Source organism: Protopterus annectens, chromosome 1.part2 (assembly GCF_019279795.1).
Source record: "Protopterus annectens isolate FY-2018-M chromosome 1.part2, PAN1.0, whole genome shotgun sequence".
Taxonomy (NCBI): Eukaryota; Metazoa; Chordata; order Ceratodontiformes; family Protopteridae; genus Protopterus; species Protopterus annectens.
This window is the reverse complement of record NC_056727.1, coordinates 1,116,896,133-1,116,968,221: the sequence shown is the minus strand read 5'-3', so window position 1 is coordinate 1,116,968,221 and position 72,089 is coordinate 1,116,896,133.

The following is a 72,089-nucleotide window of genomic DNA, read 5'->3' as shown; positions in this document are numbered from 1 at the left end:
CATTAAAGGACAGTTAATAAGTGGAGCCCATGTTATTGACAAGAGAGTATAATAATGTTATGCTGTCTTTATCTCGCCTTCCTTCTTTCTGTTTGGGTTCAGAGTCAAACTTGGCTCCAACTCAACCACATACTATAGCTCGAAAAGTCTTTACTGGCTCGAGGTGAACCCCTATCCCAACATGCCTAGTGGTAGATACCCAGATCTCGTTTGCCACTTGCAGCATTGAGATTGTCTTCTGCTGGCTCAAGCTAAGTAGTTTTTTCCTTGTGCTAAATTTTGAATATTGTGACAGTTTTTTTGATAGTTTTTCATTAGTCTAACCTTTCTTATATTCTACTACCTACGTTCCAACCTTCAGCTGTTTGTTATTACTTGTTTTGTGGCCATCGTTTCCGTGGGCCTACCTTGATTTTGTGATCCCTGTCAGCAGCCCGTTTAAGTTAGAATGCCTTCCCTTTTTTCTGTCCCTCTTTTCTACTTTTAGGAGAAGCAGTTTTTGTTAGAGGCTCTTCTTTCTTTAGGGGAAGTAGCCGTTTAACTTAGAGGCTACCTCCTCTTTCCTTCTCTTGTGTAAAAAAAAAAAAAAAAAAGTTAAGTCTTTTGTCAGTTAGGTGTGTTACTGCAAATTTTTGGCTAACTTGTATGTTAACTTTCTTGCTGTTTCAGGTACTTTACCATGTCCAAGGATCCCAAACCATCAGGGTTTAAAAAATGCGACTCGTGTTGCCAAAAATGTCAGTTACAGATGGGCACATGAGTTTCGTGTACTGTTTAGGGGCTGTTCACCTGCAGTAATCGTGTTCCATTTGTCATAGTTTTAGTGCATGAGTCCTGCAGGAGAGACAAAACAAGCTTATTCTAATGAGGTTTATTAAAAACCCCTTTTGAAGCTGTGTCTGGAGAAACTCAGCCTGCAAAAAAACAAGACGATAAACCTGCATCTTCGTCAGCTCCGACCTCGGTGCCGACCAAATCCAAAGACAAGTCTTCTGAGCCTTCAGAGCGGACAGTTGGCTCCGATAAGACACTCTCTCTGGAAGCTCCATCAGCAGTCTCAGAGCTGTCCTGGACTCATAAAAGATCTAGGTCCCCCTCCTTGGAGCCGGAGAGATCTGTTCCACAGTCTCCCATTTTACACTCAGGTAGTCACCGGTCTTCTGCACACTCCTCTCGGTCATCCAGGAGCCTTTCAGATGATGACGTGGAGAGGGTGGTGAAGAGGCTGCTCAAGATACTGGTATTTGCTAAATTGTTGTCGAGCCCAGCCCAGAAGGAAGTGATGCTGTCTGCCCAACCATTTTTCTCATCGATTCCTCATTTGACTGCATCCAGTTCAGAACCGATCTCCTTGATACCTAGGTCTGTCGAGGGATCTGGGGGCCGATGCTCTCTCATTGGCTCTGAAGGGGGGAGTGGCATCAGATCCTTGTCCGACCCCCCTCTCCCTCTCGGTGCATTAGTGCAGGTGAGCGCGGCTCCTACATCAGCCTCGGAGCCATCACCCTCAGTTCGGAGGAGGTCTTCAGGTTCTTCGGAACTGGAGTCTCTCTCCGTCTGTGACCATGGTGCCTGCGAGTTGATGAGGAGTGTGCTGTCTGCTGAGACTTCTCCAACCTCAGCTCCATTGGCTCCTTCTCCTTCTATACCGGTGTCTGCCTCGGAACCTCCCCTCCACCCCAAGCGTAGGGAACCTATGCCCCAGGGTGCCCCATTGGGTGACCCCACCTCATCGAAACCTCCCCTGAGCATGCCTCAGAGGAGGTTCCTCAGAAGAGAAAATGCAAGAGGAAGCATTTTGACTCCCCTGAGTCCGTCACCTCAGACACAGACTTGGAGGAGTCAGAAGAGTCCCCACAATCCCCCTCTGAGGATGTCTCTTTTTCAGACATCCTGGAAATCCTTAGACAGAGGGGTAACTGGAAATCCCTTGCCCTGTCTGAGGATGAGTCCATGGACCTGGATGCTTTTGGTTCCCGACCCTCCACCTCTTGGGTGTCTCCGCCCTTTCACCCACTTTTAGCTATAGTGAGTCGAAAGGCATGGAGCTCTCCAGAAACCATGGAACCAGTTCCATGGAGGCCCAATAAATTTATAACTGTCCCTGAAGACAAACCATTTCTTTCAAAAGAAGTGCCTGTTGATGCTATGGAGGTGTCAGTAGCCACCAAGAAGGAACTAGCAGAAACTTTCTCTTCTGACCATCCACCTAACAAGGAGTCCCGGACGATGGACAGGTATGGGAAGCGTATGTTTTCATCAGCGGCCTTTACACTCAGGCCGCCGAACTATTTATCACACTTTACAAGACTTCAGGGGGATCTCCTCAAGGAGTTAGGAGATACCCTTCAGGATCCTACGGTTGAAGGAGCAGCAAACAAGATGGCTAACCAGCTTGCGACCTTGACTGCAATCGTTAAATGCACCTGATTTCTTATGCAGCAGAGGAGTTGCTCTGCAGAGACACTCCTGGATGCGCCTATGTCAATTTGTGGAACCCTTCAAGTCCTCCTTTACAAATTCCCCTTTGATGGCTCTTCTTTGTTTGGGCCTCAAGTCAAAGAGACTCTTAAAAGGTGTGAATGAGATGGCAAAACTCTCTCTGCCATGGGAGTACATTTTTCCATTCCCTTGAGATGTTACCCTAAAAGTCAGAAGAGTGGCAAGATGTGGTTCCGGAAATCCCAGGGAGTTTTGCCTGACACACGTGGAGAAAATTCCCCCAAGGGCAGAGGAGGAAATAATAACAGGAGATGCCAGTCTCACGGCAGGGTGGTCCGCAGCAGGGTGACAGGGATACTTTCTCTGCTAGGCCCTTCCAGCACCCCTGATGGGTTGCCCAGCTTTCCACCTCTGGAGGCAGTCAGGGAAAGATTATCACTGTACTCAAAAGCCTGGCAGATGATAACAGAAGATGCATGGGTACAGTCCGTAATATCCAGGAGTTACAAAATTCCCTTCTCCCAAACACCCCGCAAAAGAGCACAACGATCGATCCCAGATGTTACACCTAGTCTTCAGGATAAGGCAAACCTAGAAGTGCAAAGGTTGCTACAAAAAAGAGCCATCCAGGAAGTCCCCACAGACCAAATCGAATCCAGAACTTACTGAAGGTTCTTTTTATTTCCAAAAAAGACAGGGGACTGGAGGCCCATTTTGGATCTCAGCAAACTAAATAAATCGGTCAGGAAAGCGAAGTTCCGGATGGTGACACTGCAGTCCATTCTTCCCTTTTTGAGTAAGGACAATTGGATGTGCTCTGTTGATCTCCAGGATGCATACTACCATGTAAAAATGGACAGGTGATCCAGGAGATATCTATGCTTCCGGCTGGAAGCCAGTCATTATCAGTTCAGAGCTCTGCCCTTTGGACTCACCACAGCCCCCAGGGTGTTCACCAAATGCATGGCAGTAGTTATGGCTCACCTCAGGCATCTAGGATTCCAGGTGTCTCCTTATCTAGATGACTGGCTTCTTACTGCCACCACAGAGCATCACCCGATAAAAGTGTGGTACCACACAAGTCACACTTGTGAACAATAGGCATCACCATAAATTATGAAGAATCTGCCTTGTTGCCTTGTCAGTGTATTTCATTTATAGGGGCAGAATTAAATACAAGAGACATGATATGGGGGCTTCCTCACGAAAGGGTCTCTACCATTCCTCAGCAAGTCTCCATGACAAAGAAGAGAATCCAGACACGGTACGTACTGAAGGTCTTGGGTTCTATTGTGGCAGCAATTACTCTGGTCCCTATTGCATGCATCCTTATGAGAATTCTGCAGTGGCTCCTTTTCACTCAGTGGTCATTCCAGGATCTGCCAGTGTCACACTTCATTTCAATAACAGAGTCCTGCAGGAGGGATCTGCAGTGGTGACTCTACTCTCCTGAAGGTCACCCTAGGCAGACCATTCCTCACCTCCAAGCCGGTAGTCACAGTGACCACGAATGCTTCCTAGATGGGGTGAGGGGTCATTATCTGGGACAGACTGTTCAAGGGGCTTGGCAAACACATGAGTACCATTTACACATCAATGTCCTGGAGATCAGGGCAGTGCTCTTGGCATTGCAAGCACTTCAAGACTGTCTATCTTCAGGGACCATAGCAATACAGACAGACAATATGTCAGTTGTGTGGTATATCAACAAACAGGGTGAAACCAGGTCTTACCCCTTGTGTCAGAAGGCTCTACGAGTATGGCGATGGGCGATGTCTTCCCAACGTTTTCTGATCGCGATGCACATCCTGGAGAAATCTAACGTCATAACAGACAAGCTCAGCAGGGCGATACTTATGCCTCATGAGTGACCCCTGAAACAGGAAATTGCAGATCTGATTTTTTGCAGATGGGGCCAGCCATGCTGCGATCTCTTTGCCACTCTCCTAAACAACAAATGCAGCAGCTACTTTGCTCTAGTCCCACCACTAGGACAGTCACCCAGGTATGCACTTGTTCATGATTGGCCCCCGGAATCTGCTTTATGCCTTCCCCCTTTTCCTCTAATTCCCAAATTTCTTCAGTTAGCAAAATTGTTGGGTTGCAAACTGATCCTTATTGCCCCTTACTGGCCTTATCAGATATGGTTTCCGTTCCTTTGGCATCACGTGCAAGAGGAGCCTTGAGTTCTGGACCAAGTTCCAGACCGCCTGACACATCAGTCAGGTGCTCCCCACACCTCCATGCAAACTCTCAAGCTGACAGCTTGGTTTCTACACTTCCAGTCCTAGCCAGGCTTCCAGAAATCTCCCCTGCAGTTCAACACATTTTGGTTTCTTCTCACAAACCCACTACCAGGAAACTTTATGCTAGTAAATGGAAGAGGTTTTCTTATTAGGCAAAAAATAATGAGACTGATCCCTTTACTGCACCCATTTCAAAGATTCTTGATTTTTTGGCTGAAACCTTTGAACGAGGAGCAGCTACAGGTACAATTCGGGTGCAACTGGCTGCCATTTCCAATTTTCACGTAGGACATTTAGGTTCTAATGTCATGTCACATAAACTTTGCAAGGCCTTCTTACAAGGTACTGCCCTATTAAGACCCCCAATAAGAGAACCTCCCCCTCCGTGGGATTTAAATTTAGTTTTAGCAGCTCTAACTCTCCCCCCTTTTGAGCCAGCTTCTTCTTGTCCTCTAAAGTTTTTGTCGTGGAAGACCCTGTTTTTGATTGCCAATACATCAGCCAGGCGGGTTTCAGAGTTACAGGCACTTTCCATTCGCCCTCCTTATTTAATTTTCCACAAAGAAAGAGTCTCTGTCAGAACTAAGCCTTCCTTTTTGCCAAAAGTTTCTTCAGAGTACAATTTGAATCAGTCCATTGAACTTCCTGTTTTCTTCCCCAGTTATGGCAACAAGGCAGAGTATAAGCTCCATCAATTTGATGTTTATAGGCAACTTTGCTTTTATTTACATAGAACCAAGGACATTAGAAAAATTAGACCAATTATTTATATCCTTTTCAGAGAAGAAGCAAGGTTTTCAGGTTTCAAAAGTAACATTGTCAAAGTGGCTTTCGAACACCATCACATATGTTTATGAGTCACGAAACATGAAAATCCCAGGAAAGATTAGAGGACACTTGACTAGATCTTTGGCTACATCTATCACTTTTCAAGCTAGACTACCTCTAGATTCTGTTTGTGCGGCAGCAACATGGGCTAACCCCCATACTTTCATTAGTCATTAAAAATTGGACGTCGCCTCCCAGAACAGGGCATCTTTTGGTTCCACGATTCTGAAGAGTTTTCCCCAGTGAGCCACACAGGATTTAGGTGTAGGGGATACTGTTGCAAACAGAAAGAAGGAAGGCGAGATAGGGACAACATAACATAAAGATGTTATGTTCTTACCATAACGTTCCCTGTTTGTTGTCCTTCATCTTGCCTTCCTTCTTGCGTCCCTCCCTCCTTCCGCCTTCCTGGATTATCAAGAGGATTTCCTTTTTTGGCTACACTGGCTGAGTATCTGCTGTCCCCTCCCTTGTTATGCCACCTTCCTGTTACAAGGGGATTTTCTACTATGGTAACTTTGATAAATTGATTCTTGTTTTACCTGCTTTGTCTAGTGGTTGGTTATCACAAATGAGATCTGGGTAGCTACCACTAGGCATGTTGGGATAGGGGTTAGTCTTGAGCCAGAAAAGACTTTTCGAGCTATAGTAACCCAAACAGAAAGAAGGAAGGCGAGATGAAGGCGAGATAAAGGACAACAAACATGGAACATTATGGTAAGAACATAATTTCTTTTTTATGCTTGTCTCAAAACAGTATAATATTTATGCTCAGTGGGTAGCTACAGGATGCCAAGCACAGTAGTGAATGGATTTAGTGTTCTTCCTGAAGGTGATGGAAATGCTGTACTATATCTATTATATGTATTAGCTATAAGATAATATGTTATTCTATTATGCATTCGCTACAATATATTTTAATTGTTTCCTAGTCTCCTCAACTTGTCATTTCTCTGTAATTATGTAACTGATGTAATCAACTTTACAGGAATAACTGCCATTGTTCTGACCTAACTTATTCCAGTTACAGCCTGTCTAGCACTGGTATTTAGTTCTTTTGAACTTTCACTATGAAATTTATTTTACAAAGTCACTATTGTTTTACCCTCATACTGTATAATTGGATTATATTTCATACAGGTTTTAAGTAAAGTCTATATCTGTACCCTATGACAGCTCAGTCAATTCAATGTAACCTAGGGCCAGGTCATGCCTGAAGAGGGTGCATTGATCAGTGCTATTACCTAGTTTATAATGAGACAAATCAGTCAGCTAGTGCTAGGTGGGCATCGGACACAGAGATTCCAGTCACCATTCTGCTATGTTGGCTATCAGCAGCTTCTGTAACCCCAGGCTAATGCTGGTATCAGATAGCCAGACAGTGACTCAATACTGTGGCACCTATTGCAAAATATGCACTTTTTTCCAGGTATTTTCAAAACTGTTCACAATACCTGAGATCACTTCAACCTAAGTCCTAGTGGCATAATTTCTACACTCAGCACATTTGAAACAACGTCTACAGTTGAGTAAAGCTTTTTTAAATAACTCTGTATCCACTATTGAGATAACAATCACTGTTAAGTCCCTGGTGCTAGAGAAATGCTTGTGTCCAGATGGCCTTGCAGCATTCTTATACAGGTGAGTGTTAAACCTAGTGCCTCTTTCTCTTGAGACTTCATTTGCAGATTTAAGAGAAGAGCGTGCCCTTCCATCAGTATGGTTTGAAGCTACTGCAACACTTTTTCTTCAAGTTTCTAAAGTCCTTGTACAATATCTCATATAGCTGTATGTCCTTCATAACTATGAATCTAAAATTCTTATGAAACTTTTATCAACAATTTTGGTTAAGGTCTGGTTGCCTCTACTGAGTAAAGACTAATGGGACTTTGTGAGAAGAACTCCTCTGCCTGTGCACATATTGTAACACATGCTTTAGCTGTGACTGATACTGGATATATTATTTGGGGCTTTCCTTAATTGGATGAAGAAAATTATTTCAGCAGAATCAGTCAGTCCTTTTTCATGGTACTGAAGGAAATGACATTCCCTTTCTACTTTATTTCAGAACTGTTGTGCAACAATGTTTTCCCTTCCATCTTGTATCTCAGAAGGCATATATTGAAGTTGTCCATTGCCTTCCTAAACATAGCACTGGATCCTTACTATACTTTACAGAAAAAGCAGACAATGTATTATTATTACTTAAGAACCCAGAACGGGTCCCCTTCAGAAGATTGAAAGTTCAAAAGACTGAAAATCAAAATATCTAAAACTCAAAATACTGAAAATGGAATTTGCCCCTTTTCCACTGTTGTGCAATCTCTGAGTTGGTGTATATAATTAGCAGGGGGCATATGAGGGGTGAAGGGAAGCTTGCCCTACATTAAAAATATTTTCGATATTTTGAGTTTTAAATATTTTGACTTTCAGTCTTTTGAACTTTCAGTCTTCTGACACAGACCCCCCAGAACAGTCAGTGAAGGAAGCATTACAGATTATATAAATATACATTTTTTTGTATTTAAGTCAACATTATTAAATTGTCTTTTATTCACTTTTTTTTAAAAAAAATTAAGTCTTCAGTAAAAAAAAAAGCTGTGGATGGACTGTCCAAATAAGAGGTATGAGTACATGAAACTCATGATATTAACCTATCCTGGCATTCTGGAAGCAGAAAACTGTAACAAACTATGAGATAAGGCAGAGGTGTAGCAAGTTATTTTGGTGCCCACTGCCATCTTCCGATTTGCTCCCCCATAACTATAAATTGAGGAGGACAGCAAAAAAAAAAAATTCTTGCCTTAAAAACTGTAGAAAACTGCTTGTAAAAATAAGCAGCTGCTACGCTTTATTTTGTACATGGAATGTTAAAGCATTTTGGTTTAAAAAATTACTTCTTCACCTTTAAACTGTAGCAAACTGTTTGCTACCATATAGTGTAGCTGCTACAGTTTATGCCACATACAGAGGGCTAAGTACATCAGTTTTACCACACTTACCTCAAATGGTATTTGAATGCCAGTAAGGCACATTACTGAGGAGCGAATGTCGTCTGCCAGTTGTGTCCCCTACCACTTTGCACTCAGGGTGAATTTCCCCTTTGCCCCTCTCTAGCTATACTACAGAGATAAGGTATTTTTGAACCCATTTAGACAGAAGATTCTGGACTTATCATTTTGGGTCCATGACAACATTGTCAAAATCTGTGTTTTAACCCTCACTACTTTATCCCATAACCATGATTCCTGTACGGCTTATCCACTGATTGTTCAAACCTATAAGAGTTGCTTTTACTAATATCCTATGAAATGGTGAACCAAGAAGTGTTTCTTTAAGGTAGTAAAGCTAGTTGTGAAAGACAGTAGGAATCATTTTCTTGATGTAGGATCCCTTGTTTAAAAACCTGACTAGCTCTTTTATTGACTCTAGGGTTATAAAGATAAAGACAGGACAGTAATGGCATTGCATTACACACTAAGGTATATGAAGGCATTTTAGCAGACTGGGTGTCCCTGATAAAGCCTTTCACATTTAAGTTCCAAGCCAAATATTCAAGCATCTAAAGCAAACTTTGCTGAATGTAAGTACTGCTGATCTTCAGAGGCAGAAAACACAATGCAAATTAAAATCACAGCCACATTTTCCCCAATTTTTGACATGAGGCCAGGGAGTTGTGTCAGCATTCACCACCGGTCTTGATTCAGTGCCATTCTCCTATTTTGTTCAACACTCATGCGTTAGTGTTGCAGGCCTTCTGTCATGCAATCTGTTCTGTTCATCCCTTTGCTGGATGTCCTCATTTCCTCTTGCCTTCTTTCTGTCCCTCCAAAATCTTCTTTGCCAAATCATCTTCGGCTTTCCTACACAAGTACGCAAACCATCATAATCTGTTCTCGGTGACATTCTCAGCAGTTGGAGCTGCTTTGGCATCTGTTCTGATGTCATCATTTCTTCACCATTCCTACAGTGTGGATCTTATCACCCATCTCTGGCACTTCATCTCCATCACCACTAGCTTTCACTGCTGCTCTTCCTTCACTGTCCAGGTCCGTGTATCCTGCAGAAGTACTGGAACTGGCAGATGCCATTTACTCATCAGTATTAGACATCTAACTTATCAGCTTCTTTGGCATTCTTCTGTCATCTGGTAGCCCCCAGCCCCACCCTTCCCCATGCCTCTCATTCTCTTGACTGATAAATTCTAGACATAGCCAACATTTATGTGGAACAAAGGCCCAAAATCATGTACATATTTTAAATATTGCTCCTACAAACTTAGAAAGTTGATAGAATAACAAGTTTTGCATTGGCATGCATTTTCTGAAGGATATGAAGTCTGAAACTTAAATATCTGTCATTGAATCTGTCCTGAGGCCCCTACTGTTTGGCATATATTTCTCAGAGATCCAGGCAAAGACAAAGGGCCTGTGGCTGACCAAGCTTGTGGATGACTGTAAGTTGGGTGCTGTTGTTGACTCCCCAATTGATGTTAACATACTGCAGGAGGGTCTCACAGCTACAACTGACTGGTGCCAAAGTCATGGCCTTAAGTTAAATGCAAAAAAAATGTATTATTATACCATTTGGCAAAAGCATGGCCCCTGCTGATTACCACATCAACGGCAACCCCCTAAGCACACAACCTGTGGTGAGAGACCTGGGTACTCAGGTTGACAACAATCTCACATTCGACCATCATGTGGCGGCGGTGGTCAGAAAAGCCTTTTACTTGGTTCATCTCATAAGTAAAGGGATTGCATCCATGTACTCCTCCCTTATTAGACCTATAATTGAGTATAATGCACAGTTTGGTATGTACCTCTGCAAACACCTGCACCAACTGGAAAGGCCACAGAAATACCTCACAAAGAGAATCCATGACCTCCAGCACCTATCCTATGTGGACCGGTTTAAATCACTATCACTTGGTATCATACAGATTCCTCAGACGTGATCTGTGTCTCGCCTACAAGGCAATGTCAGACCCTGCCCTACTGGAGATGCTACATATACGGAAGTCTAACTCCTTGCACATTACCCGCTCGATAGGCCTAAATTTAATATGTGACATCAACAAAACCTGCTGGAGAGAGAGGTTTGTCTCCTAGAGGTTGACCCGTCTCTGGAATAGAGTTCCCATACATGTCAGAGTACCTCACTAACCTTCTTCAAATGTAACCTTCATGAATGGATGGGAAACCATAAATTTGTCTCAGGGGTTCCACCTTTGTCCCTCACTGATAGGGGTGACAGGTGCTGACTGAGGTTTCTCTTTTTTTTTTTTTTTGGGGGGGGGGGGGGGATAAACTCTTGGCTAGGCATGTAAGGGCCCCAGGGCCATTAGCCTAGTAATCTCCTACAGCTGTATTTAGTGACTTCAATCCTCAACCTACAAATTTTATGAGGAAGAGATGAGATATATGAGGCAAGCATCTGGATATTCTGTAAAAATCAGGACAGGTGAGAGGTATGCGGCCCTGACATTCTGCACCAGTTGGCTGCAGCACCACTGATTCTAGCTTTGACCTCCTTATTCAGACTTCATTTCACTTCAGTCACCCATCCCAGATACATAACGTTGTTAACCTGCTCCACTATTTTCTCTTCTCAATCAGTTTTCAACTCCTTCTGTTTTCTACCATTTATTCCTATGGCAAATGTCTTGTTTGCATTCAGTTTCATCTTATGTGCTTCAGTTTTGCATTCCATTCCTCTATCATTTACTGAAGATCCTGTTTAGAGACTGTAATACCACATCATCTGCATACAACAGCTTTGTTGTTTGTTACCTGTTTGACAATGTAGTACATCACCAGTATGAACAACAGTGTACTCAGAACTGAACCCCGGTGCACATTCACTCCCATGGACACCACTCAGTGAGTCTGAACACTGTTTGTACTTTTTGTCATTGCTCCTTGTACAGAGCCTGCACTAAGTCCACCAATGTTTCTGGGACTTCAAACCATTGCAGCACTGGCAAATCAGCTTTTTTGGCACGTTGTCATATGCTTTCTCCAAGCTTAAGAATACTCGGTTGGACTCTTTCCTCATCTCTAGTTTCTACACAACTATGTCTTACTGCAAATACTAGGCCAGTTGCACTGCATCCTGATCTGAATCCAAACTACACATCTCCCATTTTACTTTCTACTACTCTGCATATCCATTTATCAATCACCCTCTCCAGCACTTTCATGCAGTCTGACAGGAGTTTGATACCTCTGTACTGCCCACAGTTGGGAATATCCACATTGTTCTTGTGAAAGTTAAAAGCCAGTGTGAATATTATCCAACTCATTTCATTTAATCCACTGCCCAGTAAATGTTCAGAGTAGTACACTTATATGATCCCAGTGGTCTAGTTTGGTAGGCTTGGCAGTGAGGGATCCCATAATGGATGGCAGAGTGTCTCACTTGACTCGACCACAAGCAAATGATAACATCAAGATTTACTTGGTTTAATTGGGATTTGCTGGTGATGACTATGTGCTCTGCAGTAGCCCCACCCCCAGATGTACGTAGGCAGAACTGCATGCTTGCTTTGACTGAAAGAATCAATCGGTCATGTATCATGTTTTCCTACATGTATATAAGCCAGGCAATAAAACCATCTGTATATTCTGAGACCATTTTGAAATATAGAAAATGAACAAGCATAAGAATCTGTTTAGTTCAAACCTCACCACCATGAAAGTTGAGTAAAAAAACAGAGAAACTACTGGTCTTAAAACTTCATTGAGGAGCTCAGTCACAATAATTCCCAAAAATCATGAAAACCAGGTAGTGTTTCAAAGCAGCAAGCCTTTATTCATCACAGACAAGTGATCCTCAGTAACAAAAATCAGAAATATTTTATAATGTTAAACATATCAGCTTTTATACACTTAGAAGTAGGTGTAGAAAATATACATATTGTTAATTTTAAACCAGCCTATTCAAGGCAAATAAGATAAACAGGGCCATAGAACGTGCATTTTTGAACAGGAAGTACCCACTACCACATGTTACTGATTAGGTCAAACTAAATCATAGTTAAGGACAACAATTACCTATCTATTTGCCCCCCACTTTCCCAAATCAGGTATTAAGAAAAGCATAACATACACACAAAAATACTGACGTTTAACCAAAATTGCTTTTAGCTAACTAATGCAATAAAGCCTTCATCAGGTCTGTGACAAAAACTAAAATCATATATATAATTAGATAAGTAAAAAGAGTTAACTAGATTGATTCAAGAAAAAACACACATACAGTGGATATAAAAAATGTACACACCCCTGTTAAAATGCCAGGTTTTTGGGATATAAAAAATGAGACCACAATAAATAATTTCAAAAATTTTCCCATCTTTAATGTGACCTATAACCTGTATATTTCAATTGAAAATCAAGCAAATCTGTTAGGGGAAAAAATATAAAAAATAAAAAACATACAATAAGCTGGTTGCATAAGTGTGCACACCCATAAACTAATACTTTGTTGAAGCACCTTTTGATTTAATTACAGCATTCAGTCTTCTTGGGTAGGAGTCTATCAGCATGGCACATCTTGACTTGGCAATATTTGCCTACTCTTCCTTGTAAAAGCACTCCAAATCTGTCAGATTGTGAGGGCATCTCTTGTGCACAGCCCTTTTCAGGTCACCCCACAGCTTTTCAATTGGATTTAGGTCTGGGCTCTGGCTGGGCCATTCCCAAACTTAAATTTTCTTCTGGTGAAGCCATTCTTTTGTTGATTTGGATGTATGCTTTGGGTCACTGTCATGTTGAAAGGTGAAATTCTTCTTCACCTTCAGCTTTCTAGCAGATGCCTGAAGGTTTTGGGACAAAAGTGATAAGTATTTGGAACTGTTCATAATTCCCTCCACCTTGACTAAAGCCCCAGTTCCAACTGAAGAAAAACAACCCCAAAGCATGATACCGCCACCACCATGCTTCACCATGGGGATGGTGTTCTTTTGGTGATACGAAGTGTTGTTTGAGCCAAACATACCTTTTGGAATTGTGGACAAAAAGTTTAACCTTGGTCTCATCAGACCATAACACATTTTCCTACATGCTTTTGGGAGTCTTGATGTATTGTTTTTCAAATTTTAGCCAGGCCTGGATGTCCTTCTATGTAAGAAAAGGCTTCCGTCTTGCAACCCTACCCTACAGTCCAGACATATGGAGAATACGGGAGATTGTTGTCACATATAGTACACAGCCAGTACTTGCCAGAAATTCCAGCAGCTCCTTCAGTGTTACTGTAGGTCTCTTGGAAGCCTCCCTGACCAGATTTCATCTTTTCTTTTCATCAGTTTTGGAGGGACGTCTGTTCTTTGCAACGTCACTTTTGTCCCCTATTTTCTCCACTTTTTGATGACTGTCTTCACTGTGTCCCATGGTATATCCAATGCTGTGGAATTTTTTTTGTACCCTTCTCCTGACTGATACCTTTCAACAATGAGATCCCTTTGATGCTTTGTAATCTCTCTGCGAACCATGGCTTTTGCTGTAGCAGGCAACAGAGTAAATGTCAGGAAAATCCTACTAGGACAGCTGAACTTTATTTGGGGTTAATCAGAGTCTCTTTAATTGATGCAGGTGTGTACCCAAGAAGAATGAATGCTGTGATTAAATCAAAAAGTGCTTCAACAAAGTATTATTAAGGGTGTGCACACACAACAAAGTGTTAGTTTAAAGGTGTGCACACTTACGCAATCAGCGTATTGTACATTTTTTTATTTTTTATATTTTTTTCCCTAACAGATTTGTTTGTTTTTCAATTGAATTGTACAGGTTATAGGTCACATTAAAGGTGGAAAAGGTTTTGAAATGATTTATTGTGGTATCTTTTTTTTATATCACAAAAACATGGCATTTTAACAGGGGTGTGTAAACTTTTTATATCCACTGTAGCTATATAACCATAAACATTATCTAACTAGAAACTATAAATCAAAGTATTTATCTGTCTGATCATATCTAATATGTATTAGTGTGCCTAAAAACCTAAGTTATTTATAGCTCAGAAAAATATTATTTAGAAAACATTATATTTACAGATCAGAAAAAAAATGTCAGAAAATATATCAGTGCTTGAAGTTAAAAAGAAGAAAAAACTTTCATGTTTACAGCTCCAAAATCATGTTTCTTCAATGAAAAACCAGTAGAAAAAACACCCAAAAGCAGTCGATGAAGTAAACTAGTAATGTATAAAAGTGTACAAGTGTGTGCATGAATGTGCCTGAGTGTGTACCTGTATGGTAAATGGGGGAATTATACCGATAAATACTTCATGGTAATAGTGGTACGAAAAAATGTGTGCTTTGAATTTACCATTTAAATGTCTGATGTGATGCAAAAGTGTACTAAATTTAACCAAAGCAGAATTGAGGTTAAAGTAACTAAGCATATATACACGTATACACATACTACACATATATATTTTTATTTTTAGTACATAAAAATATTTCCTCAAAAATTCTCTAAAAAGAAAACCTTTACAGATTTTGTGGCAGCTTATGTGAATTTACCACACTCTTAATACAGTAATAGTAGTAAAGTCCTAGTTTTCTGAATGTATTTAATTTCAACTGCCAGCATAATTCTTTTTTCTCCAAAACATCACTGATGTCCCCTTCAAGCTCATCTATCTACACACAGTCCAGAATGATAAATCTAGGACCAGAATGTCTGGGGTGTTCTAAGAAGTGTTTGGATAAGGTGTTCTTCTGGCATTTATGTCTGATGTCAGAAATATGACCTGAAATCATCCTTTTCAGTTTATTCATAGTCTTAACCACATAAAATGCAGGGCAGTCATTCTGCATTGCCCAGTATACAACTTTTCAGTATTAGAGTTACCACCTGCAGAAGTTTTCACCATCTTTTTAAGATAGTGGCACTCAAATGAGTTGCACTTCATCAAGTACTCACAGAAAGTGCAGTAAGGTGGCCCACAGATTTTAGTGCTCATGTCATCCTAGTGTTTCTTATTTACTTTTTCTTTTCCACATAACTACATATGATTCTGTTCTTTTTATATACAAAAGTAGGGTGTTCTCCTAAAGCCCTTACAAGCTCATGATTGTCAGTGAGGATGGCCCAGTTCTCCTTAATAATGGCTTTAATTGTATAGAAATCACAGGTGTAAGTTAGAATGCAACTGTCCTTACTTTTCTGTTCTTTTGGGTTAGGGTGGCCTTGTTGCATAATTCTACCAAAAGGCCTGTTCCATATAGGGCCATTGTTAATTTTAAAATCCAAATGAAGAAAGAATAGATGGCCAGTACACATCAAAGTCCAGTGAAGTTTCTGATGCTTTATTTATTTAGCAATATTATCATATCCCATCCACAATATAGGACAAAAACACAACAGAGCGGTTTCGGCATAACAAGCCTTCCTCAGTATATAACATCATATGACATCATATATAATTTTATACCACTTAAATAGTAAAATTAACATAGTTTAACCTGCTGCTATTGATGCATCAGAATGTTTATTAAAACCAGGCAGAAACGAAGCCCCCAGTTTAACAATCCAAAGTTTTTTCTTCCCCTTCATAACACCATTTCACCCTGCTTTGGTACATTTATGGTCTGAATGTTGTCAATAATAATAAACATATATTGTCCAAGAATGTTTTTTTCAAATGTTTAAGTAATGTATTAAATGCACATGAACATAACTTCATCTACTGCTATTAATACATTATAAATGTTCATTAAAACCAGGTGGGAAAAAAGCCCCCAACTTAATAATCCAAGATTTTTCTTTCTTATTCAAAATATTATGCTAACCCACATTACTACTTTTATTGTTATGAATTTTATCAATAATAGTAAACATATATTGTGCAGTAGGATTTTTTCAAATGTTTAAATAATGCATTTGATGCACACTTATTTTTAATGTCACTCGCATTCAGAAATACATGTCCTGAATGGACATGACGTTTGTCCTATATAAAACACAGAACATATACATGTTGCAAGCTATATAACCCCGTCAGAACTACAGTTACCAAATGTGCAAATATCAAAAACATGAGAAGTGTTGGAACACAAGAAGTGGTAAACTGTTTACTTTTCAACATAAATTTACATAAAGAACAATGACCACAAGGTTGACTTCCAATAAGGGTATCTCCCTCAATTGTCATATGTTGATTAAACCTCTGAATAAACTTTTTTTTATAGTGATTGAATATACCACCCAATATTTTTCCTCTATGACATGAAATCAAACACCTCAACGATATAATTTTACTTAACTTATTGTCTGTCAATAAAATATCTCAATTTTTTTCAATCAAACTAATAAACAATGCCATATTTCACCCAAAACCTGTAGTTAACGTTAAAGCATTTTGAACAGGAACTCTCCCATGTTTTTTTTCTAATAATTGGGACCTATCATATTTCTGTACCTTAGTGCATTTCTGAAGAATTACTTTCTTATTATAACCCCTGTTACAAAATCTATTACCCATATCATATTGCTGTTTAACCTGATCTGCATGGGATGAACAAATTCTTCGAATTTGTAAAAACTGAGATTTAGATATATTTTGTATGATTTGTCTGGGATGACAACTAGTAGCATGTAACAGAGTGTTAAACTGGGGATATTTCCGACAGATATTACTTTCCAAAGTGCCATCATTCTTTTTGGTGACTACCACATTGAATTAAAATATATTAACAAGATCATAATTAATAGTAAATTCAATGCCTCACATATTTTCATTCAAATATTCAACAAACTCAGTTAGATATGTTAAATCCGACTTCCACATTGTCCAGCCAATAGTCCAGGTACCTACACCATATATATTGATTCAAGGAATAAATTGTGATTGGTATCATATAGTGTATATGATGTGCTCCTCCACAAAACCCGTAAAAAGGTCAACATAAATGGGGCAAAAGAAGCCCCTCATTGCTGTACTCTTAAGTTGTAAATAACAATCCCCATTGAAATAAAAAACATTTTTAGTCAACGCATGTTCAGTCTGGCATAATAAAAAGGTATTAAAGCCAGGACTATATAGTGGTATAGAGTTAAGCCAGTAATCCAATGTAATGAGTCCAATCCAGTGTGGTATAAGACAGATGCATCAAGTATGCTTATATACAAACCTGGCTCTAACTGCATGTCTTATATAATATTCAAAAACTGAATTGTATCCTGGATCCTAGACCATACTCCTTCAACAATGGTTTTAAATATCTGACAAGGTATATAAACAATGGTTCCATTAATGAAACATTACCTGATACAATTGGTCTGTCTGGTGGTTTATTAAAATTTTTATGGATCTTAGAAAATAAATACAAATGTTGTTCTAAGGGATCTTGAACAGCTAAATGGAAGGCTACATCCTTACTTATGATACCTTCATCCACAGCTGACTGTAATAATTCATCAGTATCAGCCTTAAATTTGGGGGTAGGGTCCAACATCATTTTTTGATAAAAATAATGATCAGACAATTGTTTTGGGGCCTCTTCAAGGTACATAGACCAATCCCAAAGAACCACTGCACCCCCTTTATCTGCCTTACTTATCGCTACATTTTTATTCCTTTTTAAATTATTTAATGCATCTTCTTCTCCCTTTGATAAATTATTTCTGCTAACATTTCCATAAGATCTAAAATTAAAGTGGAGGTCCTTAAGTATACGCTGATGGAATGTGACAACATATTTGTTGACAGGGGGATGGATTTAGATTCCTGAAATCTAAACTCATTCTGCTCTTCATCAACAGACACCAAATTGTCATGAAAATATAATTTTAAATTTAGTAATCTACAAAAAGAAATAACATCATTAGCCAAAATATCTTCTGACACTAAATAACTTGGCACAAAATTTAATCCTTTGTTAAGCAGGTCAACTTCAGAATTTTTAAGTTGTACAGAAGAAATATTATGCACATTATATAAAGTTTCTATTTGGGAATTAACAGGTGTAGCAATGATTCTGGAGTAGGCATTCTTTTAGGTTTTTGATCAGCCCCTCTTCTGGCCCCAAAGGATTATCCGCATTGCTTTTCTTAGCTGTTGATGAAACATCTGCATTATCAGTATCTGTATCTATTGCTGAAGATGAGTTTTCACCTGATGTTTCTGTTGAATGAACAGATTTCTTTCAAAACAGACTTCTTCCTTTTCCTTGTATTTTGCAAATATGCCTCGTCAGTATTTGAAAATTTGGCCACCTTCTGCAAGTTAAAGAGTTTACCCTGAGCGTAATTCCTTAAATCCCTATTACATTTTTTAATTTTATGTTCCTTAAATTGTTTTTCAATTTCAGCCATCTCCTTAGTCAGTTTAAAAAACAATCACAAAATATACCCTGTTTCTCAAATTGTTTAACCTTATCACACAGTTTAGTAACAACAATGGACTTAGCTACACAATGTTCATAGAAGGCATACAAAACGTTTACAAAATGCATAGATGCTGCTTGTTGGGCTTCAGCCCATTCACTTAATAAAATATCATCAACCTGCCTCACTAAAGGCTGTAAGCGTATACGTAAACCACAAGCTGTAAGGCCTTTCATCTTGTATGCTTTAAATAATTTTAAATACCATACATTTGAACATAGTGTTTTCATAGATTTTATTAGTTTAGTAAATGCACTAATACAAACATAATCAGGATTCCTGGTGTCTTCCCTCATAATGGATTCTAATGGGATCCAGTACCGTATGCAACTTGTTTGATTCATATCCTCTGGTCAAGAAATCATTTTCAAGTTCATTCATATTTTCAGAAAAGGGGCCAAATCTGTGGTAATGCATGCTAATCTGTAGCCTTGTGATTTTATTACATTATACTAATTTTTACGGGATGCGTACTGTCTCTGTGAAGTAACTAGTTCACTCTTGCTGGTTTCCTGTATAAGTTGCTAATTAATTTTCCCCTGCCTTTATCTATACTGGCAGTCATATCAAGGAACTGCACTGACTCCAAGCTGATGGAAGGGGTACATTTCAGGAAGGAGGTGGGAGTTACTGATGTAATTAATAAACTCAGTGAGTTTAGATTTCTCATCTTGCCAGACTATGAATATATTGTCAGTAAAGCAAAGGTAGCTGGTCATAAATATCTGGTATTCACTGTGCAGTACAATTTCCTCCACCCACTTACCTAAGGCTACATTGGTAAGGCTAGTTGCCATAGCTGCACACATGGCTAGCCCCCTTGTCTGTTTATAAGCCTGGCCATTGAAACTGAAAAAAATATAACTCAACACCAAGTTTATTAGCTTCAAAAGCATTCAGTTTGCCCTTGTGTAGTATTATTATATCTGATATAAGCCGCTGTACCTAATTGGGCTTCAATGTCAATAGTTACCAATATGCTTTGTTCAGTCACATACATTTATATTTTTTAATTTTCTTAAAAAAATCAAGTAAACCTAAAATAAAATGTGAGTTCTATTCAGCAAGAGGCTGTTGGATAAAATCAAAGTGTATGGCAGTTGCCTCTGATTAGAACCTCCACTTGCATTAACAGGTCTGTAAGGTGGATCTTCTCTATTTTATAGGGTTTGGGAATCCTGAAAAAACAAGGTAACTTGGGTGAGGAGTGTTCAAATATGCAAAAACATTTCCACTAAGTTCTTCATTAAGCATTGTAGTTAGCTTTTTTTTTTTTCATTCTATCTATGTAGTTTTAACCTCCTGAAAGGAATGCTTAGAATAAAGTTCAGGTGTGTTCAACTTGTTCTCTGTTTTCATTATATAACTGACAGTATCTGTAACCAGTATGCCCCTGCCCTTGCCAGCCTTCACAACACGTCTAGTTCTAGCATTGCTCAAATTCTTAAGTGCTAATATCGTATACTTTGAAATATTATAAAATTTACATTTTGGTGGTCCTTTCTTATGCCAAGCTTGCAATTTGTCTCAAAGACTGCAAGTGGGGGATGCAGTGGGGTACAAAAGCTACTGGATCTTTTAATTTGATTCCCTTTGATGGGTTTATCTTCCTCTATGTATTTTTTCTTGTGAAAGACAAGTTTCAAATTCAACTTCCTCTCATACATTTATAAATCAGTGATGGCTTGTGTCTCATCTCCCCTTCCCTGTGGTATGAATGTAAGGCCTCTGTTAAGCACTTTTTATTCAAGTGCTGTCAGTGTTTTCTTCCAGTGATTCCAGATCCCGGGGCTAATTCCATCTGCAGGCTCATGGCCCTGATGGGTAGAAGTTGTTCCCCTTGAACCTCAACTCTCTCACCCCTGTCAACTGCTTCCTCTTCTAGTTGTTCTGGTCCTCCCTCCATGGGTTCAGATGGTAGTTCACTTCTTTGCTCTGGAAACTCAGTGGAAGTTCAGTGAAGAAGCATAGGAATCTGTCTAGTTCCAATCTAACAGCCATGAGTGTTGAGGAAAAAATTAAAAAAAAAACAGAGAAACTAGTGGTCTTAAGACTTTCTTGATGAGCTCAATCATAATAACTCCCAAAAATCATGAAACCCAGGTAGTGTTCCAAATCAACAAGCATTTATTCTTCACAGACAATCTATCCTCAGTAACAAAAATTAGAAAGAATTTTACAATGTTAAACATATCAGCTTTTATACACTTAGAAGTAGGTGTGGAAAGTGTATGTATTGTTTAATTTTAAACCAGCCTATTCAAGGCAAATAATATAAACAGGGCCATAAAAAGTGCATTTTAGAATAACAAGTACCCACCCCCACACACTACTTTTGATCAGCTCAAACTAAATCCTAGTTAAGGAAAACACTACCTATCTACTTGCAACCCACATTCCCAAATCAGGTATTAAGAAAAGCATAACATACACATAAAAAGGTTGACTTTTAACCAAAATCGCTTTCAGATAACTAATGCAATAAAGCTTTTATCGGGTCTGTGACTAGAACTAAAATCATATACATAAGTAGATAAGTAAAAAGAGTTACTAGATTGATACAAGAAAAAACACACATAGCTATCTAACCATGAACATTATCTAACTAGAACACTATAAATATAAATATATATCTGTCTAATCAAATTTAATATGTTATTTATGGCTCAGAAAAAAAAAATGATTTAGAAAAATTATTTCCGAAAAAAGTATTTTATTTACAGCTCAGAAAAAATGTCATTGCTTTGCAGTTAAAAAACTGTCATGACAGTTTTCATGTTTACAGCCCCAAAACATGTTCATTCAAAGAAAACCAGTAGAAAAAACATACAGTTATAGTGGATGAAGTAAACTAGTAATGTATATGGAAGACATGCCATTGGTGGTGACTTACTTTCAGGCTTAAATGTATCCATTTTAGATGACTTATCACTTTGTACCACGTAAACATTACAAGATAAATTCCTTAACCTTGACTTTGTTATCCTCTAACCATGCTTCCTGCATTTATTACACACATTTGTGGGTAATGAATATCCTAACTTTAACTTAAATACACTCTAACCATATGTCTTGTATTCACACAACTTCGTAGGTCAGTTATTGTCACCAGGCCTTTCCAGTACATGCCCAAGATGCTAAACCCCAAAAAGGATGAAGTATCACACATTTAATACCAGACTGCTTGATACTTCATCCTTTTTGGGGTGCTAATAAGTTAGACATTGAAGTCTGGGCTATTAATAGAATACTGTGAAATGTGAAGCATGCATCATTAACATAATTCACAAAGGGGCATCCCAGATCATAAGAAGAGTGTATGCATAACAGCCATCTCATGATACTTGTCTTTTCCAAGTAAGTGGCATCAGGCATTTTGCCCATTATAGGTAGACTGGTGGACAGGGCTCTTATATAATGTAAAACTATTTGGACTCATTGGTCCTTGACTGCCAGTATGGTAGGCTTCATCTGACAGGAGAGTTGCTAACATTTGTTCAATTTCACAAGGTAGAATTTTGATTAGAATGAGAAGATTTTTCATTTGCCTTTATGATTTCTAATCAGTCTTTTCTGTTTTACATAAACACATTCCAATGTGGGGTTTTTTTTGTTATAATTTTATTCAATACCCATTTGCACTAAACAGACTATGTAGCCGTACACCACTAGCTACAGCCTGGGTGGGGTGGGTGATGATCCCAACACAGAATTTGGGTATGTATTGTTGATTATCTTGCTATTTCTTTTTCAGGTTACCAACCCTTAAGTGTTACCAGATTTGATCCTTCACTTCTTTTAGGGTAGTACATGTTATTTTCCTTTAGATTGGGGGTTCTGAGTTTCCTTGATGTCAGATGGGTTAGGTGTGTAGCACCATGGAACTCTCCATCCTTGTCATCATCCTGCATCAGTGAGTCACTCAATCATATCTTACTGCTTATGGATCACATTTGTATTGCAGTCTAATGCAGTATGTCTGTGTATAAAGAAGCCCCCCACTGTTTGTTCTTCATGTTCTGTGTTATTTATTTTCTTAGTCTGCATTATGCATTATGCTTGCATAAATGCATTTTAAGTTACAAAACATGATAGCATAATGGTCAGCATTTAGTACCGAGGGAGACAAATTAGAAGTAACAGTTGTTATTATGATGTCAAAATGTTGACCCCTGGTTGTACAATGAATGGTTTGTTCTAAGCTATTTAGATGAAAGGACAACAATGGGATTCTGTTATTAAATGCTCAACTTCTGTGTCCTTTTTCTCCCTATTTACTGTCCCTGCTATGAATAAATAATAATACAGCATTTAAAGATTTTAAATCGACTGTTTCTCTCCACTAGAACCGTACCTCACTGTACTGTACTGTACAAACAACAGAAAAACCACAACAGAGAATGGTTGTTAATCCAGCAGCTCAGTCCAAAAGCCAAACTTAAAACAAATAAAACCACTGGAGTCCACAAGAAAACACGTCTCTTTAATGTACAAGTCAAACTTTCACAAAAAGGCTTCTTCAGGCAATTAAATAATCATAAAAATACAAAGGATATTTAAAAACAACTCATAAAACACAGGAAATTAATTAATCAAACAATTATACTTGCTCGTTTAGACATTAATTAATTTCCTGTGTTTTATGAGTTGGTTTTAAATATCTTTTGTATTTTTATGGTTTTCTTCATTGCCTGAAGAAGCTTTTTGGCAAAAGTTTGACTTGTACTTGAAAGTAGTTTTCTGGCCAATTCCCTCCCCCAACTGACATCCCCATGACTGTCCTAAAGCCCCACCCATGCTGTGATGTCACAGCTCCCTGGTCCTTCCCCTACCCATACAGAAAGTAAAGGCTAGAACAAGGAAACAGTACATGAGTGAAGTCTTCTGCTGTGAGCTGTCAATCACAGCAGGTAACAGCTCAAATTACCTTTAGCACTTTCACAGCTACAGTAGGTATGTGTGAAGGGGGGTGGGAGATGAGTCAAACTAGTACAATTCAGGCTTCACAAAAGACTGCAATTTAGCCATTCTAAAAACAAGCAGCAGTAAAAAGCACTTTGAAAGTCTGTTCTGTGGCATTTGCACTGTTTGTGTTTTAAAGGACCACAGTGGGATATTAATTGTAAATGCTCAACATGCCAGCCCTTTTTCTCCCTATTGCATGATCCTGGTGATGAAAATGTGCATTCCATCTACAAAACAAAATGAAATCAACTGTTTTTTCCGAAAGCACAAAGCCTTATCATACTATCTTACTTTCTCTTCGAAAAATTCGCTATCGCACTGGAGAAAAGCCTACTCTAGTCTCCTAAAAAGTGACGTCAGGTCTGCCACAGATCTACAGTCGCATTCTTGAAGTTCCCTCCCTCAAATTGGCATCAGCACTACCACATTAGCATGCAAGTGAAAATTAATAAAAGACCCACCCACGATGTAATGTCAGTGCCGTCCATCCCACACTCCGAAGCTCATTAAAAACCAGCAGCATGCTATATGGAACCCTTTTGACTGTGCTGTATCAACGGACTTGAACGCGTGTTTTCCTTCAGTTTCTTAGGAGAAAATGGTTCATTTTAAAAGTTCTGCATTGCATATTTTTTATCATCCTTGATTTATTTGGACCAATACATTGTCGGGATCTCTATTCAGTTGTGTTAATGCCAGATTGTTGCCAAATTTCCATGTTAATGTTGGCTGGAGATATTTGGAAGAGAAGCATGTGGTGCAAGTGGGGCAAGCATAGAATGGGAACCTTATAACTACGTATTATTTCTGTTTTAATTTTACTTTATATACATTACTTAGCACTAGAAAGGTAGTAGTGTCAGTCTCTAGCTTTGGTCGTTTGTTTCAATTATGGCTTTTTGCAGTGTTTTTGCTCTGTTTGCTCCAAGTTCTTGTTATGATTTATCTATGTGCTATGTTTTTTTTTTCTGAGCCTTAGCATGCTTGCCTGTACTGTTGAGTGCTGGAGCTTTTACCAAAGTTGTTAGTACCAAGTAGGGAAAGATTTCTGGCTTAAAGACTTTGTAAGGTATGTAGGCCGTTCTGATGTTTTTTACACTTTAATTTCTGCCCTGTGTAATGCTTTTAAGTGTTATTTCTGCAAGGAAGCCTCCCTGCTTGCATTGGAAAGCATTTAGTTGGCATACACATTTGTTCTGTGTGTGTCTGCTTGATTAGCTTATGATTTTCTCTCTATAAGTAGAGAACTTCTCTTAGCTACTGATATTGTTTGTATGTTACTGATTGGTATAATGCTGTTAAATAATATTTTTCATTGGATTAAAGGACAACTACAGGATCACATCAACAGTTAGTGTTTTATTTAAGTCTTTTGTTCCTAACATTTGATCCCACCCATCCGAAATGTAATTGAACCAGAAGACACTTCACATTTCACTTTGCTGTGCACTTTACAGTGGTTATCCTTGCATTGTTTTAATGTTGATTTAACCAGCTATGTTTGCTGCTCATAACGTCCTATCCTTCCTGCAAAGCTTTACGAATTACTGTCTTTCAAACAGCTTTTCTCTTTGTCATGTAACTGTAAGTCCCAACATTTTCCTACACCCCAACTGGCCCTATTTTTGCAGAACAACTCCAGTTTAGCCTCATGTTTTTGTCATGCACTTTGTAAAGTTTTTAATTTTCTGATTATGAGTTCTACAAATAGTCAGTGATGCATGGTATAAGTTTCATTCATTTGGCTGTTCTAAAAATACATCTCCATTGCAAAACTGTTCCAAGTACCTGCTTGCCTTTGAAGTGCTGAGTGTCAAAATCGTTTTGATTTTATTAAAAAATAAGAAATTCTGTCACTCATAAAACATAGAATGAAAAAGGATTAGCATGATGTTACAACACTGCACATGGTGGTCGTTTGTCCCTCATTATTTTTCACCTTCATGCTTAACTCTAGAGCTAAGTGGCTGAAATACTAGGCTGTATACAGTGTTCTGAAAGTAGAGAGATTAGTACATGCATTCCTGTATGTCAGTTATGTATCAGTTCACTTATTTCATCAAGCTCAATGGCTGTAATTAGTGTGTGTGTGTGTGTGTGTGTGTGTGTGTGTGTGTGTGTGTGTGTGTGTGTGTGTGTGTGTGTGTGGTGATTAAAATGTTGTGGCCAATTAATTTTATTTTATTACAGTATCATATCTGAGTTGTACAAAGTAAATAAATTTGACTTTAATTGCTGGGTATGAGGAGTGTTGGTGAATACAACAGGTTACCCTCCTGTCACAGTGTTGTCTGTGATGAGAATAACTGTGTGTGTGTGTGTGTGTGTGTGTGTGTGTGTGACTTTCTGTCACAAACATAAGCACGACTGATTTCTTCTGTGGGGAATCTGCATGGGCTCCATGTCTGTTCTGGGTAGGTTTTATCCAGGTTTCTGGTTTCCTCCCCAAGACCCTCAGCTGTATAATGTATGCCTGTGGCAATGTGGATTTTTGCTTTCATCCAATCTAACACCAGAGGGGCACATGGAAAGTGACAAAGGTGACTATCCTTTTTATATCCTTGCAAGCAGTTGTCATGCCAGCTTATTGAGAACTACTATTTTGCTAGCTTTGAACATTAAGATTTAGGCACAACTTACTTTTCATTTAAAGAATGATCTTTGTCCAGGCCATTAATGAATTAAAAGATTGGTAAAGGAAGCTCTATGATGTACCTCAGATAATCTAAAACTTTATGGTTTTTGGGACCTAGCTCACCACCAGACCCTTCATACTTAGTGTTGTCTAGGTTAATTAAGGTGTGTTAAAAGGATGGGAAAAAAAATTAAAAAATAACACAAAGTATGGAAAAAAACGTAATCTACCTGCATAGTGTGGTCCCAGTAAATATGTTAACAGCTCCAATGGCTTAGTGGTTAACTGCTGGGAGGGTGGGGATACCATGGGAATGCTAGTGTGCAATGGAAGTGGGTCATGGAGTCCTTTATCTAGGGTTCCATTTCACCTCAGGCTGGCCTTGTTGATTGCCTCAGTACTGAATCATAATCGCCACTTTATGGACTGCATACACCTCAGATATCTGATGCAATCTGTAGACGAAAGTGATTGACACCATCTGTTGTTGGCTCACAGGTGATGGTCATTGACCTGTTGTAAAAGAGCCCCACACCATTGCAATTATCCCCATCCATTCAGCTGCTTTCTGCAAACCTTCCGCCTTACTTTGAAGTCACCAGCCACAATTCTTTAGGTTTAGAGAAACTATTTTACTCTTTGTCTTTATACAGTGTTGTTGCCATGGACTATTTCGGGAGAATTGGTATCTGGCCTGCACTTTGATGCTGCAGCACACTTTTTTTAAAACAAAATCTTTTTCCTTTGTACTAGAATGTGAGGTGCTCCACCATTTCCTTCTGATGCCCCCATTGCATTTCCTGTGGTACATGTGCAATAATATTTGTCTACATTCATACTAGGTTTTATCACATTGTGGAGCTGTTTGCTGTGTTGATCCTGGTCAAGCTAGCCTTTCAACCTTGACCGCAGGTATAACAATGAAATGCAAACATTTTTGCTTTTGTTGTGTCTTTGAAGTGAGACATTGAGGATGTTTCAATGGTTTTATTTTTATATGCAGTGCCATTTCCTTATCTCAGATTTTTGTGAGTTAGTGAGTAATTATATTTTGTTAACCGGTGCCCTTTTTCAGCAAAGATCTAGGAAAGTAGTAATTAAAAATAAGACCTAACCTAACAATTCACATTGCAAGATACTTAACCATACAAAACAGAGAGAAATTTATAATAACAAATATATACAAGGCAAAACTACAGTATTTTGACAATGCAGTAGTAATGTATTTGTAAAATTTGGTTAGCATTACGTTATTCCCATGAAAAAGCAATGCCCAAAATAAAAAAAAATAAAAAAAAAATCATAGTAACATCATGACATAGTACAATCAAGATGCATTTAATAGCATAGGTTCTAACTGCAGAGGGAATAATATATGTTGACAGTTAAGGTAGATAGCAGGCAGATATGTTAACTGAGGGAAGAAAAATTCTTTAGGTAATTTCCTGACAAGTACAGATCCATGCATGTTAGAAGTGAATTTGTAGTTGTGGGTTTTCAATTCACCACTTTTGTTAGTGGTGCAAAGGGACAGTAGAAGTTTGTTCCAGGAGTATGCAACTGGATGACTGTAAAGTATTTTTCCAATATGTGTGTTTAGCTTGGTCACCTGCAGAAGGTTTTGCTGTGTGCTTCTGAGGTCATGATTGGGTGTGTAGGGTGTAATTATTGGATGTAAGGGTAAGGCAGGAATTGGGGGGTACGGCAGGAATTGGGGGTATTTAGCATGTTAGGTGCAATTTGAAGTTGTGATATTTGAAGCATGTGGGGGTGCTCAGGCCATCTTAAGCTTTTCAGGGATATACAATGATGGGAATAGTGAATCTGGCTATCTTGTTATAGGTGGTTTCTAGTTTGGTTAAGAGATTATTTTGGAGGTTACCAAGTATGGGAGCAGCATACAACAGGGATGGTAGAATACAGGGTATGCTACAGATTCGGCTGCATGTTTGAGACATAATGGAGGGAGTTTGTTGGCTGATGAGGAACAGGGCTTGAGTTTGTTAAGACGTGATCTGATGAAGGAAGTTGCTACGGGCAGTAGGGAGAACGAGGGAAGAGGTGAGGTGGGAGGAGGAGTCTTAATGTCAAGAGTTTCTGGTTTAGTAAGCTTGTCTTACATTTTCATAGTTCTTCACAAAAATGGATTTTACCAGTACAGGTAGTGATAGAGTTCTCTCTTTGAATAAGCAGTGTATTTGGTAATGTTTTGTTTAATAAAATACAGATGTGTTAGCCTCTACATACACTTCAAACTGAAAGTCAGAATTTTGTTGAATGGAAAGCACCTGTCAATTTTTATCCAAATTTCTTCATGAAATTATTATTTTATTTATTTAGTTTGTTTACTTGGGTAGTACACTGATCACAATAGACCATTTACAGGCACAGACCTGCTGAGTTATTCTTAGTCATATATTTTTTCATATACTTGCAGCAGCTGACAGTGTGTATAACAATGCTGACAATACAGAGGCTTCTTTCTCTTGCTAGTGTGTATGTTCTACAAATAAGGAGTCTATGTTCTATGAGCAGATGTGGCTACCGACAGTACATAGGTTCATAGGTAGGTACTAGGCTATTGGCCCTAGGGCCTATACAAGCCTAGCCAAAAATGTACCCTGGCTTTCGCAACCCAAGAAAATTATTTTCCTGTGCCCCTGTCAAGCAGAACCACAGAAGTGATCCCCGGGGTGAATTTCCTATTACCCATCCAATCAAGATTTTTCTTGAAGAGTGCTAATGAGGAGCTCTGTTTGACATAGATAGGTAGTCTGTTCCAGAGTATGGGAAGTCTCTGGGACAGGAATCTATCCCTCCAGCATGTTCTGTTTATTGTGGTGACAAGGTTTAGGTCCCTAGAGCGTGAAGCTCGGAGGGATTGAGATTTCATTAAGTGGAGCATGTCCAACAGCTCTGGGTTTGACATAGCTTTGTATGTTAGGCAGAGATCGCCTCTGTGTAGGCGATATGCGACAGAGTAAAGCTGGAGTTTTTTGAGACGGTCTGCGTAAGGCATCTGTTTGAGGCCAGTAATCCTCTTTGTGGGGTATTTTTGCGGCCTTTCCAGTTGTTGTAGATGTCTTGTGAGGTACATACCAAAAGGGGTGTTGTACTCTATAAGGGGTCTAATGAGTGATGAGTAGAGGGGAACAATGACCTCTTTTACTGGATGAGAAACCTTTTGTGATGAGTTGTGAGACATAGAAGGATTTCCTGACCACTTTGGTGATGTGATTATCAAAGAAGAGACTACTGTCCACCTGTGTCCCAAGGTCTCTTATCACACTTTCGGTGTTAAGTAGACTACCGCCTATGTGGTAGTTCATGGGTACAGAATTTTTACCAGAGGGGATGACAATGCACTTTTTGGCATTGAGCTTGAGAACATGTCTTTGACACCAGGCATCTGTCTCAGTGAGGCCCTTTTGTAGGATGTCCACATCGTTAGGAGTTTCAATTATGGCTCCTACTTTGCAGTCATCTGTGAATTTAGTTAGCCAAAGACCTTCTGTGTTAGCCTGTACTTCAGAGAAGTAGATACCAAACAGGAGAGGACACAGGACTGAACCCTGTGCTACTCCACTAGTCACTGGTCTGAAGTCTGATTTGGAGTCTGCTACTTTCACAGTGTGGGTTCTTTCAGTAACCTAGTTGGCAACCCATCTTGTGACATAGGGATTTATACCTAGTTTAGTGAGTTTATCTATAATTCCTGAGTGGGGGATGGTGTTGAACACCTAGTTGAGATCTAGATAGGCTGTGTGAACAACCTTACCCTCATCTATGGCTTTAGTGACTACTTCAAAGAAGTCTATCAGGTTTAGGAGACATGATCTGCCTTTTACAAACCCAAACTGTGTGGGGTCCAGGGTTTGGAGATCTCCATTGTCTTTGTTTATGAGTTCCATGATGATACGTTCCATGGCCTTGCAGATGAGGTTCGTCAGGCTAATGGGTCAGTAGTTCCCGGGGTCTGTAGTGGCCCCCCCCTTTGTGGAGTGGGATAACTGTCGCGGTGTGCCATTCAATGGGCACAAAGCCTGAGGTGAGGCTATGATTGAACATGGTACTTAGGTGGGGTACCAGTTCATTCTGTAGTTCATGTGGAAGTTTTTAGAAGGCCAGTGCTTGCTTGGGCTAAATGGAAGTCTCTGTGCTCACCAGTGGGAGTGGTTAACACTGAACAACCTGCCTGCCCCTGGAGGAGTGGTTACTACCTAGAAGCTGTAGTTTTATTGGCCATTTTGGGTCAATTCTAAACTCCTTGATCTCTCTCTCTTAAAACCCTGCAACTCTCTTTTTGCATGGTTTTGCACACTGAGCAGCGTTGGGCAGCGCCGCCTAAACAGGTTTAAACTATTCTAGGCTCCACAAAGTCTGCTCTTCACTTTTTCCCTTAGAACTGTTCAAACTCTCAAAGTAATCACTCTAATCTCTTTCTAAAGCCCTGCACTTGCTCAGCTCTTATAAGGAAACACTAACTAAATAAAGCACTACACCCTCCTTGACTTCTCATAAGTATTAGGCTCCCGATTGGTCCTTCCTGATCAAGTGAAAAATCAGTTCCCTTCCCTAATCTGATCAGTAAAAAACAGTTCCCTATACTAATCTGGTATGTCCAAGGGTCAGTTTCAAGGTTACTCTCCAGTCCAGCTGGTGAATCTGGGAATTTTGAGGCAATGTTACAATTGCCTTATGTACACAGACAACCCTCTCCTCCTTCCAACAAACTCTAATACATGTGAGAGATGCAGTTACACAGCCAAACTGGAGGCAGAGCTCTCTCAACCCAAGACTGGCACAGTCAGTCAGGAGGAAAAGGTAACCACCCACACCACAAATCCAGTCTCACACAGACCTATTGCATCTGCATACCCAACACATAAACACACAAAAACATACTCGGAGGCTCTAAATAAAAATCTGCCTAAACAGCAAAGACCTCCTAAGCAGATATCCAAGCAACAGCCACCTCTCAACAATACCCACGAATCACATATCTCACAAAATCAGTGTGCCTCATAGTCACAGCCCTTAAGGCCAAACAACACACCAAATATATTTGTTATAGGGGACTCTATTGTCCGACACACTGATGTCCCGCTCACCAGACTGAACAAGGAGAAGGTCACTGTAAGCTGCCTGTCGGGTGCCAGGATCCGCCGCATAATGCAAGTACTTAGGTCACTCCAAAGCAAGTACAAGTATGACTCCGTCATTGTCCATGCTGGTGTGAATGACCTGAAACGTACCTCCCTGGACTACATGAAAAGAGACATAGAGGAGCTCTCTGACCATGTAGCCCAGGCTGGTATGACCCTGACCTTGAGTAGCAGCTTGCCCTTACCAAGAATGATGCCACAGTATAAAGACAAAATGATCAGTTTCAACAATTTTTATTTTTATTTATTTTACATTTGTTTACCGGGCTAGTCCAACTGGATATATTTCCATTTTCAGTAGAGGCCCGGGGAGAAAAGCTCCACATTAGGGTTATTACAATAAGTGATTCAATAAAAGAAGGCAAAAAATTAGCAATGTTTAGAAACAAAACAAGTACATACAGAATTATGGTGCTAACAAAAAAATATATGAGAAAGTTTGTGCTAGTGAGGACATATTACTTCTATTTACAGTATAGGAGTAGGGGAGTTAAACTTAGTAGGAATTCAAAGAGTAAAAAATATAAGCAAAGAAAAATACAACCATCTGGAATTGTTAATTAAATTGAAAACAGAGACTAATTGACAAAGGAAGTTAGAGCTAGTTGTACAGATGGGAGAGAGTAGGAGGGAGTAGAGTCATAGATTAGTCAGGATTGATGCAAGGGCATAGCCAGAGAGTCTTTAGGTGTTGTTTGAGTTTTTGTTTAAAGAGGAAAGGTGATGTCAAAGTACTTAGAGTGGTAGGTAGTGAGTTCCAGTGTTTACCTATGGTGTTAGAAAAAGTGAATCGCCTGCAGAGTTATTAGACTTAGTTAGCTTCACAAGAGGTTTATTAGAGGAGCGCAGTGAGTTTAGATTAGAGTAGGGAGATATAAGATCAGAAAGTATGGGGGTATTTTCTGGTTGGTAAAATAACCTGTGTATAAAGGTAAGTTGGGAGACAAGTAGGGTATTGTTCAATTCTAGCCAGTTTAGTTGTAATAGATTAAGACAGTGATGAGTTCTAAATGGATTTCCAGTAGCAAATCTAGCGATGCTATTGTATGCATTTGTTAGTTTAGTAAGGTTTTTTCTTTAAGTTAGTGTATATGGGAGAGGCATAAAGGAGAGTGGAAATAAGATGAGATTGAGCAAGTGTAACTTTAGCCTGTGGAGATAGAAAGTTTTAATTCTAAATAAGGAGCCAAGTTTTCTATTTACGGTTTTGATAGTGTTATTAATGTGGTTTTCAAAAGTGAGTTTATTGTCTATAGTGATGCCTAACAGTTTAGTGGTGGAGTCAGGGACTATGTGTGTGCCATTATTAGAGGTAATGGAGAAGTCAGTGAGAGGAGTCTTCCTATTGGGTGTGAAAAGCAGGAGTTTGGTTTTATTGGCATTTAAAAGTAGGCAGCGTTTCAAGAACCATTCCTCAACTGTGGTAAATATGTTCTGTGTTAGGGTTTGTAGGTCAGAGGAGGTATTGGCAGAGCAGATGAGAGTTGAGTCGTCTGCATATTGAATGCATGTGGCTTGAGGTATTGCTACATGTAAGTCATTTATGAATAAGGAGAAAAGGAGTGGACCTAGGATGGAACCTTGTGGTACTCCAAGAGTGACTGGCAGAAGAGATGAAAGTGTGTTATCCCAGAGAACAGCCTGTTGCCTGTAACTAAGGTAGGAGGTAAACCATTGAACTGCTTTGGTATCTAGAGAGAGATTCAAGGGTTTTAGGAGCAGATGGTGGTTTACCATGTCAAAGGCTTTTGACAGGTCTAAGAAGAGAGCAGATGTTAGGATACTATTATTGCGGTTTTTATTGATACACTCGGTAAATGATAAGAGAGCTGTGGTAGTACTATGAAATGGCCTAAAGCCATGTTGGCATTTAGCTAGTAAATTGAATTGAGTTAAATGGTGCATTAGCTGATGATGAATACATTTCTCCATTATTTTTGCTAGGGGAGATAAGAGAGCTATAGGTCTGAAGTTAGAATACTCTTTTGAGCTGCCTCCTTTGTGTAAAGGGATTATGTGGGAAACTTTCCAGATAGCAGGGATAGTTCCTTCTGTTATGGTTCTATTTATAAGGAGGGATATAGGATAAGCTATTGCTTCAGCTGCTTTTTGAAGGTATTCTGATGGTAACTGATCTGCTGATGGGGTACAGGGTTTAAGTTTTTGGATGAGTTTTAAGATGTAGGAAGTAGAGACAGGTTGTATTTGAAATATGGGGAGATTAGCAGGTAAACTGGTGGGGTGTGAGATTTGTCTATAGTAAGTTTGTTTGCTAATGACTTAATGGTGTCTGTGAAAAAGGAGTTAAAGGCATTGGCAGTTTGGTCTGAGGTATTCATTTCAGCCCCTGATGGTAAGGGTGTACTAGAGTGGCCTGGGTGTAGGAGAGAATTTAGGGTTGACCAGAACCTCTTGGGGTTGTTGTAGTGAGTTTGTTGTAGTTTACAGTAATAATTCTTTTTATCCAAAAATACAGCTTTTTTTGTGCTATTTCTTAACTGTCTAAAGGTTTGATGGTCAGAAATAGTCTTTGTAGTTCTCCATTTAGCCCAAGATTTATTTCCAAGTAGTATTTTTGTCTTGTCTGTTTGGACAGCCAGGGGCAAGTTTAGATTTAACTCTGATGGATCGTATTGGAGCATGTTGGTCAAGGATAGCTAGGAATTTGCTGTTGAAGTAATTAGTAGCATCTTCAAGAGTTAGGGTTTTAGAAGATTCCAGTTACAAGCTTTTAGTTCATTTTGGAATAATAATGGGTTAAAGTATTTGTTGCTGCGTGAGACTCTGTAGGTAGGAGTAAAATTAGTGTCATTTTTTGTCTTATGATATAAGTTAAGTAATGATCACTTGCATCATCAGGCAAAGTTCCTACTTTGTAAGTTTGTTGCAGTTTGTTAACTAGGATCCAGTCTAAAATACTTTCTTTGTTATTGGGTTTATTGATTCTTGTGGGATTATTAATTGTCTGAGTAAAGCCATGAAGATTTATGGGATGAGGGGTTATTTGTGTTGACAGAAGACCAATCACAATTAAAGTCACCTAGAATGATAGTTTCTTGTGGGTAAGAGGAAGATATACAACTTAGGATAGTTTCAATTTTAGTGTTATTATTGCCTGGAGGAAGGTAGATACAGATAATATACAACGATTTTTTAGTGTTTAGTTGAAGTTTAGAAGTAAGAATCTCAGCTTTATCATCATTTAACAGGATGGCAGGTTGTGAAGAGATATTTAATACATTTTTAAATAGAAGCACGCCCCACCCTTACGTTTTAAGCGGTCCATTCTCAAAATGTTGTATCCAGGGAAGTATTTCATTATCTTTAGTGCCAGGTTTCAGCCAGGTTTCAGTAAGACAGAGAATATCAAAGGAGTGGGTGTCTAGGAGGGCATGGAGATGGGCAATCTTATTATTAATGCTTGGATATTCAGATGTCCGATTAGTAAGGCATTAGAAGCAGTTGTTAGTGTAGGTGGGTTAAGGTGTGGAGTATTGTGAGTTGTGTCAGAGAAATTATTAGATGGTCCTGGGTTAGTGGATGTCACCATCACATAGGATTGGTATTTGTAGTTCAAGTGATGGCTTACATGTAAAGTCGGTTAGATATTTGAGCTTCTTTATGGTAGGATGATTAAAGTTAATGTGAGTATGTCTATGGAATTTGGGTAATAAGTAGTTGGGGGTACTTATAATGTTTGAGTGAGTGTAAGTATGACTAGGATTCTGAAAAGCTGTTTGTCTGTGGCTGGTAGTAAAGTGGAAATAAGTAGTTCTTTCATAAGATGTAAGGAGATAACAAAAGGTTAAGCATAAGGAGCATATGTATAAGATTATTAGGTTATGTACCATAGTTTTTGATAAAAGAAACATATTGCTAAGAGGATAATAAGTCCTAGGAGGTGGGGTGGAAGGTAGGTGTCAGGGATAGTGGGAAGAGATTCAATTAGAAAGTAGAGGGATGAGGTATAGTAATTAAAGAGAGGTGATAGATAAAGGAAGTTAGGGAGGGACAGGAGATGAGTTGCTATAACAAGTAGTTTAAAGGTGATAGGATGGTTTTGAGAGGGGGTGTGGTTAGGGAGGTATAAGTGTAGGGACACTGGGGTGGGTGGGATAAGGGGTAGGGGAGCGGAGCGGGGCAGAACCAAATCAGTCGATTGTGTGGAGCCAATCAGTCCTTGCAGGCAGTTTATCGGTGAAGTGTACCAGGTAGGTAAAGGAGCATCTTAATGTAAGAGTTATAAGAGTAAATATAGGCACCAGTTTGCTATAAAAAAGACAAATTACCTAGATTCTGTGACACAGATTGCAAAAATACTATCTTACTAGGGTGGAAAATAAGGTGAGAAAGCTCAGCAGATCTGTAAGAGGATCACAGTATTCTGCTGCCCTCTAGTGGCATAAGGTGGGAAAGACCAGAATTGCAGGGTAGACAGGACAATCTACTTGGTGGGAGATAGGATGGCCTATGTAGGTTAGATAGGTAGGATCATGAGTGTGCTGGCCCAGTTCCAACAGGTCAAGCAAATTTAAATAAAGTAGAGGGTACTTAAGACACATACATGAAATCAAATTGGTCTAACAGCAATGGCCAAGTTGGGAGTTATGTAGAGATGCTTCCAGGTGCTGAATGCTTTGTAATACTGCGTTGAGGCTTCAGAGAGGTTTAGTTACTTGTGGGATATCCTACAGCAGTGGGGAACAACCAATTAGTAGTACATGGCTTCCAGGCTAAAAAGAAGAAAACAAAGGAAGGTTATAAGCATAGGTAGATATATTCCAGGAGAAAAGAGTAGCTGTGTGGTGGAGTGAAAGTGAGGTGAGAGGATAAGAGAGCAACACATAAAGCATGAATTCAGAGTTTCAAAACATTCACAACCTAAACAGTAAACCACAAATGTAAGGTAAAGGATTGAGCCACAGATGAAATAAGGACATATTCAAGACTAATACATTCTACAACACATCAGAATCTTTACAATTTATAGCGAGAGTGTAAAAGCTACAAATAGTATAGTGACAGTGTTTGTAGTTAAATTCCCCTTCTTAAGTTTACTCAGTAGAATAAACATAGGCAAATTATCACCCTCCTACAGTTAATGTACATTAGCGACAGTTGTATTAAGCTAAAATGTACTGTAGCGACAATGTAAGCAGTAAATATACTGAATCTGTTAAATTACTTATATCAATCAACTCTTCAAATAAAAACCAGAAGGGTATATTATTCTTCTCCTTCAGGAAAATGCAACAGAGACACTCAGACTTTTTACAAGAGTTAGTGCTTTCAGTCGCATAGCTTCCCGCCCAGCCCAGAGACAGCCCCTTCTTAAGTTAATTCTATAAAATAAACAGTGGCAAAGTATCCCCTCCTTCAGCTCATGTACATTAGCGACAGTTGTATCAAGCTAATAGTACTATAGCAGCGGTGATTACAGTTAAATAAACTGATTACTTAAATTTTATTCAAGTTATACTTTAAAAATAATACAGAGGCATAATCTAATTCGGCTCTTTCAAGCAAATACAACACAGTCACTCCGACTGTTTATAACAGCGAATACTTTCAGTCGCTAGAGCTTCCCGCCCAGCCAGAGACAGTCACTAGGACAGTCTACACAGTGTTGGTAATAACCAATTAAAGCACCCGCATAGTATTAGCAATAAGGTAGCAGTAGAAACAGCTATGATAATAAAAAAACAATAGCAACTCGTCAAAAATTATAGCAGTAGAAACAGCTGTGATGGTAAAACCATAGCAACGCACCAAGATTACATGTAGTCGCTAATGGTAACTACGTAAGAGTCCTGCTCTACCCAAGCAATGTAGCATGTTTTCCTAGATGAAGTTAGAAAAATAAATAAAACAGTGTTCTCCAGTTCGCAATAGTCAACAAGTAACAGGAATTAACATACCCTGCAGTACAATAAAGTTAGCAACATAAACTGGATATGCACGTACAATATGTAAAAGTACAGAGAAGTAACTGGCTTATCGCATCTGCCGTCTAGCAAATAAAGTAACAGTTTCATATAAAACTGTAACAAATTACATTACCCAGGCACAACAAACAAAAGGGAGTAGCAACAAACTGAGCAAACATACACTGGTGCGTAGTTTAAAAAAAAAAGTAGGTACTTACGATCAGCACACCACGGACAGCTAAGGCGCTTACACCAGGAGATGAACTTTTCAAATATGGCCACAGGAGCGGGCTAATACTTATAAGTTAAGGGCGGAGAGGGAGGGAGAGTAGGTATGCACACCAATAGGGGAGGGATAAGTATACAATCCAGTGGGGAGGGAGAGATAAGATAAGATAGTGTAGTATAACAAGGATAGGTCCTTCAACCCACAGAACCAAATCAGTCGATTGTGTGGAGCCAATCAGTCCTTGCAGGCAGTTTATCGGTGAAGTGTACCAGGTAGGTAAAGGAGCATCTTAATGTAAGAGTTATAAGAGTAAATATAGGCACCAGTTTGCTATAAAAAAGACAAATTACCTAGATTCTGTGACACAGATTGCAAAAATACTATCTTACTAGGGTGGAAAATAAGGTGAGAAAGCTCAGCAGATCTGTAAGAGGATCACAGTATTCTGCTGCCCTCTAGTGGCATAAGGTGGGAAAGACCAGAATTGCAGGGTAGACAGGACAATCTACTTGGTGGGAGATAGGATGGCCTATGTAGGTTAGATAGGTAGGATCCGTGAGTGTGCTGGTCCAGTTCCAACAGGTCAAGCAAATTTAAATAAAGTAGAGGGTACTTAAGACACATACATGAAATCAAATTGGTCTAACAGCAATGGCCAAGTTGGGAGTTATGTAGAGATGCTTCCAGGTGCTGAATGCTTTGTAATACTGCGTTGAGGCTTCAGAGGTTTAGTTACTTGTGGGATATCCTACAGCAGTGGGGAACAACCAATTAGTAGTACATGGCTTCCAGGATGAAATCAAATTGGTCTAACAGCAATGGCCAAGTTGGGAGTTATGTAGAGATGCTTCCAGGTGCTGAATGCTTTGTAATACTGCGTTGAGGCTTCAGAGAGGTTTAGTTACTTGTGGGATATCCTACAGCAGTGGGGAACAACCAATTAGTAGTACATGGCTTCCAGGATGAAATCAAATTGGTCTAACAGCAATGGCCAAGTTGGGAGTTATGTAGAGATGCTTCCAGGTGCTGAATGCTTTGTAATACTGTTGAGGCTTCAGAGAGGTTTAGTTACTTGTGGGATATCCTACAGCAGTGGGGAACAACCAATTAGTAGTACATGGCTTCCAGGGATCAGCACACCACGCGGACAGCTAAGGGACGCTTACACCAGGGAGATGAACTTTTCAAATATTAGCCAAAATAAAATAAAATAAAATAAATAAATAGTGCCTTTTTTAGGCAAGGCTCAAAGAACAAACCCACCTCCATAGACAACCCAAGGATAAAAAAACTAAAGGTAATGCTACTCAATGCCAGAAGTCTAAACCTCAAGATGCATGCACTCAAGGCTCTCCTCAGTATGGAGAAAATCAATGTCTGTGCAGTAACAGAAACCTGGTTCAAGGCTCCTGAGAGCACCCCAGCACTACCAGGTTATAACTCATACCATGCGTTTTGGCCCCAAAACCCGGACCAAAGCACAAAAGTAGGGGTAGTATCTATATTCATCAAAGATACCTACACCTCCAGGTTAGTGGCACTGCAAGAAACATCGGAAACCATCCATGTGCAACTAACAGCAGGCAAAATTGCCTTTCAGTTTGTAGCCTGCTACAGAACACCCTCCGTATTACACGAACCCCACTTGGCATTCCTGAGGACACTGGAGAATATGAAGGTCTCTCCAAACACTATGTTACTGGGTGACTTCTACTACCCAAGCATTGACTGGGGAAACTACTCAAGCCCAAACACCCTCACCCAACAGTTCCTTGAATTTATAAACTCTAACGCAATGGAACAACTGGTCACCACTCCCACAAGAGGGAACAACATATTGGACCTGGTCATCACCAACATGGGGACTCTATGTTCCACACCAGAGGTAAACCCCTCATTGGTAAGATCAGACCATAAACAAATTTCCCTGGACATCCATATCCTGTCCCCACCCCCAGCCAAGGAAATCACTGTAAAGAATTTCTCAAAAGCAAACTTTGCACTTCTCAAGACTGAGGTGGAATCCTTCAAAGTCTCTGGGCCAGAGGATAATACAGCCCAATCCACAGAATCCTTTACAAATGTATTCTATGAGCACCTGCAGGAATGCATGGATCGTGCTATCCCAAATAAAACCAAGACTCACTCCTCCAAAAACAGGAGACCGGTCTGGTGGACCCCGGCCATAAATAAGCTATACAACAGAAGGAGGAAGCTACTACATGACAGAGCAAAATCCCAAAAAGGGAAGGTATCTCTGATCAGTATTAGCAAGAAACTTCGATCCCTCATAAAATCATCAAAGGCCAGCTTCGAAAGAAAAATTACCCTAGACACTAAAAATAATCACAAGGCCTTCTTTAGTTCTGTCAGGGACATGGGTGGAAACTCCGAGATATGCTCTGAATTGTTGCATAACAGTACAAAATATACCAAACCTACAGACATAGCCAACATCCTAGCAGACAGATTCAGCGCAAACGTCTCTCCCCCTTCCCCCCAAAGGAGCAAATGCCTATCCCAACTGAATGTAACCTCCCTGACATCACAGATGCACAGGTGAAAGCTGTCCTCTCCAAAGCAAAAAACACAGCATCTATGGGACTGGACGGTGTCCCAGGTTGTGTCTTACATGAGCTCCAAGAAGAACTGAACCCTCACATTACGTCACTGTTCAAACTTAGCCTTACTACAGGATATGTACCCAAAGAATGGCGTACAGCTACAGTGGTCCCACTCCACACAGGTGGTGCCACAATGGACCCCAGAAACAATCGCCCCATAAGCCTGACTAGTCTGGTCTGTAAAGCTATGGAGCGTATTATCATGGAACTCATAAACAAAGACATTGGGAGCCTCCAGACACTGGACCCTACCCAATTCGGCTTTGTTAAGGGCAGATCTTGCCTCTTAAACCTAGTTGATTTCTTTGAAACATTTACCAAAGCCATAGATGAGGGCAAGGTAGTCCACACAGCCTACCTGGACCTCACAAAAGCCATTGACACAATACCCCACTCGGGCATCATACATAAGTTTACCAGCTTAAATATCAACCCCTATATCACAAGATGGGTTGCAAACTGGCTCAGAGATAGAACCCACATGGTCAGAATCGCAGGTGCCATGTCTGAATCCAAACCAGTTACAAGTGGCATCCCACAGGGCTCAGTTCTGGGACCTCTCTTGTTCGGTATATACTTCTCTGAGGTTCAGGCTAACATGGAGGGATTATGGCTGACAAAGTTTGCAGATGACTGCAAACTGGGGGCCATAATTGAATCTCCAGCTGACACAAGCATCCTCCAAAAGGGTCTCACAGAGACAGATTCTTGGTGCCAGAGCCACGGCCTCAAGCTAAATGCTAAAAAGTGCATAGTCATCCCCTTTGGGAAAAACAAGGTGCCCACAAATTACCACATAGGTGGTAATCCATTAAGTATGGAAGAAGTAATTAGAGATTTGGGGACCAACGTAGTTAGTAATCTCTCCTTTGATAACCACATTGCCAAAGTGGTTAGAAAGACCTTCTATATAGCCCACCTTATCACGAAAGAGTTCACATCTAGATCAAGAGAGGTCATTGTGCCCCTCTACTCATCACTCATCAGGCCCATAATTGAATACAATGCCCTTTTGGGATGTACCTTACCCGACACCTGCAGCAACTGGAGAGACCCCAAAAGTACCTCACCAAGAGGATCATGGGCTACAAACAGATGTCCTATGCAGCTCGACTAAAGAAACTCCAGCTCTACTCAGTTGCTTACCGCCTACTCAGAGGCGATCTATGCCTGACATACAAAGCCATGTCAAACCCAGAATTAATGAACATGCTCCACCTCAAAAAATCCAAGTCCCCTAGAGCTACACGCTCCAGGGACCTAAACCTCAGCACAAAAATAAATAGGACATGCTGGATGGACAGATTCATTTCCCAGAGGCTCCCCTCACTCTGGAATAGAATCCCAATTCATGTTAGACATAGCCCCTCGCTGACCCTCTTCAAGCGAAATCTGGACGCGTGGATGGGTAATCGCAAATTCACCCCTGGGATCTCTTCTGTGTCCCTGCTAGACAGAGGCACAGTAAACTAATCTTAAAAGGGTACCTTCTGTGACCTACTTTACAGAGGCACAGTAGGCTAATCTAATAGGGAGGCAGAAGCCAAATACACTCTGGCTAGGCTTATAAATGCCCTAGGGCAGATAGCCTAGTATCTACCTATGAACCTATGAACCTATAAGGCAACCTGGGATGTTGTCAGGTCCCATGGATGCTGTGTTCTTGACTTTGGAGAGTAAAGTTTTTACCTGTGCAGCCGTGATTACAGGAACTTTGCATTCTTCCGGTATAAAAATGGGCCCTTTAGGGGGTGAGAGGGGGTAAAGTTATCACTGAACCTATCTGCCAGGGTGTTGGCAATATCAGCTGGTTCTGTATATTTAGTGTCATTGCGCTGTAACTCAGAACAGATCTGAGTGTTGCCATTGAGATTTTTGACATAGCTATAGAATGCTTTGTGGTTGTCTTTAGAATCAGTAGCAATTTTGTTTTCATAACTAGCTTTGGAAGATTTTATGAGGGATTTCAGCTTCTTACTGAGGCTGACCAGGGAGTTCCTCCAGTCATGGGATTTTACTCTTTTTTGCAACAGTTTCTTTCTTCTGTTGTAGAGTTTGTTTATGGCAGAAGACCACCAGATTGGCTTCTTTTTTTTTGGAGGATAGCATCTTGGTTCTGTTAGGGATAGCATGATCCATGCACTTGTGTAAGTGCTTATAAAGTGCATTTGTGTAGGATTCAGCAGTCGTACCTCTATTGTCCATCTGCATGGGTGTCATGAAGTTTGCCACTTCTGTCTTAAGAAGCATGAAGTTGGCTTTGGAGAAATATTTTACTGTTGTTTCCCTAATGAGAGGTGGGAGTGGGATGTGGATGTCTAGGGTGATTAGCTTGTGGTCGGATCTGAACAATGAGGAGCTGTCCTCTGGTGTGGAACACCAGTCACCCATGTTGGTGATGACCAGGTCTAGGATATTGCTGCCTCTGGTGGGGGTGTGGATAAGTTGATCCAAAGCATTGGAATTGATGATTTCCAGAAAATGTTGAGCAAAAGAGTTGGTACACGAGTAGTTTTCCCAGTTAATGGTAGGGTAGTTGAAGTCACCCATTATTAGAGTGTTGGGTTGTACTTTAATATTTTCCAGTGTATCAAGAAAAGAGGAGTGGAAATCCCAGGGCATGGTGGGTGGTCTGTAGCAAGCTACAATCTGGATTGCGGTTTTGCCCAGAGTTAGTTGAACTTGGATAATCTCGGCTGCATTATGCTGAGCAACTAGGTTGGAGGTGTGGACATCCTTAATGAATATGGACACGCCTCCACCTTTAGTGTTTCGGTCTGGCTTTGGTGGCCGAAAGGTGTGGTATGAATTATAGCCTGGTAATGCAGGGGTGCTCTCTGGAGCTTTGAACCAGGTCTCTGTCACTGCACAGATGTCAATGTTCTCCATTTTAAGGAGTGCCTCGAGTGAGTGCATTTTGAGGTTTAGACTTCTAGCATTGAGTAGCATTACCCTCAGATTTTGCTTGCTTGTACCTGTTATGCTGGTGAATTTGTCATTTGAACCTTGCCTAAAAAAGGCACTATATGGGTGGCAAGAGCCTTTGCCAGTATCTGGAATCCCAAGGGTGACAAGTGCAGGCCATCTCTGGCAAAGCAGCGTGGTCTGTCGATAATGTCATCCCAAGCAGACAGATACTGGATTCCCTTAGAATGACACCAGAAGCTTAGCCAATTGTTAAAGTCAATCATTTTGTCCTTGTACTGTGGTGTCATTCTGGGTGATGGCAGGATGCTACTCAGGGCTAGGGTCATACTGGCCTGGACTACAAGATTAGAGAGCTCCTCCATGTCTCTTTTCATTTAGTCCAGGGAGGTACATCTCAGGTCATTCACACCAACATGGACAATGACAGTCATATTTGTACTTGTTGTGGAGTGACCTGAGTGCATGCATTATGTGGCAGATCCTGGCACCTGACAGGCAGGTGACAGTAACTTTTTCCTTGTTTAGCCTGGTGAGTGGAACATCAGTGTGCCTGACTATAGACTCACCTATGACCCTTTGTTAATAAAACTGGGAAAAAGTACTGGTAAATTAATAGCCTGACTGATATTTGTCTCCGATACCACCTTAGGCAAAAAGGAATGATCCTCAGTGAAACTATCTTTATGGAAAATCAGGTAAGGAAGAGGACTACACAAGACTTGTATTTCCAAAATCCTTCTAGCTACATCAGGTTGGCATGCCATCTCTCCTACTTTGCTTCATTGCTATGTGATGCAGCATTTGTTGAATTATTAGTTAGAATGCATGCAGTGGCAGCTGTAGTTGTGTAATAAAAGGATGAAATGGTGTTCTGCAATCAGCTTCATGTCTACATGTACGTAAAGATGTGTACATGAGTGCACAAGTTTGTATAGGAGTTATTGCTTTTATTTGTTGAACTTGTACTGGTGCACTGACACTTTTCAGGGGGGTGGTTTGGATTGAGGTCCTTGGTTTGGATCATTGGCATGTTCACTTCTGATTTTAAACAGGTATATAGTTGCCCATTCATGGACAGAACATTACAGACTGTGTGTGTGTGTGTGTGTGTGTGTGTGTGTGTGTGTGTGTGTGTGTGTGTGTGTGTGTGTGTGTGTGTGTGTGTGTGGTAGAAAACTGTAGAACACAGCTTCAAGGACACCTTCTCAATGCCCAGGTGTTTCCCAGCTGTCAGCAGTGTGTGTTTACCGCTACAGCATTGTATGGTCACAGTCTGAGTGTAAGATATACATTAATTTATTGTAGTCATTATGGCAATTTTCGTTTTTTTTATTTATTTTTTTAAGAAACAAGTAGTCAGTGCTCCATGATTCACATAGACCCTCTTTGGTTATGTGTGAATTAGTGGGTATATGTCTGATTTTCTACTTGCAATGGACATCATCAGAGTGGTCATGGTGGCTGACTTACAAGTAAGCCATCAAAGTAAGCACAGCTCTGAGTGGGAGATGAGGGGAGTAATGTGGTATATGTGTAGTACCCCTCCCCCCAAAAGGTAATGGAATTACAACAGCGTACACCACATCGAGGCTATTGCTTGGTCAACACAAATTGTTTTGAAATGATTGTAGCGCTGGATGAAATAGTCAGTCAGACATACACACACCCACTAACTGACATATACCCAAATAGGGTCTATGTAAATCATGGGGCACTGACCTAATGGTTATCCAAAAACTGTCAAAGTTTGGATAAATGGAAAAGGCCATTGTAGCAGTGTACATTGGAAAGCACTATTGGCATTACCTGAGCCAGAGAAGTATGCACGCCCTTAGAGACAGCGATCCCAGATGATTCTTAAATCCTTCATGCATAGTAATTGTTCGTGATTTATCTTTCCAGTGCCTCTCAGCTACCTGTCTGTAGTGCTTGTACAATCCTCAGTGCATCATTCTTGACGCATTATTTTTGTCTTTCAGTATATAGACCGTCAGCAGTAAGTATATCCCAATCAGCAACAAGATGTGCAACCAGTTCTACTTCTTACTGCAGGCACAATATTAGTTTTTTCTGTAAACTTTGTAAACCAACTTGTACCATAGTCCACTATTTTGAACTGCTATTAATATTTTCATCTTTTTCTTTAGAATCACTTGTTATATGTTCGTGTTTCAAAACGTGATCAATAAATGGTTGTGTAAGTAGTTCTCTGTACTTTTGACTAAAGATGAGGATTTCTATTTTCTTTCCTTTTTATCTGGTCATGTTCATTAGTCTCTGTTTTCTTTTTTATTTTTTTTGTTCACTTTCGCTTGCCATTTCATTGGTCTGCTTCTCCATTCCTGCTCCTTGTTGAAACACTTCTGCTACTCTGAGCAAAGATGTTATAGTACACTTATCTTCTTCATGGTGTAGCACTTTCAATATAGTTGTGTTTGATGTTAAATATATAGATGCAATCTCGTGATTGCACACCCGTATGTATCTTCTGTTTATAGGAGGCCGATGTCTTCTTCAGACTGATGTGTATACAGTCTTGCTCTGCATTTTTTTTTTTTTTGCCTATGTATCATTTGATAAGCATGAACGTTTCTTGTTTTCTTGTCCTCACTGATCCACTGCTGTTTGGGGCCAGCCATTCAAACCAAAGCTATAGGTTTAGCTTGAACTTCATTCCTAAATGTTAAGCAGTTTGTTATATTATTGCTAATCTTCTAAAATCATTCTTACTAAGCTTTCTTCTCATGTGTTCATATACTGAATGCTGACTCTATTTCCAGATATTTATACACTTCCTCTTGTCGGGATTCTTTTGTATCACATTTATTCAGGGCTGATATTGTCTTGGTGCTTCAGTCTCCCTCCTGTCATAAATGTTGCTTTTGCACACTTATCAAGGCCAACCCATATGTGCTTGTGCTTTCAGATGCTTGTCTGATAGGCTATGCATTTTCAAATTCTCTGTAAAAAGTAAATCGGATTTCATTGGGCAAAATGTATTTCTTGAAATTAAGCTGTAACCATAGCCTAATCGGTTAAGTAAAGAGCTCAATGTGTAAGGGTAATCAAAAATAAAATTGTTGAAATATAATCACCCTGGAATATTCTTTCCTGGATTTTTACCCATGGAATAGTAATAATTTCCCATTAATTATGACTCTGTTAGAAAGCAGTTTGTAACTGGATTTTTACCCTGGGGTGGTAATTATCTTTTGTCATGACTGTTGTAAAGTGGTTTAGCACTGTTTCATACAGGTTGCTGAGTAATTTACTAGTGTAGAGCATCTTTTATACATGTGCAGGCACTGAGTAATCCATGCAGGTGGAATGCTGTTAGGTGTTTTTTTGTAATTATCCATGCTTTACCTGCGTATTTCCTTTTTGATGCTCTTTATTATTTCCTGGTTTAATAATAGATGATCCTTGTGATTTTTCTTTTATTTTCCTTCTTTTCTGTTGCCATAATTAACTTTTTTCTAGGTGATAATTTTTACATAGGGAGACATCATTGTGCAAAGATGTTAATACTGTTAGCCAGTACTGGAGTGCTGCTGTTGAACCTGGAGTTTTCCATTTATAGGCTTTTCTTAATTGCCATCATATTTCTGTAACTGTTACTTCATTCTATTTCAAATCCTCCACATTAGCTCTTTTTACGTATTGTTTTTGAGTTTTCTCCATTCAGCATCTTTATGTTCAACATAATCTTCATAAATATGTTTCCAAAATGTATTGCTTGATTTCTTCTTTTTCAGTTGGTGTGGTTTTCTTTCCAGTTTCTCTTTAAAACTATTTTGGATCATCGGTGGGAATGCTTATTTTGTAGTTTTCCTGTATATTTTTCTATGTACCCTTGTACATTTTCTTCTACTTGGTGCTGCTATTTTACTTCATTACTGGAAATTGCATGAGATAATTCATTATGTATTTTAATGCTGCTTTTTCTCACACTTGTCTATCTTAGAATTTGTAATGTAGTGCACTTTCTGTGCTTTTCTAGTAATGCTACATACTCTCTTAGCGGCTTATAGTTTGATGCTTCCATGGTGGCATTGCGTATCCCCGTACATTTCTTTGTTACTATGACATTTTGTGGTAATTTTTCTGTTATTAGTTTAGCTAGACAGTAGTGTATTCTGTTTATTTATGCTATATCACATGGATCTCTTAATTGTCCTAATTACTTTATTGATTTGTTTTACCAGTCTGATAGAAATTGAGTCTTATTTACTTTTTTGTACTATGTCTCTCATCTGTCATTTCTATTAAATCAAGCAGGTCATTCCTCAGATCATTCTCTTCTTGATGGAGAGTGCCCTCTTTGTTTTCTGCTTCCTTCTCTTCCCCTTGCTGTGCACTCCTAAGAGGAATTTAAAAGAGACATCATTAGTTTTAAAACTTTTGCAAAAAAGAAATGAAAATAAATACAAGATAAGGAACTTGTAAGGTACACCAAACCAAGAAAAAGAAAGTAAAGTACATTCTAAATTAATACAAACAGTTAACCACAAGTTTTGATTTATAGACAAGCAGTCATTGTAACAAGTACCTTACTCCTGAACGGGTAAAACATTCACTAGGGTGCCCCAGAAAAACATAATACAAAATAGAAATCAGGCCTCCCAAGAGGAGGATAACTTTAATCAGATAACATACTATTATATAAAGTATAAACTATTAACTATTTTGGGGGTACACCACCTAAAGTAAACTATACATGTCCTAAAAGCCTATTTATACCATATTTACAATATATTTACATCATGGATATCAGAGGACCTCTCCGAATAAAATGACATAAGACAATTAGTAAAGTGTAATGTTTACATTATCAGATTATCTTGTATTTATTTTCATTTCTTTTTTGTAAAAGTTTTAAAACTAATAAAAATATTTTTGAAAAAAAAAGAGACATCATGCAGAAGACTCCATATTCTCTCTCCATGTGACCAGTTCTGCCTGTTGCAGGGTGAGTGTGTGTGGGATGGATGGAAGCAAGGGGTGAATGTGTGTGTGTGTGGGGGATGCAAGCAAGGGGGGAGTGTGTGTGTGTGTGTGTGTGTGTGTGTGTGTGTGTGTGTGTGTGTGTGTGTGTGTGTGTGTGTGTGTGTGTGTGTGTGTGTGTGTGTGTGTGTATATGTGTGTGTGTGTGGGATGTAAGCAAGGAGTGTGTGTGTGTGTGTGTGTGTGTGTGTGTGTGTGTGTGTGTGTGTGTGTGTGTGTGTGTGTGTGTGTGTGGATTCAAGCAAGGAGTGTGTGTGTGTGTGTGTGTGTGTGTGTGTGTGTGTGTGTGTGTGTGTGTGTGTGTGTGTGTGTGGATGCAAGCAAGGGGAGAATGTGTGTGTGTGTGTGTGTGTGTGTGGGGGTGGATGCAAGCAAGGGGGGATGTGTCTGTGTGGGGGTTGGATGCAAGCAAGAGGGGAGTGTGTGTGTGTGTGTGTGTGTGTGTGTGTGTGTGTGTGTGTGTGTGTGTGTGTGTGTGTGTGTGTGTGTGTGTGTGTGTGGATGGAAGCAAGGGGTTGTGTGTGCATGGGGATGGAAGCAAGGGGGGAGTGTGTGTGTGTGTGTGTGTGTGTGTGTGTGTGTGTGTGTGTGTGTGTGTGTGTGTGTGTGTGTGTGTGTGTGTGTGTGTGTGTGTGTGTGTGTGTGTGTGTGTGTGTGTGTGTGTGTGTGTGTGTGTGTGTGTGTGTGGGGTGGTTGGAAGCAAGGGGTGAGTGTGTGTGTGTGGGGGGGATGCAAACAAGGGGTGAGTATGTATGTGTGAGGGGATGCAAGTAAGCAGTGTGTGTGTGTGTGTGTGTGTGTGTGTGTGTGTGTGTGTGTGTGTGTGTGTGTGTGTGTGTGTGTGTGTGTGTGTGTGTGTGTGGAAGCAAGGTGACTGTGTGTGTGTGTGTGTGTGTGTGTGTGTGTGTGTGTGTGTGAGTGTGTGTGTGTGTGTGTGTGTGTGTGTGTGTGTGTGTGTGTGTGTGTGTGTGTGTGTGTGTGTGTGTGTGTGTGTGTGTGTGTGTCTGTGTGTGGGGATGCTAGTTGGGGGGAATGTGTGTGTGTGTGTGTGTGTGTGTGTGTGTGTGTGTGTGTGTGTGTGTGTATGTTTGTGTGTGTGTGTGTGTGTGTGTGTGTGTGTGTGTGTGTGTGTGTGTGTGTGTGTGTGTGTGTGTGTGTGCGCGCATGTGTGTGCGTGTGTGTGTGTGTGTTTGTGTGTGTGTGTGTGTGTGTGTACGCAAGCAAGGGGTGTGTGTGTGTATGCAAGCGAGGGGTGAGTGAGTGTGTGAGTGTGTTTCCGAAAATTAATTGTAACACACTTTATTCTAGCAACTGCAACAGTAGACAAGCAATGTTTATACTGTGTCCCTGCTTTTTGGCCTTTGTTCCTCCTCCAATAAATTTTGGCTTAATGCAGATTTCTAGTGCTGCAAATGCGATAACTGCAGTGGCATGTCCAATATTTTTTATAAGGAACTATGAGCTTCAGGGGAAGAGAAGTTTAGTTGTGCTTATAGCAAGCTTGTTTGCACTGCTAGTAGCACAACAGGTAGAATACTTGCTATGGCTGCAGAGCAAGGGAGCATGCAGCAGTTTGAAGAATGTCCTCTTTTGCAGAAAATATCTAGTCACTAGGGAAGTAGGCACTTTATTTTGTAGATAAAATACTGAAATGTAAAGTTTTTTGCTAGCAGCAACCTCTTCATCAGTTACAGATTTTATGTGGAATTTTTAAGATGCATTTTACTTCTACAAGACTGTGCATATTAACTGATTGCTGAATTGTATTTTCAAGTTTGAGTAAAACTATACAATGGGGATGTTTGGAAATGGGCAGTTTTTTCATTACAGGTTCAAACATTGTGTCATTGCATACTGGGCAAATGCTAAAATGTAGTGAATGTAAAACACGGTCTAATATGTGCTGTACAATACAAGCAATATAAATGCATAGGATCAGGAAGGTGATCAAAGAACCCATGAATGTTTGCATATTCAAAAATATGTTTGCAAGGGGCCTGTTTGAAATCAGCCCAAAGGTAAAGTTTGTCCGTCACTAACCAGATGCATTTTCTTTGAATATGGGTTTCAAAGCTGTTTCACTCAATGTCAGTTTCAGGGGCAGAGAAGCTGTAATGCCAATTCTGTTTTCATTATGGGAGTCAGCTGCTTTTTTCCCCAAATGCCGAACATCACTTGTGTCGTGCAATCAAAAAAAAAAATGTAAATGCAATCCAAAGAAGGGGTGTGTGGGGGCATGCAAGCAAGGGGTGAGTTTGTGTGTGTGTGTGTGGGGGGGGGGTGCAAGGAAGGGGTTGACTATGTATGTGTGTTCGGGGAGAGTGTGTGTGTGTGTGTGTGTGTGTGTGTGTGTGTGTGTGTGTGTGTGTGTGTGTGTGTGTGTGTGTGTTGGAGGTGTTGCTGTGTGTGTGTTGGGGTGCATCTTTTTACATAGGAAGCAGATGTCTATCACAATTAATAGACAACAATACATAAGATTACATGAAGTATGTGATACCGTAATCTTTTTAAATTACCACTTAAAAAGACATGCACCTGCTGTCATACAAGCCTGTGAAATATATCATGTCTATCATTTGCTAGCTGTTTAACCAAACTGAAAGGAAACTCGGAGTTTGATGGTTTGCAAAGCAGTGATTTTTCCCAGTGCTATGGAGCTTGGATCTGAATTTGACAGGAGGAGGAGTGCAACAAAAAGTGTCTCACTGTAAGAAAGGAAAGGCCGTGACAAGAAAACAGTACATTAGTCAGGTCACCTGCTGTGAGCTGTCAAGCACATCCAGATAATGGGTCAAATTACCCTTAGGACCTTGACAGCTAGGGAGGGTAGGTAAGAAGGGGGAGGGGAGATACCTTGAAGAACTACAATTTAGGCTTCACAAAAGAAATTAAGCATTTCTAAGAAAAAACAGCAATAAAATGCACATTTAATTTCTGATCTGTGGCATTGCAACTGCTTGTGATTGAAATAGACATTGAAAAAGGATAAAATGTTAACCAAAAGTAGGTGACTACAACACAGCAGTGAATGCCTGCAAAGTCAGTGCAGTGATAGGAGCTTTATGAAAAAGTGGCAGATATGATGCAATTTCTTAGAGACAAACAATGCATTCTGGGATACCTAGAGGCAGACTAAACAATCAGAATTACTTCATGATGCCAGACCCCATGTCAGCAGACTCAGAAATTACATATAAAAATATCTAAAAACCTGTAAATAGTCCCAGAGTGGTGTTGAAATGTAGGAAACACCAAACCATGATGAAATAAATATGTATTTTGAGTCTGTGGGCGTGGTTCTCCTTTAAGTAGTCATGGAATAGCATGAAAGTTTACTTAAAACTGACTAAAAGCAGTGTATGCATGCAAAATCAGTGCAGTGACAGGAGCTTTAGGAAGAAAGAGGCATGCGTGATGTAATTTTTTTACAGGCAAGCACTGCACTGTGGGATACCTAGAGGCAGAGTAAACAATCAGAATTACTTCAAGATACCAGACCCCATGCAGTCAGACTCATAAATTACATATAAAAATATTTAAAAACCTGTAAATAGTCCCAGAGTGGTGTTAAAATGTAAGAAACATCAAACCATGATGAAATAAACATGTTTTTCAGTCTGTGGGCACGGTTCTCCTTTAATAAAACCAAAAGTATTTTGGAGTGTTATTTGCATATATGGTAATTTTCCCAGTTTATGTTTGCGTGACTTGAAGTCATCCATAAAACTGCTTTTCCTTTCTCGTCCATGTTGTAGTAGACTAGTAAATTACTTTTTCATGATTTATTTAAGTCACGGAAACAGTTGTATAATATCCAATGTTTTTTTTTAATTCTGATAAACGCTGTTTATATATGACTATTCTAATCCTGAGAAATTTTATATTAGTCTCACTTTCTTTAATATTTTTGTTCTTTTCATAGTTGACCATTAGCTACTCCTGGTGTCTCTCCTCAATCTTCAGAACCCTAAAGCCAACTTTCTCACCAGATTTGATCTGATATTTGGGGCAAGAGAGAGGCAGTTTTGGCATCCTGGTGCAGGCATATGCCTTCTTTACAAGTGCTTGCTACTCCAAATTGCTAAAGTAACAGTCATGGAAGAGCAAAAAAAAAGGGGGGGGGGCTTAATTGCTCAAGACATCTATTCACTGTTCTTGGGACATTCTCATTTCCCCAGTGATGTGCACTTACAGAGTTTGATATTTGAGTCAGTGTTTTTAAACCGTGCTTCATTTATGAAACCAGTATCTGCATTCTCAAAGAAAGAAAGGCTTCAAGTCTTCAAGTCTATCCTCTTTTAATTTAAACTTCTGTTTGGTCAGATTATATTCATTTCAGTTTTTGTTGTATCATTTTATGTCATTTTTTGTGGGTGTAATTTGCACAGGTTTAAAAAAGACACTATTGAGACAGAAAACCTCTCATATGATACTTCTGCTTTTTGGGCAACAGATGCAAACTGTATGCTGTGCAGAAGACAGGCTTTTTTATACATCTTGTACTAGTCTAACAGGAAGTGAGTTTGTGTGTGCGTGTGTGTGTGTGTGTGTGTGTGTGTGTGTGTGTGTGTGTGTGTGTGTGTGTGTGTGTGTGTGTGTGTGTGTGCGTGTGTGTGTGTGCGTGTGTGCATGTGTGTGTGTGTGTGTGTGTGTGTGTGTGTGTGTGTGTGTGTGTGTGTGTGTGTGTGTGTGTGATAGATTAGCATCCTATCTAATACCCAATGAGTTCCAGGAGAGGCTTGGCTCCTTGTGGCCCTGAGGTAATTAAATTGGGTACCAAAGAAAAGAAAGAATGAATAATGTAATCCAGATATTAGGATTCCCGGGATAAAACATCCGTCTTTATAAAACCTCTGCAATTCATTTATTGCTTGAGCGCTGCATGTTTCATAATTCATTTGATATCTGAATGTTTTATTTTTCACTTCCAAAAAATATTTTAAAATGTCAGTGTTGATGGGTCTGCTTTAGTGCTCTCCTTTCTAACTGTCAAACAGAATACTGTAAAATGTCTGAACAGACTAGATTTGTACAGAGATAGCAGCATCCTGTAGGGTCATAAATCAGAAATGGTGCTGCAAATGATGATGGGGGTTCTGCCAGTGTTACCATTACTTCTACAGTACTATGTAGTTTGCTACAACTTTGTAGGATGTTACTTTGGGACAAATTCTGAAGCAACTGACAGTTTACCTGGTAATCCAAATTTATTAAAAGGTATCATTTCATAGAGAAAAAATCCTCTCCTTTTTGGCACTACACAATTCTGGAGTTAAGTTCTGTATGAATATGATGTATTCTGGAAATTTTCCTAGAAGCACATTCTTTTTCATATATAGTATGTAACCACAAAGGTATTGCAGTAGAAGTAACTGTTTCTATTTAGTCTGAAGCTTTTTTATTGTTGTTGTTGATACTTTTACACAAGTGTCTGAATATGTTATGTGAAGGTCTCATTTTAAACCCAATAGCTTTGCATAACGCCTGTTTGCGAGTTCAAATTAATCATCTTTTATAAGGTGTATGATCTTTTTATGTCCTATAACTAGGAATGTTGTGGTAACTTCCTTTAAAATATCCAACCTTAAAAATGTAGTTGTCGTCAACCTGGAACATGTAAAAGTTATAAAGAGTTTGCTTGAGCTTATGTAGGCTCAGTTTGGGGATAATACAGTAAGCACTGAGACCAACACTCCACAGTGTAGGTTCCTTTCATTATTACAGTATATAGGCAAGTATCAGGGGAGCGGTGTGTTGTTCCACACTTTTTTGTAAAATGAATATATGTAGATTATTTTGTAATAGTAAATGACATGATATGTGCCATGTTCCAGTCTTTTGTGTTGTATCTGGCAGGCTTCCCTGGCAATAATGCATTTAGTCATTAAAAAAATAAATTGTTACACCTTTGAGTGGTATACTGATTGACACAGTCCATGGGGCTATTTTTTGACAATGTCCTAATATCACTTCAGCTAGTTCTGATACCTACACCAATTTGTACTTTCCAGTAAAACTCATTTTGTTATCTATGAAAAGGCAGAGTGCAGGACTACACAGAATTAGTGCCTAAACTCTTGTGAATGAAGTGTAGTTAAATGTATAGTCTTACATTTTAAAAAATCTAGTTTGCTGTAAACTAGTATATGAGTAAAGGTACTCTCTGCTTGTTCTGTAAAAAGTTCTTTATTTAGTTGTTATTTTTTGGGAGTATAAAGCTATTTTAATATTTAATTCCATTGCATCAGCAAATCAGTATTACTTGTATTTTTTTTTATAAATTCTACCACTAATCTTTAACCTAAAGTATGATTTGCATATTATAATGTTACATTATATTTTTTATTGTTTTTCAGTGGATTTGAGATCTGTCTCTGACACTTGGATTAGTATGCTGCAAGGACTGTTCCAGCTTTAACCGAAGTATTTCATCTAGAATATCTGCCTCCTGTCTGAGTTCTTTCTCTTCCTCCAATTGGGTGAACCTGTATTAATAATATCTGCAGTCTTCTTCTTATACATAGGTATGTGTTTGTTCCTGAAGTAGGTAAGCATTGCTGTTTTATTTTGTTATAAATCGATATGTGTTTGATCCTGAAGTAGGCAAGCATTGCTGTTTTATTTTGTTATACATAGATATGTGTTTGTTCCTGAAGTAGGCAAGCATTGCTGTTTTATTTTGTTATACATAGATATGTGTTTGTTCCTGAAGTAGGCAAGCATTGCTGTTTTATTTTGTTATACATAGATATGTGTTTGTTCCTGAAGTAGGTAAGCATTGCCGTTTTATTTTGATATACATAGATACGTGTTTGTTCCTGAAGTAGGCAAGCATTGCCGTTTTATTTTGTTATACATAGATATGTGTTTGTTCCTGAAGTAGGCAAGCATTGCCGTTTTATTTTGTTATACATAGATATGTGTTTGTTCGTGAAGTAGGTAAGCATTGCTGTTTTATTTAGCTGTGCTGTCACTTTCAGGGTAGTTTGAATGGGATACATGGAAATGGCTTTTTTAAGAGCAGGCCATCTATAAAAATAACTATCAACTTTACATTAATTAGGCCAGCATTATGAAACTGTGTACCTTGTTTGTTTACCTTGTGCTGGCTTACACGTTTATGCATATAGGTATTCAAGTATCAGAGTAAGGGGGTTAATGAAAGTGTGAGGTCTCTGTCTGCTTTGTCATTCAATATCATTTAATGAGAGAGGCTCATGATTGCTAGTAAAATGAATTAATGAATTAAGGTCATCATTCAACAGCAGATGTGTAAAATCTTATGCTGCAAAATAATGTGCTCCATAAGAGGAATGAAAGAGTAAAAGTTCAACATTATAATTTCTAACTTTACACTTTGCTCATTCATAATAGAGGATATGAACTCTTTCACATTTTTTCTGAGAGATGCAAGGCTATTTAATTAAGTAGAAACTTACCATGGGATTTAATAAGGTGTGTACAATGGACGAATGAGACATGGGTTTGTCATAAGATGGCAGACAGAATTGCACAGGCATCTTATGCTACAAACTCTGACATCCCCATCTTTTGTTCCAGAAATACTGAAAGTGCCTTTTCCTCCAATCCTTACAATGTCAGCATCGATGTGTTGTATCACAATACTGCCTTGAAGAAAGTAATTGGTGAGTGCATTTCCCCTCCGAAAATACACCTAAGTAGCATTACATTTCTGTAGGGAATTGTGAGAAACAATTAGCATTTGGCTGGTGCAGCAGCCTAGAGAAATACATGCTGTCTTTGATGTAACCCCTGTGCTGCCCTGTGATAGGGCTTGGCTTTCTTTTCTACTCAGTAAGAAAATACCTCCTTCTGCAGAACAAGGATCATAATATCAGCTGTACAAAAGTGCTTCTCTGTCTTACTCTTCCTTTTAGTTAAGGGTTGGTATAATGGTTAAGGTGTTTACCTCACAGATAGACACAGAGTTTGATTCTTATCAAGGGAAATTAGATAGGCTTAAATTGGCCCCCAAGGGCAGCTATCCTATAGGGTTGGGATTGAGCTCGGTATAATGGGTAAGGTGCTTACCTCACAGACACAAAGTAAAGGGTTTGATTCTCACCTTTGAAGGGAAATTGACTATGCATAAAAATGCCCTGCAAGGACAGCTAGCCTAGTATTTAGCTATGAATCTATGCAATGTTATGAAAGTCCCATCTGTTGAGTCTGTGCCTTTCCTTCTCAGGGAAATGTTTACTAGAGAGACTCAGTAGCTGACATAATGAGTGTGGGAACTTCCCTATATGTAGATGGGAGGAACAATCCAATCTTTCATAGAGTACAGGAACAGAGAAAGGATTAGCAGGTTTACCAGAATAATACCATTTTTCATAGATTATAGGAATAGAGAAAGGGTTAGCAGGTTTACAATTTTGGAAACTTATTTGGCTGTTCTGAAGAGTATGAACCCCAGTTATCACATCACATAACTCCAACTGCTTTGGCATGTGAAATGAGGGTGACCCAATGGCACATTGTTTCCATGTACTCATAATGGAGATGAGTATGGAGAAATACAAAGCCATTGGCTCTACAGAGATTTATATATCACGTTTTTATTTGATGTTAAATTTAACTGTTCTTTATTTTTTCTATTATCTTATTTAGTTGTTTCATTATTTATTTTGATCTTTATCATAAAATTACTTTTTAACCTTGTTAAATTATTTATAATGAATACTGAGGGATTTTTTTCTTAATGCATGTTATTTGGTAAAAATGTTATATTTTGTATTTCAAACAAAATTTATTAAGATGTTATCTGTAAGGCCACAAATATAGTCAGCGTGCCTATATTCATAAAGTTTAATGGTAATTCAAGATGTCAAAGGATCATACAGATAGTAGTTAAAGAATCAGTGAAGGCAATTGCATTATTTTAAGTACCTGTGTCATATTACTGTACAGTTAATGCTGGTATTATCATATTTTATTTACTGTAGCACAACCTCTTGTGACTATTTATTGTGAGTGTAATCTATAAATTTACATGGTAAGAAAGAGGAGATACAAATAATTTTGAGAAGTGTTATGCCAGTGAAGGCGAACTTATGACACACGTGTCAAAGGTGACACACCACCACATTTTGGGTGACATGCCAGCGTTCACCAACACCCAAGTTGCCAAAAAAACTGCTTTTGCATTCATTGCTCATGGGAAGTTAATTGAATTGTTTTGTGCTAGGTGCCAATTCAACAACACTGTTGCAGAGGTAAGGAAGGTATTAACCTCAAAGACTATTTCAATATACTGTCTAGATACAAAGGGTAGTGCTGACATTGTTTTCTCTTCGTGGCTACACTTCTGCAAAGAGCAATTAGTCTGCATTACTAAGCTTGTGCTGTTTTACATTCCTTTCAACTGTCCCTCTTAATCCCTACTAAAACTGGTGACTTTTTAGACTTGATGATGACAATAATAAGATTTATAGACTTATTTTACCTCAGAAAACGTATATTAATTTACATTAATTTTTCTGTCAGTGTCTCAAATTAATAGTTCTAGTAGTTTAAAACTGCCCATGTCTAACAGTTGTAGATTTGTCCCTGATTCTGTTGAGATTTATCCTTGATGTATTGAAAGCCATGCTGTTTTATTTATTTATTTACTTTATTTTGTTTAATTGATTTTGTTTGGGGGGGGGGGTGAAACACATGCAGAGTCAGGTTAGGCATTTTCCAAAGTTTTGACTACCGCGCCCTGAAGTTTCACCATCACTGCGTTATGTTTATAAACTGGATGCAGGTTATGTGGTCTGCCACACTAACCACTTGCAGTAAGCATCTTGAATTTTTAACATTACTCTGACTAATGCCTCTTCAGTTTGCTATTCTGACAACTTAATTACAGGTATGCAATACAATTGTTTTGAGTTTTGCGTTTGCTGCAACTTCCAAATCAAATAGTGTTAGTGTATTTTAATACATTTTTGAACCAAAGTACATGAGAAAATATCTTTATGTGAGCCTTAGCCTTTATTCCTGGCTTAAAAATAATCATAATACTTATTTATTTACTATTTGTTTACCGGGATAGTCCAACTGGGTTAAAAAAAAATTTTCTGGAGATGCCTGGGAAGAAAAGCTCTGCGAGTAATTGTTTACAGCTGTGTAAGAGGAAGCCGACAACATGAATCTAGACATAACTAGCTGAGATAGTGAAGTCATCATGTAAGAAAACAGTTTCAGACATGTACTGGACCATGACTGAAAATGATGTATTTAGTTCTAATGTGCAGATGGGTGCCATCCGAAGAAACATGCACTTGTTTTACTATCATTCTGCCACGGATGACTTAGACAAAATTTTATAAACAATTTCTGTTATACCACCAACAGAATGTCAGTTCTAGTATAGTCTTTTTAAAATAAAAGTTATATTCCCTGGCACATCAGCAATAACTTTCTAAGAAATGAAAGAATTGCTAACAAATTCCATTTACATTTAGTTGATTGTACACCTACTGTGCAACAATTAGTATAACAATGAGTAAAATTACACAGATTTTAATGTGGAGACATTTTAGGAAACATTTCCAATTAATTTCACAAGTTAAGCACAGAGATTGAAATGTATATAATAATGTACAGTGACTACTTACATAAAAAACTCTTCTATTAAATTATTCTTATGTAATTGTTCCAAAATCATAAACCATATATCAATCCATTTGTACCTTGCATCTAGGAAATATTTAACAACAGACTGGTGTATACTCCATGCTTCAGATGCTCTGTAATAGAGATTTATATATATATATATATATATATATATATATATATATATATATATATATATATATGTATATATATGTATATATATTCTTTTTTTAAGATATAAGTCTCTGTATCTCATTAAATGTAAGACAGTTCAGCCTGCAAGCTTGAACTATGAAATTAATTAGAAACTGCTATTTTATGTGAACCTATATTAAAATTCTCTTAGTCTTATTTATTGGTTGATTGTATTAATTGTTGCACCACTGAGTGTAGTACCTATGTATGTATGTTTAACTATGTGGGTATACGGATCTACTTCATAATGCTGAAAATTCAGAATGCAGACAACCATATGGTCGACACCATATGACGGACATCCGAAATCTCGACATTGTAAGTAGACCGTGTAAAAGGAAAATAAAATTTCTTTTCAACTACTAGCAGGGAGGCTACACCCCCTACATCCCCCATAACATTAATACACCAACTCCGAGATCGCACTACAGTGCAGGAATGGAAATCTTTCCATTCCACACTATAGTGAGATGCCAGTTCCGCATTGTCAGCATTCCGAATGTCCATATGGTGTCAGCCATATGGTTGTCAGCATTCTGGAGTGTTGGCAATGTGTGTGTTTGTGTGTGTGTGTGTGTGTGTGTGTGTGTGTGTGTGTGTGTGTGTGTGTGTGTGTGTGTGTGTGTGTGTGTGTGTGTGTCACTGATTAAAAATCAATACAATCTAGCTGATTAGTGGGAGGAGGTAAAAAGTGTTTATTGCTGCCATCTGGTTCATTTAATGTTTGGATGCTTACATTATGTTACTATACTACTCCCTGTTTTATAAATTTGACTTGGACACTCCCCTTTGTCTCCTCTCATCTGCTTATTCTAATGGGCACTGAAAGATCAGCTGTGAAGGCCCAACACTTAGACTCTAGCATTAGCTTCTGTTTCATGCCATCATTCTCACTTAGCACACACTGAAGTACTCAGGGTAGGAATCCTTTTTTTTATCTTACCTTTAAAATTTGTAACATCTGGGACTACACTACTAATTGCTGGTGAGTCTAGAAACTGCTTCAAAGGAATCAGCTTGGGATAGTTAGCCAGCCTATGATTCATTGGTTCCTGCTGGTCTACAGTAGGACAGTGTGTATGAGACTTCACTGAGTGCTCTGGTCACAGTTTTGGTGAGAACCTTATCAGGGCTTTCTGTTGTGTCCAGCTGCTGTAGGTTCTACCCACAGTATCTCCTAAGAGAAGACAATCTGTAAACATCTAGGTTAATACTACTCAGGAAGCAGCCTGGGATTAGTGCTACTCTCTTTCTTCTGGTGAGAAAAGGAGATCATTGATTCGTAGCTGTGTTGAGACCAGCACTATCTCCACTAACGGACAGGTAGCACCTCCAGTAAATAGGACTATAGACAATCACTCTGATGAAATTTCTGTAGCCATTCTGATTGAGATGGGTATATTGTGACATCATAAGAATTGTCTCTAACTGTCTGATGATCATCAACTACTCAAACAATACACTGCAGCATGTATGTCACTGAAGCACTGTCACCACTGACTCAAGGATCATCAGCACCTCACCCCACATACAGCACATAGTCCATGAGACAAAGGCATTAAGCACCCCTCAGCAACATGTCAGACCTGCAACATAGCCAAAGACTACCACCTCACATAATAATTGGGGTTACATTGTCTCAGTTGTCAAGCCCATAAGGCAGGCATCCATCAAGCCAAATATTCTGGTCGTAAGTTACTCCATAGTTATACAAAATGATGCACCACTCATTAGGCTGAGTAAGTAAAGGGCGACAGTCAGTTGCTTACCTGGTGTCAAGATTCACCAGATCACACATGCAGTCAACAGCAAGTGCCATTGTAACTCTAGTACACATGGGTATAAACTACTTGAGATGTATCTCCCTTTACTATATGAAGAGAAACACGATGTATCTCTCAGTCTGCATGACCCAGGCTGGTATGAGCTTAACACTGAGCAGCATTCTGTCTTCTCCAATCATGATACCCTCAACATGAACAAAAGATAACTGACTTCAGTAACTGATTTGGGTTTAAGTTCATTCCAAGGGGGTACAATATCTGTCAGATTAATTAGGAGGATACTGATGACAGATTGTACTGCTTCACCAAGAATGGTCTGCACCTGTCCCCTCTAGGCTTTTGTATATTGGCTAAAATATTACCATCTCCATTGTGCCTTTTTAAGTCAATGCCAAAAGAATCACTCTACCAATGTAACAAAACAAAATAAGGAGAATACAATGGTCCTACTAACCAATGATAGGAGCCTGAAAAAAAAACTCCACTCACTGCAGACTCTTCCCACTTTGGAGGACATAGACATATGTGTAGTGACCAAGACATGGTACAGCAATGCCTTCCATACATTTAGACCATCTACTGTGCAGGAAGGGAAGAAAAGTGGAGGTGTTTCAATCTTCATCCAGAAAAGACTCACATCAAGGCTGGTTAAGTAGCATGATGCCTATGAGATACTTTGTGTCCAACTCACCATCAGCAAAGTCCCTTACCATATCCTGGATGTGCGACAGAACTCCCTCTATGACCTAGGAATGTTATATCACATACATAAGCAAACTAGAGTCACTTACTATTAAACCTAATACCATACTTCTAGCTGACTTTAACTATCCATCTATAGACTTAGAAACATATACCACCATATGTGCAAGCTCAGAAGCTCAGAGATTCCTGGACTTTGTCAGTACCAATGCTGTAGAACAACTAGTCAAAGTACTCATAAGGAGAAATAATATTCTTGACTTTGGCCTCACTAATTTGGGTAAAGTATGCTCCTTCCCTTGAGTTACATCCTCACTTTTCAGGTCTAACCACAAAGCCATTTCCCTCAAAATAAAATAAAAATTAAAACCGGATACCTCCCTGGTCCCCTGGACTTTTATATACTTCTTCAAGGCAAACTTCCTACTTCAAAGTGATACCCTGTCTAATTTTAACACCCCATCCATACCTGGAAATCTCCACTGCATATACAGAAACATATACCCTCAATGTATACCAACATGTGTATAACTGCCAGAAGCAGCTATACTCAGAAGAAGCAAGCACAGGATAAACCCAAAAAGCAAACCACCGTGGTGGAATCACAGCATAATTAAACTTTATAATAAGAGAAGGAAAGTTATTCCCAATAATAAGAAGTACAACATCCAGAAGAATAGAAATGTAATCATTAAAATTAAACAAGCAGCTTACGAAGCTGATTAAAACTACCAGGCCAAATTTTAGAAAGAAATGGCCACCCAGCACAAGGAAATCCACAAGGCCTTCAGCTGTATCCACAATCTCAAGCACAGTAGAAAGCAGTGTACTGAGCTGACTGTAAACAGCACCAGCTATACTGAAGCTGTGGATATAGCAAACCTACTGGCTAATACGTTCAGCTCAAACTTCACCCCTATCTCACTCAAAGTAATCTCACAAGAAATATCAGAAACCCACACACCCCAGTTATCATACAGGATCACATCCTGGAGACACTTGGCATCTATGGGCCCTGACAACATCCCACAATAAGTCCCAAATAACATGAAGCATTTTAGTTCTATGCCCCTAACAACACTGTTTAACCTCAGCCACCAAACTGGCTTATACCAAGTGAATGGAGGACTGAAGCAGTCATATCCCTGCAAAAGAGAGGGCCATCCACCACCTCAGACAATTACCAAGCCAAAAGTCTAACAGCCTCATATGAAAGACCATGGAAAGACTTATCTTGGAATAGGATCATAGGAGATTACTAGGCTACCAACCCGGAGGTCATTTTAAGCCGAGTCATTTTGTCCCAATGTAATACCATGAAAATGTTAGTCAAGACCAAAGATTGCATTTTGTGATGACTGCCCATGCCCAGGAGAGTTGTGGACTCTATCCCCAGTAAGAATTTACGGTGCCCCATCCACTCATCCAGATTCCTCTTGAACAGTGTCATAGAGGTGCTCTATTTCACATGAATTGGTAGTCTGTTTTAAAGACATGCAGTTGCTGGGATATAAACCTGTCTCTCCAGCATGTCCTATTTAAGTCACAAGCCATATTTAAGTCCCTGAAACGGGTAACCCTAGTCCCATTTGATTTACTGATATGCACCAAGTTCATTACGTTTGGGTACTGGATTGCTCTGTAGGCCAGGCATAAGTATCCCCTAAGAAGTCTATACAATATGGACTGTAGTAACAGGGACTTTAGTCGTTCTGTGTAAGGCACATGCTGGAACCCCTTGATCTTCTTTGTTAGAAACCTTTGAGGTCTGTCCAGTTGCTGCAGGTACTTTGTACAGTACATGCCAAACAAGGTGCTATACTCAATTATGGGCCAGATTAGTGGCAAGTATAGAGGGGTTATAACCTCATTTGTTGTCAGGGTGATGCCTTTACTAATCAAGTGTGCTACAAAGAAATTCTTCTTTACTACAGTAGACACATGGTGGTCGAAGTTAAGATTGCAGTCAACTTGTGTTCCCAAGTCCCTTACCACGTTGTGGGTACTTAGGGTATTGTTGTTGATTTGATGGTGTGAAGGGACATTGTTTGTGCCGAAGGCAATGATGATGGATTTCTTTGCATTCATTTTGAGACCATGACTAATACACCAGTTATTGGTCTGCATGAGACTCTCCTGGAGTATACTGACATCATCTGGGGATTCAGTGACTGCATCTAGTTTGCAGTCATCTGCAAACTTGGTCAACCACACCCCCTTAGTTTTGACCTGAACTTCTGAGATGTATATACCAAACAGTAGGGGCCCCAGCACTGACCCCTGTTGCACCCCACTGGTAACAGGTCTGCTGGATGATGTGGAGTCACCCACTTTGATAGTGTGTGTCTGGTTTGTGTCCCAGTTGGAAACTAATGAATAAAAACCTAGGAAACTTTCTGTCACAGGACCCACTTCAGTTTGGGTTTGTCACTGGCAGGTCATGCCTACTCCGCTTAACAGACTTTTTCAAATAAGTCAGGAAAGCAGTGGATGAAGGCAAGAAAGTACACAGTGCCTACCATTACCTGGCCAAAGCCTTAGACACAATTCCCAAATCAGCATTGTTGAAAAGCTTGCTAAATTAGGAATAAACCTCTATATCGCCTGCTCGATTGCAACCTGTCTTACAGATAGGACACAGGAAGGTAGGGTAGGAGAAGCCACCTCCAGAAAAAGACCTGTCACTAGCAGGATTCCAAAGGGCTTTATGCCAGGGCCACCCCTATTTGGCATTAGCACCACTATTTGGCATCTGTTTCTCTGAAGGCAAAGCAAACATCAAGGGGCTGTGATTGACCAGTTCTGCAGATGACTGCAAGTTGGTAGCAATCAATGAATCATCCAAAGACTCAGCAATCTTACATGAGGGTTTGTCCCACAGAAATAACTGGTGTCAGAGTCATGGACTAAAGCTAAATGCCAAAAATGTCAGTATTCTGTCCTTTAGAAAACCAGCTGTCCCAGGGAACTAACACATTGACAATGCATCCTTAATTTAGAACTAGTAATTAGGGATTTGGGAACTTGCATAGACAGTTTGACCAACATGCCCCCATAGTTGTAAAGAAGTCCTTCTATATTGTGTAGTTTATAAGTAGAGGGACAGATTCTAGGTCCTGAGATGTCATCGTCCCACTTTATTCAGCCCTCATTAAGCCCATCATTGTACACTGCCCCCTTTGGTATGTACCTGTCTAGGCATTTGTAATGACTAGAGTGACCACAGAGGTTTCTTACAAATAAAAAAAAAATTGGTGTGCCTAAAGCACATGTCCTACACTGACCATCTCAAAACTGTGTGACTGTACTTGGTCTCATACAGACTACTAAGACACAACCTATGTCTGGCTTATAAGCCATACTGAGACCCTGTACTTGTACTCCTAATCCACATCTTCAACTTTAATGGTACTAGGAACACCAAATCCAGGGATCTAGACATACCTCTCAACCTCTTCATGCTAGAAATCTGGACAAAGCCTGGGAAAATGGGGCAAAGGTCCAAATTAGGGACAGATTTTAAATAATGCTCTTAGGTTCATAGGTTCATAGGTTCATACTAGGCTATCTGCCCTGGAGCAATTATAAGCCTAGCCCGATTCTGTATGGCTTACGCCACCCCTTGATTTGAGTATACTGTGCCCTTTTTAAGGTTTAGTTTACTGTGCCTCTGTCTAATAGTGACACGGGAGTAATCCCTGGGACAAACCTACGATCCCCCATCCACTTATCGAGATTCTTCTTGAAGAGATTCAGTGAGGTGCTCTGCCTCACATGAACTGGAATTCTATTCCAGAGCGAAGGGAGCCTCTGGGTTATGAACCTGTCCCTCCAGCAAGTTCTATTTATTTCTGTGCTGAGGTTCAAGTCCCTCGAGCGTGTGGCTCTAAGGGATTTAGATTTACTGAGGTGGAGCATGTCCATTAATTCTGGATTTGACATAACTTTGTATGTCAGGCATAGATCGCCTCGAAGTAGGCGGTATGCAACTGAGTAGAGCTGGAGTTTTTTTAACCGAGCAGCATATGGCATCTGTTTGAGACCCTTGATCCTCTTGGTGAGATACTTTTGGGGTCTTTCTAATTGCTGCAGGTGTCGGGTAAGGTACATCCCAAAAGGGGCATTGTATTCTATGATGGGCCTAATGAGGGATGAATAAAGGGGCACGATTACCTCTCTTGATCTAGATGTGAAACACTTCGTGATGAGGTGGGCTATGTAGAAGGTCTTTCTAACCACTTTGGCAATGTGGTTTTCAAAGGAGAGATTGCTATCAACTTGGGTCCCCAGGTCCCTAATAACTTTCTCTGTACTTAATGGGTTTCTGCCTATGTGGTAATTTGTGGGCACATTGTTTTTGCCAAAGGGTATGACTATACATTTTTTGGCATTTAGCTTTAAACCATGGCGCTGGCACCAGTTATCTGTCTCTGTGAGACCTTTTGAAGGATGTTTGTGTCAGCTGGAGAGTTGATTATGGCGCCCAGTTTGCAGTCGTCTGCGAACTTGGTGAGCCATAGTCCTCCCACGTTTGCCTGTACCTTGGAAAAGTATATACCGAACAAGAGTGGTACCAGGACAGAACCCTGTGGGATGCCACTTGTGACCGGTTTCGGGTCTGACATGGCTCCAGCAACTCTCACTCTGTGGGTTCTGTCTTTGAGCCAGTTTGTGACCCATCTTGTGACATAGGGGTTTATATTTAAGCTGGATAGCTTATCTATGATGCCCGAGTGGGGTATTGTGTCAAATGCCTTTGCAAGGTCCAGATAGGCTGTGTGGACTACCTTCCCTTCATCTATGGCTTTGGTGACTGTTTCAAAGAAGTCAACCAGGTTCAAAGGCAGGATCTGCCCTTGACAAAGCTGAACTGGGTAGGATCTAGTGTCTGTAGGTCCCCAATGTCTTTGTTTATGAGCTCCATGATGATCCTCTCCATAGCCTTGCAGACTAAGCTAGTCAGGCTTATGGGGCGATAGTTTCCAGGGTCCATAGAGGCTCCACCTTTGTGGAGTGGGACCACTGTTGCTGTCACGCCATTCTGTGGGCACATATCCTGTAGTGAGGCTGAGATTGTATAGCTGTTTTATTTGAGGGATTAGTTCCTCTTGTAGTTCATGTAGGACGCAACCTGGGATGCCATCTGGTCCCATGGAAACAGTGTTTTTTGCTTTGGAGAGGGCAGCCTTCACCTGAGCATCTGAGATGTTTGGGAGGCAGCCCTCTGCCGGGATAGATACTTGCTCTTTTGGGGGGGAGGGGATGGAGAAGTTTGCACTGAACCTGTCTGCCAGGATATTGGCGATGTCTGTGGGTTCAGTGTATTTTTTTATCATTTAGAATCAACTCAGAACAAGTCTGGGAGTTGCATCCCAGGTTTCTAACATAACTGAAAAAAGCCTTATGATTGTCTTTGGTGTCCTGTACAATTTTTCTCTCGAAGATGGCCTTGGAGGATTTTATGAGGGATCGGAATTTTTTGCTAGTACTGATCAGAGATGCCTTCCCTATTAGGGATTTTGCTCTATCATGTAGTAGCTTCCTCCTTCTGTTGTACAGTTTATTTATGGCAGGGGTCCACCAGACTGGACGCCTGACTTTGGATGATTGGGTCTTGGTTTTGTTTGGGATAGCATGATCCATGCACTCCTGGAGATGTCCGTAGAATGCATTTATATAGGATTCTGCAGTTTGGGCTGTAGTTTCCACTGGCCCTGGGGCCTTGAAGGATTCCACTTCAGTTTTGAGAAGTGAGAAGTTCGCTTTTGAGAAGTTTTTCACTGTGGTTTTCTGGGCTGGGGTGGGGTGGGATGTGGACATCCAGTGAAATTAATTTATGGTCTGATCTTACCAATGAGGGATATACTTCTGGTGTGGAGCATAGAGTCCCCATGTTGGTAATGATCAGGTCTAGTATGTTGTCCCCTCTTGTGGGAGTGGTGACTAGTTGTTCCATAGCATTTCAGTTTATAATTTCCAGGAATCTTTGGGCTAAGGTGCTGGGGCTTGAGTAGTGCTTCTAGTCAATGTTTGGGTAGTTGAAGTCGCCCAATATAATGGTGTTTGGAGAGATCTTCATGTTCTCCAATGTTTTCAGGAAAGCCGAATGGGATTCCTGACTTTGAGAGGGTGGTCTGTAGGATGCTATAAACTGAAAAGCAGTCTTGCCCACCGTTAGTTGCACATGGATGGTCTCCAATATTTCGTACAATGCCACTAACCTGGAGGTGTGGATATCCTTGATAAATATGGAAACTCCCCCTCCTTTTGTGGTTCGGTCCGGGTTTTGGGGCCAAAAAGCATGATATGAGGTATAGCCTGGTAGTGCTGGGGTGCTCTCTGGAGCCTTGAACCAGGTTTCTGTCACTGCACAGATATCGATGTTCTCCATACTGAGGAGAGCTTTGAGTGCGTGCATCTTGAGGTTAAGACTTCTGGCATTTAGCAGCATTACCCTTAGTTTCTTGTTCCTTGTGCTGTCTATGGGGGTGGGTTTGACTTTTGAGCCTTGCCTAAAAAAGGCACTATGGGGGTGGCAAGAGCCCTTGCCAATATCCGAAAGCCCAGTGGTGACAGGTGCAAGCCGTCCCTAGCGAAGCAACGTGACCTGTCGAGCATGTCATCCCAGGCTAACAGACACTGGATCCCCTTTGAATGACACCAAAATTTTAGCCAATTGTTAAAATCGATCATTTTGTCTTTGTACTGTGGCATCATTCTAGGTGAGGGTAAGATGCTGCTCAAGGTCAGGGTCATACCAGCTTGGGCTACATCATCAGAGAGCTCCTCTATGTCTCTTTTCATGTAGTCCAGGGAGATACGTCTCAGGTCATTCACACCAGCATGTACAATGACTGAGTCATATTTGTATTTGCTTTGGAGTGACCTGAGTGCTTGCATTATGTGTCGAATCCTAGCACCCAACAGGCAGCTCACTGTGACATTCTCTTTATTCAGCCTGGTGAGCAGGACATCAGTGTGTCTGACAATAGAGTCACCTATAACAAGAGTATCAGGTGTGTTATTCAGCCTTAAGGGCTGTGGCTGCTTGGCACACTGACTTTGTGGGTTATGTGTTGTGTTTGTTTTGTTTTGAGGTAGCGTTTGCTTGGATGTCTGCTTTGGAGGTCTCTGTTGCTTAGGTAGATTTTTATTTAGAGCCTCTGAGTATGTTTTTGTGCATTTATGTGTTTGGTTCGCTGATGTGGTGGGACTATGTGATACTGGAATTGTGTTGTGTGAGGTTACCTTCTCCTCCTAACTGGTTACACCAGTTTTGAGATGAGAGAGCTCAGCCTCCAGTTTGGCTAAATAGTTGCATCTCTCACATATATTTGAACCTGTTTGGAGGAGGAGAGGGTTGTCCGTGTACATGAGACAGTTGTAACCTTCCCTCAAAATTCCCCGATTCACCAGCTGGACTGGAGAGGAAACCATTGACTGACCTTTGGACATGCTAGAGTAATAGGGAAACTGAATTTAAGATGGACCAATAGAGGACAGGGTAATCGTAGAGAGTATAAGAGTAAGTAGTTCTTATGGTTTAATAGTGCTAACTTGTAGGATTACTTAATTGGACCAGTGAAGGGCCTTAGAATGAGAATATGGTGTTTAAATTGAGAGATAGAGCAGTTCTAAGGGAAAAAGTGAAGAGCAGACTTTGTGGAGCCAGGAATAGTTTAAACCCAATTAGGCGGCGCTGCCCATTGTTGCGCTATGCTCAAAAATGCACAAAACCGCTAAAAAGAGGGTTTTAAGAGAGGAAGATGAAGGAGTTTTGGAACTGACCCAGAATGGCCAATAAAACTACAGTTTCAAGTCAGTAACCACTCCCACAGGGGCAGGCAGGCTGCTCAATGTTTTTCACTGCCACTGATCAACAGAGAGACTTTCCTTTAGCCCAAGCAAAAAATGGCCTCACAGAAACTTACAAACAGTTCAAGAACAGCAAGCCTGTAAGTGAACGTTTTTAAATCTCAGAAAAGTGGGAAAAAAGCAAGATTTTTTTTGTTTTTTTGTTTTTTAAGAGATAGCAGAGGTTAACAAGTATCAGCAATTTATAACAGTGCAGTAAATGACCCCACACAAGAGTGCAAGGCCAAAGACAGATAAAATGCAAGTTTTGAGAAAAAAATGATTTTAAAAATAAGTGCAAACAGGAAATTCAGTAAACAGCTCTAGGTTGTGCTCTAAATACAGTTACTAATGCAGAAATCAAATTTAACAAGCCAGAAAATGCTCAAAATAGGCGGCTATGCAGAAAAACTTAGCAAATAAACAGAGGACAAATACTTAAAGTCTCAAAAATGGCTCCTTTCTTCTCTCAGCGTTTTCTCCTCTTGGTGGGTGCTTCACCAACAGCCAACAAGCTTGAAAAGATGCCAAAACCACGAGGCAAACAGGTTTTAAGAGAGGAAGATGAAGGAGTTTTGGAATTGACCCAGAATGGCCAATAAAACTAAAGTTTCAAGTCAGTAACCACTCCCACAGGGGCAGGCAGGCTGCTCAATGTTTTTCACTGCCACTGATCAACAGAGAGACTTTCCTTTAGCCCAGGCAAAAGATGGCCTCACAGAAACTTACAAACAGTTCAAGAACAGCAAGCATGTAACTGAACTTTTTTAAATCTCAGAAAAGTGGGAAAAAAGCAAGATTTTTTTTGTTTTTCAGAGATAGCAGAGGTTAACAAGTATCAGCAAGTTATAACAGTGCAGTAAATGACCCCGCACCAGAGTGCTAGGCCAAAGACAGATAAAATGCAAGTTTTGAGAAAAAAACGATTTTAAAAATAAGTGCAAACAGGAAATTCAGTAAACAGCTCTAGGTTGTGCTCTATATACAGTTACTAATGCAAAAATCAAATTTAACAAGCCAGAAAATGCTCAAAATAGGCGGCTATGCAGAAAAACTTAGCAAATAGAGGAAAAATACTTAAAGTCTCAAAAGTGGCTCCTTTCTTCTCTCAGCGTTTTCTCCTCTTGACGGGTGCTTCACCAACACCCAACAAGCCTGAAAAGAAACCAAAACCACGAAGCAAACAGGTTTTAAGAGAGGAAGATGAAGGAGTTTTGGAATTGACCCAGAATGGCCAATAAAACTACAGTTTCAAGTCAGTAACCACTCCCACAGGGGTAGGCAGGCTGCTCAATGTTTTTCACTGCCACTGATCAACAGAGAGACTTTCATTTAGCCCAAGCAAAAAATGGCCTCACAGAAACCTACAAACAGTTCAAGAACAGCAAGCCTGTAACTGAACTTTTTTAAATCTCAGAAAAGTGGGAAAAAAGCAAGATTTTTTGGGGTTTTTGTGTTTTCAGAGATAGCAGAGGTTAACAAGTATCAGCAAGTTATAACAGTGCAGTAAATGACCCCACACCAGAGTGCTAGGCCAAAGACAGATAAAATGCAAGTTTTGAGAAAAAAACGATTTTAAAAATAAGTGCAAACAGGAAATTTAGTAAACAGCTCTAGGTTGTGCTCTAAATACAGTTACTAATGCAGAAATCAAATTTAACAAGCCAGAAAATGCTCAAAATAGGCGGCTATGCAGAAAAACTTAGCAAATAAACAGAGGAAAAATACTTAAAGTCTCAAAAGTGGCTCCTTTCTTCTCTCAGCGTTTTCTCCTCTTGACGGGTGCTTCACCAACAGCCAACAAGCCTGAAAAGACACCAAAACCATGAAGCAAACAGGTTTTAAGAGAGGAAGATGAAGGAGTTTTGGAATTGACCCAGAATGGCCAATAAAACTATAGTTTCAAGTCAGTAACCACTCCCACAGGGGTAGGCAGGCTGCTCAATGTTTTTCACTGCCACTGATCAACAGAGAGACTTTCCTTTAGCCCAAGCAAAAAATGGCCTCACAGAAACTTACAAACAGTTCAGGAACAGCAAGCCTGTAACTGAACTTTTTTAAATCTCAGAAAAGTGGGGAAAAAAGCAAGATTTGTTTTGTTTTTTCAGAGATAGCAGAGGTTAACAAGTATCAGCAAGTTATAACAGTGCAGTAAATGACCCCACACAAGAGTGCTAGGCCAAAGACAGATAAAATGCAAGTTTTGAGAAAAAAACAATTTTAAAAATAAGTGCAAACAGGAAATTCAGTAAACAGCTCTAGGTTGTGCTCTAAATACAGTTACTAATGTAGAAATCAAATTTAACAAGCCAGAAAATGCTCAAAATAGGCGGCTATGCAGAAAAACTTAGCAAATAAACAGAGGAAAAATACTTAAAGTCTCAAAAGTGGCTCCTTTCTTCTCTCAGCGTTTTCTCCTCTTGACGGGTTCTTCACCAACAGCCAACAAGCCTGAAAAGACACCAAAACCACGAAGCAAACAGGTTTTAAGAGAGGAAGATGAAGGAGTTTTGGAATTGGCCCAGAATGGCCAATAAAACTACA